Source organism: Chroicocephalus ridibundus, chromosome 5 (genome assembly GCF_963924245.1).
Source record: "Chroicocephalus ridibundus chromosome 5, bChrRid1.1, whole genome shotgun sequence".
Taxonomy (NCBI): Eukaryota; Metazoa; Chordata; class Aves; order Charadriiformes; family Laridae; genus Chroicocephalus; species Chroicocephalus ridibundus.
The window spans coordinates 18,727,182-18,799,270 of NC_086288.1; the positions used below are offsets into that span (position 1 = coordinate 18,727,182).

Sequence of the window (72,089 nt, forward strand, 5' to 3'; positions counted from 1 at the left end):
AGGGAAGTAATTATTGGTTTTCTATTATGGCAGTGATGCTAATTAGTGTCTTAATATGTGGAGTTAATACAGTGGCTTACTGTAGGGCCATAATTTATCATTCTTAATTAGAAAGTCATTGAATTTATTTTCTATTTTTCTGACAAAAACCTGACAGAACTTCTGATAAACCTGGCTTTAATCTGTTCATTTTGATTTACTGTAAGGGTGACAGTGATTACCCTCTTGATTAGCTGTCAAAGAGAAAGAAAATAAATACATGCTAAAAGCTGTAGCAAAACAGGGTAGATAGGATAATGGAGTCACAGCCACCAAACAGCTTCTTACCACTTGAGAAATACAGATCAGTCTGAAAATAGTTGCAAAAAGTATTTTAAAATGAGACTCTCGGCAATGATATTGAAAACCTGTTGGTGTCATGAATATCTAATTGATTTCTTCCAACATTTGCAGCATTTCTCTGCTGTACCGGCAGCTTCCTCAGTTTTTGCTGGACTGCTTTCAGTCCTCTCCATTATATTAAGATTGCCTTTGCCTTGGTGACTACTGAGTTTTTCCTATGCGTGTCAAGGTTGAAGTTTCTGCTGCCCTTCTGCTTCACTCCACTGAGCCTCTAGTGAGACACTACAGGTTCCTCCTCTTCTCACACTGAGAATTATTCCCCAGTCTTTAGATAATATGCATATGGGTAGACACAGCTCCAAGCACTTACACCGCTGTGACCGTGTCACCGGAACGGGAACTTATCTTACACCAGCAAATACAAAAATCCCTTTAGTCCCTGCACTTCCTCAGTAATTCACACCTGCCTCCCACCCAGATAATTTAATCTGTGGAGGCTTCAGGCCTCCATTTATCATCTCTCCCTCTTCTCACTTACCAGATAGCTAAAGTTATCTCCACCTCCTTCTGCTTGAGTCCCATCATCCACTTAATCCATTTAAATCCTTTATTTTTTTTTTTCCTCCTGCTAAATCCTCAGCTTCAAGGCCCTATGTGCCACCCCTTGATGTGGCTAAGTATATGCAGCTTTAAGGTACTGGAGTGTTCTTGCTAAGACTTAGTAGAGCCAGCAAAAACAATTTATCTTTTGCCCTTTGCTGCTTATGACTATGCAAAAAAAAAAAATGGATTTTGTGCTTTTTTCCCACTCTTCCTGCAGCTTCAGGATGGCAGGAATTTGCCTGTAAGGAGGTAAATAGGTCAGACTGGCAATCTGTTTAGTTTAATATGCTGTTTTCAATAGAGATTAGTACTAATATTTTTTTGTATCACCAAATTAATGCTTTTTTCTCTTTTAACCTCAACTCTGTATGTATTACCTTTAGACTTTTTTATGACACTTGCTTTCAAGAGAAAGCTTAAAATAAAACAATGAGTCTTGCTCCATATCGAAATATCCTTTAATGCTTTTGGGCAATGTAATCCATAGTCATAAACCATCATCATAAACCATCTGCTGCATAAGCCAGATCTTCATCTCTCCTCACAGGTTTCAATTTCGGCGTCCCCTTCATAAAAGCGTTAACAGGATTTTATGAAGATGAGGCACTCATGGAAACAACTTGCACCTAAACCCTTTGAGCTCCAAAGATGCAGCCTGGATTTTGACTTTGGAGTTTGGAATGTGTGTGTGCTAACACAATGTAGCAAAGACAGGGTATTTGGTAATGCAAGCTGAACAGCAGGACATAGTTAATAGTGAACAGTAGGAGATAGTATATTGAACAGTAAGATATTCAGTAATGTATCATCACACTCAGTGCTGCTGAAAAGCTCTTTCAAAGCCATCATTCTATTTGTTTTCCAGGTTCCCGGGATACTGGTCCAAAACAAACACCACTGAAATCAAAACTAGTTTGGAAAATCATAGAATCCTAGAATGGTTTGGGTTGGAAGGGACCTTAAAGATCACCTAGTTCCAACCCCCTGCCATGGGGAGGGACACCTCCCACTAGACCAGGCTGCTCAAAGCCCCATCCAGCCTGGCCTTGAACACCTCCAGGGATGGGGCAGCCACAGCTTCCCTGGGCAACCTGGGCCAGTGTCTCACCACCCGCAGAGTGAAAAATTTCGTCTTTCAGTTTGAAGCTATTATCCTTCATCCTACCACTACATGTCCTTGTAAAATGTCCCTCTCCAGCTTTCTTGTAGGCCTCCCTCAGATACTGGAAGGCTGCTCTAAGGTCTCCCTTGAGCCTTTTCTTCTCCAGGCTGAACAACCCCAACTCTCTCAGCCTGTCCTCATAGCAGAGGTGCTCCAGCCCTCTGATCATCTTCATGGCCCTCCTCTGGACCCGCAAAAATGTCTGTCAGTTTAGGAGAACTTTTTCCAATTACTGTAAAAGGGTATTTGTAGAAGCTGTTGCTCTTGTTATTACTACTATTTAGGTTGCAGTGGCTTTCTGCACACTTCACAGGCACAGAAAAGAATATTCTCCTCTGATTGCTGCTTCTGTGGAGGAAAGCTACCTGTATTTTCTATTTCATTTCTTTTTTTGCAGTGTTTAATGCAGCTCTATATGCATCTTCACTGATGCTACCTACATATCTGCAGGCATTGCACTTTGGAGAGCAGTGTTTTTTGTGAATTTCTACAAATACCATTTAATATCCAAAGTTAGTATCTGCCCTGAATCAACTTTATGTACTTTCTGAATCTCTCTTGAGTTACCTTCACCTTGTAAAGTGTAAGTTAACCATGTGACTTCTGTAGTGCAGAAAAATCTCATTTTACTATTATGTACCAAACTAAATTTTAGCTCATAAAACACCAATTTTGTTGTGTTGGAAAAAAAGCAAGTGGAAAAGTTAGTTGCTTTGATAGGAGTCTTCTCTTCCAGTATGCATCTAAAGTTTTGAGTTATTGTACTGTGTTGTATAAGGAAACATAATTTGATTTTTTCTTTTTTATTCCCTTTATAAAAGGAATTATTTTGGATTTTTAAAACCCGTTAGAATAGACAGTCTGGAAGATGGAAAATAGAGCGATTTCTTTTTTAGGGAAGTGAATAAAATTCTGCTTATCAAAGGACATTAACGATCAAACTAAATTAACTTCTACACAAAATGCAAATTTTTTTCAATCAGCATTAATTTGTCTCATTTTATTTTCAAAGCCTAACAGCACATTTCTAGGAATATATTTTAGCCTCCTCTTCTAGATTCAGAAGACCTGCAATTAATTCGCGCAAACTTACCCCAAATATGCTCTAAAATATTCATCATTTCACTGTGCATTTTCTCTGTGCGAAGAAATGTGTTAGAAAAGGACTAACCAAGTGATGTCATAGATGCAGTCAGATAAAAAAAATCTCTTGTATCTTTATCCCTGTTGATTGCAATTTGTTGTGAATAATTTCATTTTCTGAGTGTCTGTAACATTGTAGTGGCCCCAGCCTGTAAAAAAAATATATTTTATATTACAATTTTTTAGAATTATGTTATTTGTATTTATAAGCATAAACATAATTCTAGAAGCAATGGATATGACTTTTCAAATAGAGCTGAGTGCAGTGATGGAAGATGCTGAAGTAGTTTTACCCTCCTCTTCCCTGCCTTAGCCTGGGCAAAGCGAAGGCCAGAGCTGTCCCGTGACCCTACGAGCCACGTTGCCACCAAGGGCCACCAAGACAGCTCTGAGCCTGCTCCAGTGCTGTTGTATGTGCTTTGTGTTCCTTGAGTCTCCTTGTAAGAAAGGAATACCTGCATTTCCTATTTCAAGCATGCCTCACATCAAGGAATAAAGCCAGCATGATTGCATTGCATATTATTTTCCAAAACGCTGATAATTCTGGAAGCTTAGCTTACAGATAAAACCAAACTTGCATTTGATAGCTGCAGCAGTCTTGCAGCTAATGCAGCAAATGGCAGAATGCCTGCCCAGCCTCAGGTGGAGCAGGCTGCTCCCTGTCTGGGTGAAGGCTGTTCAAAAGGACAGGCAACATTAAATCCTGCGATTTTTCTCACTTCTAACATGACTTGCAGAGCACCCACAAATTCAGAAGAACAGCAGAGGTGCAACAGCAAGTGCTTACTGACCTGGGGGCATTCTGCCAAATGGGCGACTTGCCAGCATAAGGATTGCAGAATAGCATTTAAAATGCATGAATTCACAAACAACAAGAAATGGTCTTGAGACAGGGTAAACCACGCAGAGAGAAAATGAGATAAATTGACTCTTTATTGTAAATCAGCACGGCTTCTCGCACAGAAGCTTGTGAGCTACCGTAGGCTTAGGGTAGAGGTTTGTAAGAGCACATACAGCAAAAAGTATTTTGTTTATTATTTATGGTTTAGACTGGATAGTTTACGCTGAGTCAATGACACATCAGTCAAACTTCGCAGGTTAGAGCAAGTCTATGGCTACCTTGCGTTACTGAAGGGGTACAAAATACTTTGGCAGATCTTGCTTTAGCTTGCCGTGTGACCCAGCATAAGAAAGGAGATAGGAAAGATTTACCATTTGTATTGTACTGATGGGGAAATAGAAGCAGTTTAAGGTGACATGAGTTGCTCAAGCTCACAGAGCAGGTCAGGGCAAGCATTCAGACACCGCCTGTAACACAAACTCATGAAAACAGTGAGATTACACGAGGAATATATAGTATGTACTTAAGGTATCTATATACAAAATTGCCCAAAGTCTACAGCTTATTAATTTCTCACATAAATCAAAAATATTTTGTTAGAGTTCAACAAGTTTTTACAAAATCTTGTGCCAGCATAAAGTCTTCTGTTACTGTAGTAACTCTGATTATTAATATAAGGATTATATTCTTAGGCAACTGGTTAGCTTTTTCATACCCAGTCTGAGAACGATACTGAATACATTCTTGATCCAACTCGCATAAAAGATCAAAAAGAGTTAGTTTTCTCTTATGGCTTACTGCTGTGGATTTTCTTCATCCCACTCCATAGACATTTTCTTGCCGTCATTTTAATGACATTTAAATTCATCCCAGTTCCTCAGACATCTTCATCCAATAGAACTAGTTATCAACTGCAGCACCTGTTGTCCAGAATATTATACCTTATAATTAATTTTGACTGGCTTCATGCATTGTCAACTGTTATTAAACAGAGTGGTAAGTTATACTGTAATTCATATTGCACAAATACTGGATAACATGTTACTCTCTGGTAGGAGGGACCCGAAGTATATTCGTGTTCTTATATGCAGAGCAATATTCCAGGTTAGAATGACACAAGCTTGGAGAGACTTATAGCACTCACTCCAGAGCACTACATCAACACTTATTTCTTCGCTGCTAAAAGCAGGTGTTTTGGAATTTATTTTTGTTTAGCTGCCTAAAAATTGCAATGCATTTTCCAGGCACCCAGCTAAACCTGTGCCCTACAAGTATCAGAGGTTGAGTATCAATTATTAAATGGATTCATCTCTTCCTAGTTCTGTGCAGATGCATGTTTTTGTATATATATATTAAAAAAAAAAAAAACAAACAACAAAGATGCTGCAGCAAATCTTGAAAGCCAATGCCTGGGGTTTTGCCCAAGAAGCCTAAGTGTCTCCTAGGCCATTGGCTAAATTTAGTGTGCAATCCCAGTGCCCACATTGGGAGGATGGTGCTCTCATCTCAAAAGAGAGGAAGAAAAAGGCTACTCCAGAAGCAAATTGGAGCTTTTAAACTAGGCTCCCATTTTGACTAGCCATCTACAGAAGCTTCTTCTTGACGGCGTAGCGGTGATAAGCAATTGTACCTCTAGGATGATAGCATCACATAATAGTAGATACCATCACCACTGTAACTCCATGTGATGTTCTTCCAGGCATGCACAGCAGGTCTTTTTGAGTTTGTCTCAATTCTGTTTTTAAGCTACAGAATGACCATCCACCATTGCCGGGGTATTCGCTGCACCTATGTATTTGCACTAAGGATGAGGACATGTGGATGCAAACCTCCTCCCTTCCCTTTTCTGCAGCTACAGGACAGATGAGATGCTGTATCTGAAAGAGGGCACAGATCCTGGCCCTTGTTTATCAAGGAGCAGGTAATTGCCTTTTCTAATCCAAAGCACAGTAGCCATTTTTCTACCAAAGTACAACTAGAATATGTTGTGATGGCAGCTCCTGTAATGACCTAGAAATGAATGCTGTCAGCCTGGAAATGGGAACAATTTCCTCTTCAGGGGGAACGAGAGAATACAGCTCCCTCCTCTCCTGGCCGAGTGTTCCAGCCACCGCATTATCCTATCCAGAATCTTTTGTTTAATTTTGTTTCAGCTCAATCATTCTTGTGTCCTTTGTTCACAGAGATCCAGTTTCAATAGATGGGATAGATAGTACTCCTACCAAATTACTGGGTAATGAGGAAGGCTTGAGGAAGGAGCTGAAAGGAACTATTATACTTCCTAGCTATATTCTTATGTAAAAGAACACTATTGCCTTCATCTATTGAAAATCAGGGCGATGAGGTGAAGTCCCTGATAACTACAAAAAAAAAAAAGGGGGGGGGCCGCAAAAATCCCACAGTGTTATGTTCCTGTTTAAAAAAGGCAAGACGGATGATGCAGGGAACTAGATGGTCAGCCTCACCCTAGTTTCTGAGGAGCTCATGAAGCACATCCTCTTGGGAGTCCATTCCCAAGTAATGTGCCACAGTCATCAAGCAAGCTGTGCTTCACCAGCACAACTGGCCATGAGTAACCCTGTGGCTGGTGAATGTGAGCTCACCAGACCCTAGCAAAGCTTCTGACATCCCCTGTAGCATTTTCATTTTGGAGCTGAGGAATTATGGCCTGCAGGAATGCATGATCAGGTGGGCTGGAAACTGGCTGTGCCACTTGGTTCGGAGAATCATGACTGGTAGTGCAAGGTCCATGTGGCAAACGGTGACTAGCAGGGGCTCCAAGATCAATACTTGGGGCTGATATTTTCCAGCCTATTCATTGCTAGCCTGGATGATGACAGAGAGTGCAACTTGTGAAGAACTTTGCGCTACGTGGGAGAAGTCACTGGCGTGGCAAACAGCAAGCTTCAGTACAGATGGAGCTTGCTGAATTTCAAAACTGGACCAGCAGCAACCTTGTGAAACCCAAGGAGAGGTGCAGAGCTCTGTGCGTGGGACAGAGCAACCCCAGGCATCTCTTCAGGCTGAGAAGCAACCAGTGGAGCAGCAACCAGGCCGAAAGGGATGCCAGGCTGAACACGAGCCCCCCATGTACAGGGCTTCCAAGATTATTTTGCAGAGGCATCTTATACTGAGAGGCCCGAGATGAAAGCTCATCTCACCCTAGGTAGACTTTGGAACAGAGACCTGAAACATCAGTATTGGAGAAATGCCTTGCCATAAGACTTCACAGAATGGTTTAGCTTGGAAGGGACCTTAAAGATCACCTAGTTCCAACCCCCCTGCCCTGGGCAGGGACACCTCCCACTAGACCAGGCTGCTCAAAACCCCATCCAGCCTGGCCCTGAACACCTCCAGGGAAGGAGGCAGCCACAGCTTCTCTGGGCAACCTGTTCCAGCGTCTCACCACCCTCATAGTGAAAAACTTCTTCCAAATATCTAATCTAAATCTATCCCCTTCCAGTTTGAAGCCATCACCCCTCATCCTATTGCTACATGCCCTTGTATAAAAAGCCCCTTTTCAGCTTTCTTGCAGGCCCCCTTCAGATACTGGAAAGCTGCTATAAGGTCTCCCTCGAGCCTTCTCTTCTCTAGGCTGAACAACCCCAACTTCTGCTATTTGCTTGGGAAATTATAAATTTTTTATGATAATGTTCTTATACTAAGTCTACACTATCTTTATTTAACATCAACTTCACTAATTTTACCTGTCAGAGAATGAAAGTATCTGAATTAATATGTAATTATGCATGAAAATCAGTAACTAACAGTTAGAAAAGCAGTCAAAATGACTACTGCATGTTTAAGTAGATAATCATGCCTCAGGCCCACCCTTGCAAAACACTTATTTTGGGATGTGAATCACTCCCTACCAAAAGCTTTATTGCATGGATCTGCAGCTCCGTTCCCTTGGCATGCGGAGCCGGCTCCGAACTGGCTGGATGGTGGGTGCAGCCCGGACCACAGGACCCACAGCGGCTCTGAGTCACGCATGCAAGACAAAAGAGACAAACTCATAGTAACGCTTCCAACTACCAAGTAAACAAAAGTTTACAAATGATAGCTTGGATATTGATGGACTTTCAGTATCAGCTTTGTGCCGCCTTTCTCATTATAATAAATTATGTTCTCTTGCCCTTCAGGACTGACTGCTTTCATATCCAAATAACATCATAATGAAACTGTTAAAATAATTGAAAAAACACATAATAGTCTTTCCTAATATTCTGAAAAAGATGCTGCAAGTCATTTAGAAAGCATAACAGCGCTCTGTTTTTCAGTGTCACCACAGACTTCAAAATGTTACAACTTTTTGTGCAGTCTTTTTACGAAAATTTTCTTCTCATTTTCTTAGCCTAAACTAGTATTTCATTAGTGTACGTACAGAAAGTGTACCTAAAACCAGGCATGACAGAAACCTCCCATCGTATTTTAAAACCAGGTGCTGCAACGTGGCTCAGGTTAAGCAGGGAGGTTGCTACAGCTTCAGACCACTGAAGCTAGAAAAAAAGACGGTGTTTTTTTGGGGTTTTTTTTGGATAGGATATTTTGATCTGTTTCATCTACCCTGTGTCTCTTTTAGCTCTTATCTGTCAGTCTTGTAGCCTGCAAGGTTGCATCCAATTAGATCACGGATGGTTTGCTATCTATGTCAAACTAAGTTATACAAAACCACAAAATAAGGTTTGGTTCTTATCCTGATACCGTCTCATTAACTACAACATTGCACAATTGTATCAGTAATATCTGACTCTTAGCTATAATAATTCACTAGGATGATGTCATCTAAGCTGTCACGTTATATATAGGAGGTACTATGCAAATAGACTTGATAACAAAATGCCTTCCTTGCTTTTGAAGGTTGACTTCAGGGTCTTAGCTTTTTGTGTACAGATGAAAGATCCCAGCCTAAGCGGCTGTGCCTCTTGCTCCATGACAATCTCATTTTTTTTAACCCTTTGAACTTTTTTAGGTTTTTTTTGTGGTTTGGTTTTTTTTTTTTTTAAAAAAAGGATTTATCATTGAAAGTGCCTATATGCTTTTGCTTCCTAATAGTAACTCAGGGGGGCCAATGCAAGGCCACCCCCAACCTTCACCTTTAGGTCACACATAGGTCCTTGCGGAAAGAAGTGTGCAGGTCATACTTTGGATCTTGCAATATTTTGCCTTCTTTTGAAAGAAAGACAAAAAATCTTACCAGCGATAAGGGCATAATTATATTGTAAGCCTGTTGCATTTTTTTCCAACTTCTATTCCCCACTCCCTTCCGCTCTCCTCCTTCCCCTTGTCATTCCCACAACTCATTTTAGCTGTAGAAGTGATATCCCGAAGGGAAGCTTTGCTCAGGTGATGTACCCACAAGTTATTTTTTGGGGGGTAGTTATTTCGTGTCCCCTGTCCCATGCTAAACTCAAATTATTGTCATCTGTTCGGTTGTAGGATTTATACATTAGCATGGGAACGTTTGTGTTTTTACACTTATTGTCTAGAACTCTGTTGTGATTACATTTAAATATCTCTGATTTTAGCAAGCCATGCTATTATTCCTCCTGCTGCGGTATATTCCTATCGGATGTTGTGAAATGCGACAGCACCTTTTCATGTAAACTGGGTTTTCATTTGTGTCTTGGCTATCAGAAAGGCAGAAGCCACACTTTCCCCTAGGTCTCACTATTGTCCAATTTATCCTTTTTTTTATTTTTTTTTTCCCCCTGCATCATCTACCAGTCTAATGTTTATGCCTAAGATCTGTCTCTTAAGGTGTTGAATCTGCAATTGTTTCTTGCAGGTTTTTTATAATTTCTTTCCCTCTGTCAACCTCTGTTTTGTCTCTAGTCAACTCAGCTGACCAGACCTGCAATCCCATCACTCCAAATGTTATCTGTCTCTATTCCGTTACTGATAAAAGAAAAAAAAAAAAGAAGAAAACCTAAAAGATTTTACAGTTCAAAGTCTGGTGGAACTTGTATTAGCATCAGTTTTGGAAGTCTTTTGAGTTTCCACAACATTTCAAAATGGAAGGGTGGTGCAGCTGGGAGGAAAACCAAAAAGCCTAGAGAAGACTATTTGCCTAAAGTGTATGGTTAAAAAAAAACCAACCTAGGAAGAAAGCTTAAAAAAAAAAACCCTCAAAATAAAACAACCACACAACTTTTTCTTACTACTAATCTTATTTCTGCTTCTCCCCCACTCCCAATTGCTTTGCAAATTTGTAATTCACTGCTTCCAAAGGTTCTTCAAACTTGTTCTACTGGTTTTCAGAAGCAGGCAGACTTGTTTTTCTAAGCCCTTCAGTGTACCAACTGAATTTATTTAATTTTTCATTTCGCTCCCACAAAGAATCTCGGGACGCTCCTTGAAGGGCCCTAAATCACTCTGTTGTGTCATATGGATATATTCAGTGTATACTCCACAATACTTTAATTACCTGGTATATGAAACCATACAGAGCCGTGCTAAAACGAAGGCACTATTTAGTAATCATAAAGACCTTGATCCAACGGCTAATGGGAAAAGTGCCTTATCATAAATAATGCAGGGGGCTCCGAGGGGAGCACATTTTCATGAAAATCCTTCCCTTCCTTGCTTCTTGCGCTGCCAAAATGAAGCAGAGCTTTCTCCTTCTTCTCATGGGTGGAACCAAAGGTGTGCGGGAGCAAATTCTACCCTATTTTCTTCCATGTTAAGGGCAATGTTTTCAATAGTTTGTGGTGATCCGCAAACTGTAAAGCTCCAGGGTCGCTATATTTAGGTGTTTTAAGACGCAGGTGCTGCTCCTCGTCCCTCTGGTTGGGCCCTGGCTGTGGCAAAGCCACTCAGAAAAATGATTTTTGGCTTTGTATCACCAGAAACAAAGTGGAGGGGGAAAAAACACTTTAAAAATTGCTGCACGTATCCTGTGAGGCTGCGCGTCCACCGTCAGAGCGATGAAATTCTGTCTGAAACGGGCCAGTTGAGGGCAAAATGAGAAAAGGCAATGGTGCGGTAAAAAGGGGGGGGGGGGGGGGAAGCTATTAGGCCCGCGCTTGGTTAAAAAAAGAGTAACATCACGTCTCGCATTAGAGGGCCAGCGGATGCCGTTTTACACCAGGGTTGGACTCAGCAGTGAGGCATCGAGAGGCTGAAAGAACGTCTGGTCTGTCTCCAGCCAAAAACCCTTTTATTTCTCTAACTTTTGCTGCTCTCCAGCGGGGCTGTGGCTGGTTGGGTAACGCCGGGCCTGGGGGGACGGGTCTCAGGCACGGCGATTGGGCCGCCGCCCGCCCCGCCGGGCTCCCCACAGCCCCGTCCCGCCGCCTCGGGGTGGAGGGAGCCGCGCTGCCGCCCCCTGCGGGGCCGGGCCGGGAGAGCGGGGCCGAGACGGCCCCGCCGCCGCCGCCGGCGCTGAGAGGGAAGAGGCGAGCGGGGGTGCGGCGGAGGAGTGCGTGTGAAGGGTATTCATCGCCCGTCTCCCTCCGCCTCAGGACTACTTCGGCCCCCCCGCGATGCCGGGCGGGAAGGAGGCGTGGCCGCGGAGGGGGGCGTGCCGGGGCGTGGCCGAGGGGCGTGGTCGGGCGGAGGGAGGTGGGAGGGGGGGTGAAGGAGGCGGTGAGGAGAGCGCTCCAGAGGCGCTGAGGCGGCGGAGTAGGGCAGCCGCGGCCCTGGAACGGCGGCGCTGGGCGACGGGAGCCTCAGGGGCCCGGAGGAGGAAAAAGAAGAAGGAGGAGGAAGAGGGACGCGCCGCTACGGGGAGAGTCTGGAGGAGCAGCCGCGGAGGTGAGCGAGCGGCGGCGGGGAGGCCCCTCGCCCGGCGGCGGTTGGCGGCCGTTGGGGCGGTTGGTGGTGGGGCGGGCCGTTACCGGCCGTACCTGAGGCGGGCGGGCGTTGCGAGGGGACTGACAGGGGTTGTTGTCCGGCGCCGGGCCGGCAGCGGGAACCGGGGTGTGTGTGCGGTGCCCGGGATCTTTGTGTGTGTGCTGGGGGAGGGGAGCGGGGGACATGGCGGGGGTGCTCCGCGCCGGGGGGGTGTGAGGCAGATGAAGGGCGGGCGGGGAGGTGGCGGCGCGCCGGGGGGGGTAGCTGCCCAGCTGCTCGCTACGCTCAGGGTGGGCTTTTATTTTTCTCCAGAGGGATCGGAGTGACTTTTTGAGCCGTGTGTGTCTCGGCTGAAAGAAACCGGAGCGTGGGGTTAAAGCCCAGCCCGGGATAAAAGGGTTTTGTTCGCGGTGGGGAAGGAGCGGTGACAAGGGCGGCGGCGGGGCGGGGGGGGGTGTGTGTTGTGTGGAACCGTGACCCGGGGGGCGGCCGGGCGCCCCGCCGCCGGCCAGCCGGGAACAAAGAAGTGTGCAGAGAGCCATCGGCAGCTCTCCCCTCTACAATAAACTTCAAAAACAAAACCACCAAAAAAAACCCACCCCAAAAAACCCTGTAGCCAGCAGTAGAAAAATGGGGTGTAGAGAGAATTGGGTGATGGAGCCTTGTTAGGAAGAATGTTTCTCAGATAAAGGGGTGTATTCACTTCTCAGGAGAAAATGCAAGGCTTATTTCTCCTATGGTTTTGAGGCCACTGTCATATCTGTTTATTGGCTTTTGTTATTTTTTTTTTTTTACATGTGGCTAATCCTACCTTGTAACAACAACTTACTATTTTTTAAAACAGCTTTTTAGATTAATTTGGTTGAATAGTATAAGCAAAAATAAAGAATAAAAGCCATTGACTTTACTCTTTTGTTGTCTGCATTTGCAATTGACTGAATTATGACTTGCATGTAGGGTTAAAAGTGCTGTCTTCTTTATTTCAGAGCTCTAGGGGAAGATGTTGTCTCTTCTGACATCTTGCGATTAAGATACCTGAGAACAGGTTCAGTAAGAATCCAAGTTCCTGAAGAAGACACTTACAAATGTATTGAAATAAGAAGCTGTAAACATATTTTTTTTTTCCTGTCATCTGTACTGCATAAGAAACCATAATCTGAAGCACTTCTCAGACGCTCGCCCAGATGTATGAAGTCTGCAAAGCTCGCTGTCCAAACTGCCCGTTTCTTAGTAAGTGGTACTTATCCACATCTGTGGTATGTATATAGGACTCTGAAGAAAAATCACTTTCTCTATAAAATTCCCAGAAGGAACATTTTATTATGGACAGCTTTTTCTGGATGTATATCCAGAGAGATTAATGCCTAGAGTTGAAAAGCATTTAGTATACACTGAAAAGTTGGCTTTCCCTCAGTTTTTCCAGATGTATTGTCTCCCCTGTATACTGGGAACACACACAACTGTGTAAACTACAGATGCAGCCATGGAGCTGTATGAACTTTTGAGCCAGATGAGAAGTATTGTTGAGCATTGGTATCAGACACCGCTTCATGATGTCAGCTGAACTGTGATTGTGTTATGCAAATCATAATAAAGCCCACAAATGGAGTGACGCCCTTCCTGAGAAAAGGCTGTGAAGTTCTGCAAGAAAGGTTAACCGATTACCATAACCTCTGTCAAGTTCTGTGCAGAAGACTTTTCTGTGCAAGATGAATGTGTGTCTCCCTACCCTGAGATGTTGAAGGTGTACTGCTGCTTATGACAAATCCAAGAGAAGAAGCTTTATAAAATGGCTCAAACCAGCTTGCTGCAGGGAAAGCAGTTTTACTGTAGGGAGTGGGTTTTCCACAAGCTTCAGCACTGCCTCCAGGAGAAAGCTAACTGCAGCAGTAATGCTGCCAACAAACCATCTCTTGTAGCGAATTCTGGGAATAATACCGGTGTTGTCTCTGGGAAAGGAGCTGCCTGGGGTGTATTGTTGGTAGGAGGGCCCGGTAGTGGGAAGACGGCCCTCTGTACTGAGTTACTGTGGCCAAGCTCACCTGCAAACCTACAAAGAGGCTTACATCATCAGGCTCTAGCCTTCCATTTTTGCAGGGCCCAAGACTCTGACACTCTGTGTGTTGGAGGGTTTATTAGAGGTTTAGTTACACAAATCTGCCGCAGTGGACTGATCCAGGGATATGAGGACAAACTAAGAGATCCTGCTATTCAAAGTCTCTTGCAACCCGGGGAATGTGAGAGGAACCCTGCTGAAGCATTTAAAAGGTAAAAACAAATTTAAAAAAAAATATTGAAAATAAACCCAAATAAAAAAAATGCTGGCTTCTATTTAGGTCTTCTTCCAAAGAGTCTGACTGTTGAAAACATGTTTGTTTCATGGCTGTTATCTCTGTCAGAGCTTGCAGACCTACCATGGAAAAATCTAAGTTTGTCCTTATAGCTGACATAAATAAATATTTACTTTGTAAACAAAATTTATTATTAATAGTGAATTTATTTACATTTGTATATTAATACACCTCAGTTGTAACCAGTGTTTTGAAAAGACTTTAAAGTAATTTACTTCAGAGTGGAGATGCCTAGTCAGTGGCTTTCATGTGCCATAAAGGTAGGGCAGTTGTCCTCCATAGACCTGAAACAGACCTTACAGGACCCTTGCAAAATCTTCCAATATTGTGCTCTGTCTGAGAGGAAACTGGACTAACTGATCTCTGGGTCTGATCCAGCACATCGGTTTTATGTTTGTCTAAAAGTATGTGGTAGGAAAATGTCAATTAACTCCTTATGTTACTTCTCACAATGTGTACAGGTTATGTCAAATCTGTATTGCTACTTAAAAAATAAGTACTCCAAAGTGTTGAGTGGTTCAGAAATTTATCGAGAGGGCTCACTCTGCCCCTTAGAAGGTTTGTCAGCTGTCTAAGCTGAATGAAAATATTTATATTTTTTTAACTTAGTGTTCCTTAACAAACCAAAGTCTCTTCAGTATGTCACTGAGAATTTTGTTTCTGTAAGGATGCTAATGTTTATGTGAGAGTGTATATCCATAGATCATTTAGAACAACGTGCTGTCTTGAGCACAGCCTTCACAAGCATGTGTATATTGGTCTTTATGCCTTTGGGTCACAGTGAAGGAAAATCCAGAAAGGATAAGGCGTGTCTCTAGCAACAGATCTTCAGTGGATTGTGTTGCTAGTGTAAAAGTTTCCTGAAATATTAGTTAAACTGAAGTTCTTTAGTATAGTCTAGTGACATAACTTTGTGTGGTACTTAAGGGTTTATTGGATGATGTTTGCAGTATAAAAAAAAAAAAATCCTGTCTCTTTTTTTCTTTGTTTTCCCTGCCAACAAAGAGTGGGTAAACAAGTACTGAGGTTGAACTGTAGTGCATGCTTATATTGTCATGGTGGTGTAAAAGAGCCTTCCAGTTCTGATGGCTGTTACGTCCTTGCCTGCTGAATAAACAGGATGCACATCTACATTGTTCTCAGTGTAGTGTCTTAAAACAAATAGTCTAAACCAATACTAATTCTGGATTTTTTTTGTTTGTTGCTAAGTGAAGATGCAACTTCTAGCAGCTGTTAAGGTCCTAATTTCAGACGTATTAAGTCCTCTCAAGTTCTAATGACTAGGAACTGGGTGAAATTAAGTGTCTATAAATGGAATAGCAGACTGGCCATCTCGCTTTGGGCAGTCTTTTAAAATCCTGGAAGTGGATTAATCTGGTAAGAGCCCATTTATGTTTAAAAGTCTATTACAAGGAAATCATACTAATTTAGTACAGGCAAGCTATCTCCAAGAACTGGAATCCTTCCTCTGTTCTAACCATGATTGCCTTACTCAAAAGAACAGGAGTTAGGTAAACTTCTTTAGACAAAAATGCAATATAGGAATAGAAAAGATACTCGTGAGTCAGACTTAGCTTTTTAAGTAAGACTTTTATGAATGCAGGGTTTAATGATGGGCTGTCTGAATATTTAGGTCAATATACAGGGTTCTTGGTTTTGTTCTGGAAAAATAAAATATGACACAACATCTGGTACTAGTCTTTCCCTTCTCAATTTTTGCAGTGGTGATGTGAACTCCTATTATTACGCTAAAAATACTTTTGTTGTAGTACAAGAGTTTCAGTCAAGGAGATTTTTTCTTTTTTTTTTTTTTTTTTGGAGCCTTCATGTATTCCCTTGCTGCCCACCTACCTTGATCTGCTCTCAAAAGCAGCTGTGGTAGATAGTCTTCCTTCCCATATTTCAGATTTAAGGGAGATGAGGTGTTAGAGACAAGGTGCTGTACTGGGAATATAAGTTTTCAGCACTGTGGCAGGGGACCAGGAGATGGCTGTTGACAGCAGTGCTGTGAGCTTGTGCTGCTGCCTGTATGGTACAATCACTGTCCACAAACAAGAGGAACTTGACAATCAGTCCCCTTCCCACCATCAAATACTTTGATCATTTGTTAATTGAACTTTAGTTAATACATAAAGCATGCAAAAAATGCGTAACAAAAATATAAGTTAGTATCTTTCATGGTTTCTAAGACATCACTGAGCACCTCAGTATTCTGGTCTGGTGTGTTTATATATGCTTTCTGTTAAATGAATGTTGTAATGTGAAATGAGTTCTCGGAAGATTTAACAGTCAGCTGATCGCCTCTTGCATTGTGTAAAGGCACGGAAACAGCATAAAGCTCTCATCTTAATGCTCCACTGATTTTTTTTTTTTACCTTATTTTAATTTTCTTTATTCAGTTGAAGAGGGGAAAGATCTTTCTTTAAAGACACTGTCAAATTTTTGCTCTGCTTTGAACGGCTGCTCCAGCTGTGTACTCATGGCCTAAAATGGAAAGACTTCTCTTCATAAGTGCTAAAACAAGATTACACCATTCTATTTTTGTGCTAATTCTCCTAGAACTAGTAAGAAAAACTTTCTAATGCCTTGTAGTGTGCCAGTTTATAAACAATATAAAGTTCACTAGTTAAAATAGTTAATCTTTTTCTGAAGAAGGCTTTTTAAATAGGTTTTCAGCAACCCTGGTGGCCATAATGATACATGTGCAAGTGATGACCCAGAGACTTAAGACTTTTCTCCTCCTGTCTGAATGTCTTCTCTTAAAAATTGTTCCTGTATTTATAATTTTAACATGCCCTAAAAATTCTTTCAGGGGCAGATCTTGCAGATTTGAAGAGCTGAAAGGGCTAATCTATACAAATATGCATTTGTTGCTGCACTGACAGCTGCTTACAGCATCACTTCTGAGGCACTTTTCTCCTCGTGCATGTAGTACTGGAGCAGAGGCAGTCTTAAACGTAAGGGAGAGTGCTGAAGCCTCATATTCAAATTTTAGGTGAAAGTGAAGGAGAAAGTGTAAAGGAAATGTCAGGAGTGTTACAGACTCTAAAAGTAAGAAGAAATGTTGTGTTAAACTGAAAGAATTTAATTGAAAAGGTCTATTAGGCTATTCTTCCCTATTTGAACAGAAAAGTCAAAATGAGAACAAACCAAATTCTGCAATGCTTTCTCTAGGATTATGAATGGGGGTTGGTTTTGTTTTTGCTGTAGCAAGTTTATACCTCCAGCAATTGGTGGGAATACAGGTGGCTATCAGTTACCCAAGGCCATGAGGACATAGCGGACTATGATATAAACCGTGGATAATACTGAAATTTGTGCAAACTAGTCTGCGAAAAGACATTTACCCTTATGATTCTGATTTATGTTTTTCAGACAACGGAGATGACATGAAACACCTTCAGACAGTAGGGGAAGGCACATAATTCACATATGTTGTGCTACAGTTAGGATTGGTGGTGGTGGAAAGCAGAGCTTGATTAATTCACAGCCCAGATCAAACCGATTTTTACTGGGGGGGAAATGAAGCTATGAATTCAGATTTCCACATATTTGCATTGCTGAAATTGCATTCGCATGCAAGTAGCTGTACCTCATCACTAGGGACCCAAGAAAAGAACAGTTTAAAAGGGGGAAGAAAAAAAAAAAGCTGCTGAACAAATTTGTGATTGTTTAAGAACTTCATAGAAGTTTTCTCAAGCTGGTGTTACATCTTCTTTACCAAAAATGAACATAGTGGAAACTGTGCCCCAGAACTTAGGTATCCTTTTTTTTTTTTTTTTTAAAGAAAGGACACCAGATTTATTTCTTATTCTATGCACGCTGGTGCTAAATTCAGTGTCATGGCTCCTTCTGCAGGTTCCCAGACAATCACAGCTTTTCTTCTGTTTCTAACTCCTGATCTCTGCTACTCACATTTGAAAAGGGAAACCTCATAGTTAACTAAGCTCAACAGGTAACAAGAGGCATCCACACCTGAAACTTTACAATAATGGCAACAAAAAATTGTTGGATGTTTATAGTTCTCTAGAATATGCAAATTCTGTAGAAAAATCTGTTGGCTTGATTGTAAGAAGTGTGAGAGGTCATGTAAGGTTTTTTGCTGACTGTAAGTTTGAAGCAGGGGTTTATGTTGATTAAAATTGAAAGCCGCCTCGCATGAGTCATTCATTTGGACAGCATTAAAGTACAACAAATCTTGTGCCAATAGCTGTTATCTATGTAAAGTTACTCTTACCTGTTTGGAGGAGAACTCCAAAGGATTGAGCCTCTGGTATTTGGCAATATGATGGAAATCTCATAAACAGCAGAACTCAGAGTAAAAAGACTATGATTTTCAAGTAATGCTAACAAGCATTTCCTCCCCCCCCCGCCCCGGCCCTTCACCTGTATTGGCTTTCCGTGGTTTTTTCTTTTTTTCTTCGCTGGTTCCCTTAAGAGTAGTGTATCATCAGAAAGCTCCAAATTGTAGGTGATTGAGAGCGCTTTTACCTTTATCTAAATGATAAGGGGAAATGAGTTTTATTTCACGTTCTGGATTGTTTATCTGACAATGTAGGAAAGTACAGGTTTGTTCAGCAAATGTTCTGTGATGGTTGTCTGGGGACTCGAAATCTGCAGCACCAAAATGCCATTTTTTTAGTATAGATGAAGGAACAGGTTTAGAATTCAAGTTGTATGCAATAACAGATGATGTGTGAAGAAGCTGTTCTTTTTAGAACTTCTTGTATGATCTTTGAAGCCAGTAATATAATTAAAATTATCATGGGTTGTGTAGGCTTTATTGAACAATTAATTAGTGAGCTTTCCACTATGTTGGAGTAGCTTATTCTTAACTGCAAAAACTTAAGTGGTTTTTGGAGTAAATCTGAGAAGTTGAAGGCCAGCTCCTCTTCAGTTCTTTCCTTTTCTTTCTCTCTCTTTTTTTTTTGTTGTTCCTGTTTTAACTGTTTACCTTCACATTGTCTTTAGCTAACAGAAAATTTCAAATCCACTTTAATGGCTGAGACCAGAGATTAATTAGAGTATCCTGACTTTCATGGGGTTAGTTTTTGGTACCTCACCGTACAAACTTTGAGTTTTCCTTGCTAGTGAATTAACCACATGCTTCTGCTGCTGTTTGCATCACCCAAAGTTCTGTGAAAACTGATGTGAAAATAAGCAGTATTAATTTTTGCTCTGGAGGGGATGAGGTGGTAGCATGTGATACTACTTTTGCTTCTATATATATATATTTTTTTTTAATGAAATGCATTTGGTAAAAGTTTGGTTTTACCATGAGCTTAGGAGTGATTGAAATAAAAGATACACTGAGAGGCAGCACGTTGGGGACAGTTATAGATGCCTGAGTTTGGGCTACTGGAAACTTGAAAGCTGCTGGGATTTCTATCCATTTATTCTATATAAAACATTAGTAATTCCGTACTAATCTTTCTATAGAAAAGAAATGCCTTGACTCTCCTCACTGAAGTCTCGAAAAGACTGTCTGGAAGTGATCTATATCTTTTTCTCTAATCTTCTCCTTTCTTCTGGAAAGGGCTGCTACACAGCCTTTCCCTCTGCTTCTGCAGCTCCAGTACAATCTCGGTAGCTGTAGCTTTGCAATGGTTACAAGGAGGGTGTGAACATAGATCTTTCAAGACTCTCTAATTTCGTAGAGCTATAAATGGTAGAAACAAAGCCAAGGACTAACTGTATCCTGCTTCATGTGAAGAAAGGTCTGAATGCACAATGAAATAATTTACGAGACCCTTTAAAGAAGATGGTTGTTAAGTTTCCAGTGTATTTATTCATTTGCTACATGTAAAGTTCAAATGTGTGAGTGACTGATTTCAACCTCGAGAGAGAAGGTTGGAAGGGCACCTCAGAAAATCCAAGTCCACTATCTCCTTCCGCAGGCAGAAGAAACCAAGCCTGTTTCCCAGAGATGAGAACAGCTTCATCTGCTGTGACGCTTCACAATTTTTATCAGAAAAAAATTTCCCTGTGTCTAACCTGAGGTTTTTTTGTAGCTATAATTTAAGTTTGTTACTACTTACGTTGTTCTCCAGACACACGGAGAATAGATTCTTTCTTTCCTTTCTGGGACAGCCTTTTATGTATTTGAATACCACTTTCTTCTCTTTCATCTTGTCTTTAAATTAAATAAGTCCAACTTGTTAGTCTTTCCTCAGAGGTCACACCTAAGAATGTGACATTAAAAAAATCCCTTAGCTAAAGAAAGTTTTTAGTATCTAAAGAGAATTTTTCTTCGGAACATTTTAGATGTGTAAATATGTAACATTCTACTTCTGTACTTTCCCAGAATTTTGTCCATTCCTACATCTTTCACTTAGGCTTGACTAGAATCCTGAAGCTAGCTGGATTCTAGCCCAGACGATCTTGCTCTGTTACAAGATTGAATTCTGCTTTTAGTAGGAGCCACAGCCATTTTCAGTTAAAAGCAAGCTCATTTCAGTTAAAAGCAAGTTGTTTTGAGTTAGGTACCTTTTTGTAGACTTCCTGTGGTGCATTGATGGGTTCTCCAATATCTACAGCATGCCAAAGGAGAAGTGTAAGTAGTGCTCTAGCAAGGGGTGTTCTCAGTGGTCTCTCCCATGTAGTCTTATGCCTGTTTCTAGTCTCAGTTTGAGATTCCACTGAAGTTGGAGTGACAGGCTCTCAATTCTGTGTGATTTAAAGGTAGATTCATGAAAGGATTGAAGTCTCTGCTTTTTGAAAAACTTAAGGCTGTCAAACATAGTCATGCCAAAACATAAGGAGCACATACATGTCTCTCTCTCTCTCACTGACAGTACTATGTACTCAATAATAATGGAATAATTACAGTTTGCTTTTACTGTCTTCTTTGTGGTGAAGAAAGTTTGTGTCAAAAATATGTACCTTCAACATGAGGTGGCTGAGGTGCTTTTTAATTTGAAAAAGTTTACTCCTATAGATTTCATCAGAAAGACTGGACAGTTTTACAGTCTTCAGCTCCCTAGGAGATTGATCTTCATACTGTGGAGGCTTACACTTAGTGATTGTGTAGGGAGAGACATAAAATATTAAAAATAGCAGACAGACTTCACAGCACAAAGCCTTTTATGACTCTTTATAGGAAGCAGCTACATGTAAGCTGGTATCTTCAAGATCAAAAGATCTTTTGAGATCTAATGAAGAAAAATGGTGAACAAGACACTCTGTATGAAAGAAGTAAGGAACAGTACAAAAAATGTATCTCACTGAACCTTAATACCATCTCCTGTGTGGTGGTGCACCATGAAGATGTGAGCAACTACAGTGTATTAATGCTAAATGTGTGGTAAAATGCTACTTGTCTTCAATGTAGCTTACTAGTTACAACAGTTCAAGTAATTACGAATACAGTTTCTGTGCTGACTTTCATTTTTGTGTGGTATGAGTCTGTTAATTTATAAGTATTTACATATTTGTCATGTGTATTATAGTGACTTCTAGTAAATACATTTTAATTATTCAGTAATGTCATTTATTTTATACTCAAAAATGATAGAGGCAGGACACTGACTGAAAATCATACCAATTCATGGGTGAGATGAGAAACTATTTTTGTAAGAGCTTAAAAAGAATCTACCAACTTAGTTTGTATTTCCAGCTCGGTGAAAGTGAAGTTGCAGAAGGTAAATTGGTATTTCATAAACTCACTGGTGTGAGAGCATCTTGACTCTGATGGAGCTTCTGATTCCTAGTATGTACCCGTAACATGGAACTGATGCTTTAGACTTTTAACTGACGCTAGGTTTCATAGAAGATGGTGTGTTCTGGGGCTGTGTAGACTATTAGAAAGTTGAGCATTGCCTGAAGCTTAAGTACTTTGTGGTATGTTTCTCTTTAGGCTTTTCCCTGAAATCTGTGGAGTTAACAGGTCACATAGCAACAGTTAGTGTTTCTGCAAGAGCAAGTTGTGTGTTCTTTTTTCATTGTATGGAAGCACTGCATACAGGCTGAACATAATACCATTTAAGGTTTTAACCTTTTCAGTTTAAATTACCATAAGAAAGTTTCCCTAAGGCATTTTAATAATGACAACTTACATAGACCTTTTTGTCTTCTACTTCTATAGGCATTAACATTTTGCCTTTAATCTATGTGGCTCAGTCTTAAACCTTACAGGTTTTCCTATAAGCTGTTTAGTTAGATGGACCTTCATAGCAATTCTCGCTTGTTAATTATTCCCTTTCCCTCCAGTTTTCTATGCACACGTTCATAGCTTGTGCAAGGTTTTAAGTTTCTTTTCTTTTCTTCCTTTTTAATGAAAAAATGAAAAGGATTTGGCGGATTGTGAAGTAGAAAGGACTTAGTGTGTCTAATATACTGGGAAAAGATAGTATTGAAATATCGCCTCCTGAAAGTGTTAGTGAAGCAATGCATTCAAGAGGTTTCAGTTTCTTCTGCGTGGTGATGTGTACAATACACTAGGAATGGTGAGAAATCTTCTGTCTTTGTCTAGGAGTAGGAATGTTTTGAATAGTTAATGCAGAAATACTTTGTGATTGAAGAATTACTGCTCAAAAAGAAATAACTAAGAAAAAAGGCAAGAGTGATGGAAAAAGTTTAAGAAAATAATTATGTTGAAAGAAGAGTTGAGTTGTATATAGGTGTTCCAAGGTATTGCAGAGGAGGTGCTGCAAAGAATGTAGGCGGGTAGGTTTCTGGTACACTTGATGATACCGAAATGTCATGGGATAGCATGAAAGAAGAACTGAAAATGAGATCAAGAAAAAAAAGCAAACAGAGAAATTTACATAGCTGATGAAGTGAAAGGGGCAAAACAATTGCAATCAAAGTCCTCTCTATGTTGCATGTTTGGAGATACCTTCATGCAAAGCAAGGACCAAAAAGTCTTTGCTGTTAATAGAAGGTGATCAGACTTCTTGGCTGGGTGTTGGATGCTGTTGTTTAAATCGATGGGAGTAGGAGGAAGAATGGGAATAAAGGATCATACATGAGCGGACTTTCAGTCCACAGCCCATCAACAGTGTCTTTTCCTTGTTTTTTTTCTCTGTCGCGTACTAATAAGGGTTGGTAATAGTGCTGCATGTGCGAAGACAGGGGGATGAGCATCTGACTGCACCCATGCAAGCTTGTGTGCTAAAGATTCGTGATATTTTAGTAGGTGAGAGAGATTAAGAGGAAGGGGGCGTGGCAGCATCTTATTTAAGGTTGTTTGAAAATTCATGGAGTTGTCCTGGAAGAAACAGGAAACTGTTCAGAAGCTCTGAGTTGGTTAAGGAAAATACCAGCAGTATAGAGAAGCCAGTAACAGGCAGATATGAATGAACCTCATGAGGAAAAACTGTTGAGAATGGGATTACAGCATGACTTCCATCCTAAAGCAGTTAATTAACAAATCTTGGTTTAACTACATTAGCTCTCCTGCAGTGATGGTGAGCATGATACAATCACTATGCTGTCTATTCTCCTTCTACACTTTCATGAAATAGAGTTCAGCAGGACATTGGAAAAAAAGCTCTGTTTGTAGGGAAACTGCAGTTGATTTGCAATAAGAGAAATTGTGTCCTATATGATTTTAAGTTACCCTAAATTAGCAAAGGAATATCAACTCTGCCTTCTCTAACGGATGGAAACTTAGTCAGCAATGCAAAGAGTTTAAGTAAGACAAATGTTATGAAGTCTTATGCTAGGTTGCCTTGCTGTTGCAGTGTTGAACATGATGGCAGTGGTACCAACACACGTTAGTTTTGACTAGTCTAGAAACACTTTGGTAAACTTTCCAAACTTTCACTGCATTCCATTGACAACTGTATGCATCAGTTTGGTTTCAATTGCTTTATTTTGTATTGGAGAGTGTTGCCACTTCCTTTGCTTCAGTTTCACTCCACTGACTTTCTCTTAAAAAAATACAAAAAAATACTATTTTTTCCCCCAGAAGATTTGTAGCAGGTACTGCACATTCACATTAAGTTTGCTTTTTATGATTTGAGGTATACTTTTTTCCGTAGCGCCTCCTTCTACTTCAAATCATGATAAAGTTGCCATCCACAGTAAACATTTTGTGTATAAACTGTTGGGGGAGGGGGGAAGAGGAGAATGTAGTTTCTGTCACTTGCTCTATTGTTGTTAAGGATAAAAATAGATCTTACTAAATATAAAGCTATGGAATCAGTTCCAAAGCTAAATGCATTACTGCTGTAAGATAATAGAATCAGGTTCACATGGTGCTAACCTAACAGTGGTTTTTTAAAGTAAATTACAGAGAAGTTACAGAAAGGATCAATAGGAAATGTATAGTCAAATTAAGAGAAACTCTGTCTGCTTGGCGCTGGGGGAGGAAAAAAAAAACCCAAACCACAAAGTAACTAATGTGGATCCAGAGTGATGCACGAGGAACATATGCTGTGGATTCTACTTTGGGGAGTATGGGAGAATAATATTGAATGGGACACGTGAAAGCTGCTCCATCTGTTGCCTCTTCAACTAAGACAGTGCAATTAAAGGTTAGGATAGTCCCTTTTACTTGAGAAAATAAGGTGGAAAAAGATACGTTGTAGTGCAAACATAGGAGAAAAGCTGTCTTAAGTGCTTGACTACTAAGGTAAAATCTTAACAGCTTTTCATCTGGTATTTGTGCAGAGGATTTTCTGAAAATGAGGTTGGGCAGTATAATCCTGCAATCAGTTCAACAGTTGAAGTGTGGGGTGCTTTGTGATGATGTGCAAGAAATGAGAAAGGCAGGTATACAGCAACTTGACGAGGGAATGATCAAGATTTCAAAATGTATATTGTTGTTTATCCTGGCAATTCAGGAACTCCCTGTTCTGAAGAAACAGCTTACTGCAGCACCTCTTCTGTGGGCTTCCCAATCAGTAATGTTTGTTTGTTTGTTTGTTTTCTGTTGGAATCAAATGCATAGGAAAAATCTAATCGATTTGGGGATTGTCAGACTGAACTGTGCTAATGACAGTGCCTGTTTTTGTACCATGTGCATTATGCTGTTGTCTTTTGTTAGGCTGTCATGGAATAATAGAATGTAGGGCTGGCTGAACAGTAAACTAGAATATAGCCTGACAAAAGCCACACAACTGAATGTATTCAGTGCAGTTTTCTACCTGTCTCATCTGGGTTGAGTTTTTTTGTTTCTTTTTTTTGTGGCTAGCATTTCTCTCATGTCAACAAATACAATTATATACATGGAAAGCAATATCTGTGTCTTCAGTTGTGTTTATGCTCTGCATAAATTGAGACAGAAGAAAGAAAGGGATTTTGTCTCTCTCCAAAACGTAGAATAATACCAACAAATTCAAATGCCTGTAAAGCTACAAGAATTTTGATTCAGTGGTATGCTAATGTGTTCAGATAACACTGCTCATAGAAGATATATTTTTGTTTAACAAATAAATATTAATTTTTATATGACTAAGGAGTGAGGTAGTTAATAAGGAAAGCTGAAAAGACTATATATTTCACTTTTCTGTACCTTTGGTTTCATAAATGATTCAAAACAAAACTTTGTGATTTTAATGCATTCTGTTGCATATATATAAAAACTTGTTAGTTTTCTTGTGGTTCTCCACTCCTACATGTTGCATTTCAGCCACAGACTTCTGAATATTTACAAAGTAAGCTATTATACTAACTGTAAAGATATAGAAAATAAGGTGCAGTATAGGTAATTCTGTCATTTCAACTAGTAATAGTTTTCAGTTAGTCTGATTTGGTGCTTTCATCTCATGCATTTGATGTAAAGTGTACTTTCTTTGACGCCTCCTACCTTTTTTTTTTTTTTTTTAAAGAAAGATTGAATTGTGGAAACAAACAATGAGAATTTCATTGATGTTTAATACAAGGAAAAGTAGTGATTTTTTTTTAACCCTAGTAAGTAAGAGCTTTTAAACAACACCTGGTGGATGACAAATACCAGGGGTAAATATAAATAACAGCAACCTAGACAAGAGCTCGAAAACTGGGGGTGGAGGAAGAGAGGAAATAGGGTTATTCATATAGGGTCATGGGATGGACAAAGAGGAAGATAAGTGAGGTTGTAATCAAATGCCTTAGATGTCTTTCTACTAATGGAAAAAAGGTATGGGGTAAACAAGCAGAACTGGAAATATTAGTACTCAGTCAAGATTGATTTAAATGCTCTAAAAGATCTCTCAGGATAACTTGTATAACTGGTATGTTTAAAAAAAAAAAAAAGTAGCTTGTTTTGGAGTTGCTTTGTATAACCTGTGCTTGCTTGTAGTTCTAGAATAAACTAAAGAAGTCAAAGCCACTGAAAAATCTGTAAGTTAAAGATACGCACTACACATGGTGATAGTTATACATGTGTGATATCTACTCAAAGATTTGTTCGTAAAAGTGTTATCTTTTATGGACTGTAAACAAAACTACCTACTAACTACCTTGTTAGACCATCATGTTTACCTGCTTTGGCAAAGTATAGTAATTTTCAGTAACTAAGAGAGACTCCCACACCTCTAAACCGTGTCTTTCCTAAAATACATATGTTTTGCTCTACCAGACCAGCAAGATCAAGTAAGCTAAGCTTCTTTAAGATACCAGATGGAATTATCCAAGGAATAGAATTTGGACAATAATGTCTACATAGTTGAAAAATTTGAATGACAAAACATGTAGGAGATGAACATCAGCTGTGAAAGCATGATGTTAGCAGGAGTCTGTCAGTGACCGTATTTCTACTGTCGAAGAGGAGAAAATAGCTAGTGGGATGACATAGATTTGCTTCAGTCAGATTGGAAAGAACCAGCTGAGAAAATGAAAGGCAACTTTTGGAGATAGTGACTATGAAATTATCTTAAATACATGATGTTTAGAAGAGGAGGAGAAAGAAGGACAAACTAAAAGCAGTGGACTTGGAGATATTGGTGACCTAAGATAATTTGTGGGTAAGATCTCATGAGGGCAAGTATAATGAAAAAAAGGTATTAGCTGGAAAGAACACTGAAGTCTCAAAGCAGTATATTAAATGTCCAGTTTTGCTAAACCGAGCTTCTCATCTTTCATGTGTTAAACGCAAGGAGGAGGACTGCAGAAAAAAACCCAAGTCAACTAGTAAATATGAAAGTAAGAGTAATGTGAAAATGAGGGCAAAACGGAAAGTTCAAGGTGTGTTGTTTGTTTCCTGCGATGTGTGTTTTGTTTGGTAATAAAAAATAATTCTGTGGTAATAAGAAATAATTCTATTTGTACATTAGCAGAAGGAAGACAATATCCACCAAGTGGTGGGGGAGGAAAAACTCATAGCACTGGGAAAACTAAAATGTTCAATGCTTGCGTATATTGCCCTTTCTTAAAAACAGTCATTTTGCCGTCAGCTAACATAATTAAAACTAGCCACAAAGAAGTAAGATCACAGGAAAATATAGCCCAGGCAAAACCCCTCAACATAGAATAGGTGAGAGATTTTTCGAACTGTTACTGATTATCTTCAAAGGACGTGTTATCTTTATCAGGATGAATGAAAATTCAGACTTTAAAGAGAAAGGTGTATATTTAGTCCCTCTAAAAAGGGACAAAAGGTGTTGGGGAATTAGAAATGTGTCAATTGAAATAAAAAAAAAAAAAAGCTGGAACTATTTGCAAGCAGCTGGAACAAAGAGTTGAAAAACAGCTAACATGGTATGACATGGTTTGGTTTTGACAAATCTAATGTAAAGTCTTTTTGTAAGAGACAGAGTAATAGAACTTGTGGATAAGAGATAACTGTAAATGTCACTTTGATTCCAGGAAGGCTTTGATGCTTACATGAGACTCATGCAAACAGGCCCATGTGCAAGGTAGAACCGTATTTGGCTAGGTGCAAAAAGAGCTGAGTAAGTGTACTTAGAGAGTGATTATCAGTAGTTCATTTTGAAACTGACACAGCACATCAGGTTGGGTTTCACGGAGGTCTGTCCTGCATCTGTCTTTTTTCAGTGTGTCCCTTAATGATCTGGCTGAGTAGAGGGAAATGGATATAAATTTTGGATACTACTGGCTTCCTTGTAATGGCCCTTGTGTTATCCATGGGACACAAGTAATAGGGCAAGAAGTGCAAGGTTTAAATTGCAGGAAAACAGGTTAAGGTTAGACATGTGGGGAGAAGGGGAAAACTTCCCAGTTATAAGAATATTGTATAGATTTGGAATAGATTGCTGGGGAGACAAAGTCAGTGGAAGTCTTCAGGAATGCCTTGACTAGTATCTCTCAGGGATGACAGATGTAGAGCTGATCAGGCTGTAGGCAGGGAACTGGACAAGATGACCTCTCTGTCACTAAAAAACAGAACTGGGAGAGTTGCTGTAAAATTACTATTTTATAGTATGTGCTCAGGAAAATGTTTGCATTGTTTCCTGTACTCTCCTCCTCTTTGCCTTTGGTAGGGACACAGATTTTTGTATGTCAGACTCGGAGTAGTTTAGAACATATTGTATATGTTAGCACATATGGCAAATATATTCCATTTAAAAATATACAGAGAGAGTCAACCTGCTCATGGTAGCAGGTGTAAGTGGTTTTCAGCTACAGTTGTCTGTCCTTTATAATAGCTGAGTTGTTTGCAAACTGTTCTAGGCAGTCCAACTATTACACCAAAATATTTGCTCTTAAGGTTTCTATTTTCTGAGATTTCAAGTAAATCCACCAGTAGATCTGCTGGGAATGCTTTATAGACAAAAATCGCCTATATATTTGTATACAGTAGGAGGTCTCTAATCAATACACAGGGGTCCAAATTGCTCTGCTTATGCGTGACCTATGGCGCTGGTTCTACGATAAACTACGCTTTTGTCTGGCCTGATGCCCTGGAGCTAGCTTTTGTGCCCTCCTTGTGGGACTGCAAGTCTGCTTTACAATTACAGATAAAATTCAGGTTGCTACAAGACATTGCAAAACCAGGTAGTGAATTGCACAAGATTTGCCTGCTGTTTCTGATTCACCGCTTCAGAAAAGACCAGACCCTAGATTTACATCCATGTACTGAACCTAGAGCTTTCCCACCAGGTGATTCTTGGGGCATTTTTTTCTTTTCTGGTTTCTGCCTCTTCCTTCATAAGGCTAACTGTAGTTGGGTAGAACTGCTAGAGCCAGTTTGTCTTTCTGTGCAGCCTGTAAATAATTTACTAGACACAATAATCTATATTATACTGTAGTCCATGCATATGCATAATTCCAGTATTGCACTTCGTCAGAAAGTCATAATCACTTACAGTACACTTTATCATGTTGAAAAATGACAGAACGGGTACCTCAATAACCCCATCAAATCTGTTGGTGTGTACACAGGTGTGCACACATCAAACTTCACTTCGCCATACTTAGCCATAAGTTTTATTTTGCAGCTTTTTAAGTGTAGAAGTGCACTGTGCTTCGCAGCCCTTGTATTTCTCAAATATTTCCACTGTTAGTTAAGAGTCCTGTGTGTGTGTTTTTCAGGATGCTATAACCAGTATGAGCAGCTGGGCGATTACTAAGAAGCAAAGGCCTGTATTAGGCATGTACATAGTGCCAAGAATTGGGGTGATGTTATACAGAAAGCAGCTGTATAATACTTTAGCTTTTAATCATTAGCCAGAATGCATTACGAGGCAGGTAAATAAACTGTTTACTGTCAGTCATCCCTAAGACGTAAATGCCTTGTCACAGGACAAAGTAAAACTCACTAATCTACAAACAGTACTGCAAGTAATTTGTAAAGATGCTTTTTTTTTCTTTCAGTGTGAATACAGCTGCTGCAAGTCGTCTTGGAAAGAGCTTAATATTTCACCAGCTGAGCAGCGGGAACAGTCAATTTTATTAGAAGTGATATTTACCTTTTCTTCTTTTATTTTGACCTATGCCCCATATGCAGTATGGAAAACAAAAGAGGAAAATTCAGCTAGTGGCATACATCTGTCTTTGCTGAAGCTTCTAACAGTCTTCAACAGCATTATCTTCACTGGCTTCATTCTTTTAAATGCAAATTGGAAACTGGGAGGGGGTACAGCCTTAATAGATTATACTCTGCTAAACAACCCCTGTCTTATTGTAATATACAAATGAAGGTGTGTCTGCAAGCTCATGAGGCAGTGGGGAGTGAGGTGGGGTATTTGCTGTCACTTGTGAAAATCTTTTAAGTACAGATGATTAAAAAAATGTGGAGTTTTGCATTTTGTTTTCTATTCTTACACATTTTAAAGCTTTTATGTTTATTCCGTGAGCAGTGAAAGTAGCGAAAACCCTATTGTGCATTAGATTTGTGTCTTTAGGTATCTTGCAGTGGCTGGGGCTCCCTTCTGTAATGCCTGTATCACAGAATTCCTTCCCCTTTTGCTGTCCTGCAGCATCTCCAGCTCCTAACTGCCCTAGAGGGCCTTCTCCTTCCCTGCATGTCCCTCGGCGGCGGGCTGGGGAAGATGGAGCTTCTGCCGTACCTGGTTCAGAGCTGGCAGAGACAGCATCAGGTTTCCACTCACTGGTTAGGATTTTTGCTAGGTCTCTGTGTGTGAGAGACAATTGCTCTCTGCAATTGTTTGCAATTTCTCTATATACTTCATTTTCTGATACAATATAAATGGAAATGAGTGTCTTAAAAACTACATGTTAAACTGTTGTGATGTGTCATGTTGTAAAACACGCATAAGAAGGAAGATGCTTGTTTGCTTTTCCAAAGATTGAGTATAGCATTTGAAGAGTTGTCTATTTTGTTATACGCTAGGTACTGTTAGACTCTTTATATAGAAATATATAAAGATATCCATCCAACGTATATATATAGAGAGGCATATTCCTTCATTACCTTAATCTTCAATAATTCTTTAGATCAAATGTGCAAATGAGCAATTCCCTTGTAAACTCTAAGAGGCATTCAGATCTCACACAGAGGACAGCACTGCCTTGTCACTCATGGAAAGTGAATGTTTTTTGAGGTTCTCTTGGCAGATTTTTGCTAATAGAATAATAAATTCAGGTAAAACTTGATGTAACCTCAGTTGCTGATATTGTTTGATCAGCTACACTGTGTTGCTAGTAATTGCCAAACCTATTCATCCATGGTATTACAAATACATTTTTCAGCATATTATTCTGTGTGATTGCCTACTGGCACCACCATTTCTTGTGACTCAGAATAGTGGCATTAATATTAACTTACTTTTCAATATCACATATGAACTGTCTTACTGACAATGAATATTGCTCTCCTTTTTGAAATGCGAATAGTCTTTAGGAAGGAAGGTGTTCAGGCAGGGAGGTGCTGGGGAACTCGAGCAGGAGACAGTCAGTGTCCTAACATTTCAGAACTCCCACAAACAGTCGGGGAGACAGATGAGCTGAAGTAGAGTGTAAGGGCAACCCTACCTGACAGCAACAAACATCACTCGGAGCAATTAGCACTGTTTTTAAAAATCAGTTTGGCATGTTAGCCTTGTTTTCTTGTGCTCATGTCCTATAGTGGCGTTTTTTAACTTGCAGCACAGCCAGAGAGGTTGCTCTTTCCAACCTGACAAAATACAACAGTAAAAAACACAACCCAAACTGTGGATCCAGCTGTGTTCAGAGCGATAACGTTGCAGATGGTCCAGACCAGAACGAGCGCGCAGCACAGTGCCATTCTCTTGATACACAAGGAAAACTTAGGCAGGCAGAGCAGGAGAGGAGGACAACGTGTACAAAGTCTGGGCATAAATCAGCTGCAGTTGAAATGTACGGCCTGCGTGCTGGGGGTAATCCAGCTCCTGAAGCAGTTTGGGGGCAGAAGTATATCCCTGACCTGTTCTTTAGTGTTGCCTGGTGTACAAAAGAGCGTTCACCATGGCCTGGGGTCTGCTTCAAGGCGTGGGGTCTGCTTCAAGGCCTGGGGCCTGTTGGGCTGTTGGGGGGGACTGCTCCGGGGCCTGAGGGGCTGCAGGGGGGCCTGCTCTGTAGGCTGAGGCCTGTCAGGCTGTGGCGGAGCTCTGATGGCATTTACACCATTTCGGAGGCTCACCACAGGCTTGGTGAAGGTAGCAGCAAAGCTTGAAAGAAAACAGTACGCTTCACTCCGTAACAGTGGTGAAAACGCTATGGTTTTGGTCTGCGGGTGCAAAAACAGTTTTGCATTCCACCTTGTGAGAGGGCAGGGTGAGTGCACAGCTGGTTCTCTAGCTGTATCTTAACAGAGATTGTTTCCTCTGAGTAAAAATGTTTGGAGGCATCTGGTAGTTTAAAATGAGGAGGAAAAGTTAACTACTCAGTAATTAAGGAAGGAATAGAGAGGGAAGAGACTAATTTATTATGCAGGGATTAGCAATATGACAAATAGCTGGTGAATTTCCTCAAGGAATCTGGTGTGGAAGCTTTTGCAAAAAAGCAGGAGGAGAAAGCAAAGAAAGCTACGTGTGGGGTAATGATATTGTCTGCTTTTTTACAAACTTCCTTTGAAAAAAGCAGAGTTTGTAAATTCCCAATGCAGACCTCTGGGATGATTCTTTTTGGCATCGTTGGCTGTAACTGAAATGCAAGTGTTAAACTATAACCATTTGGCGTGTAGGTGATTCAAAAGGCAGTTTGTTAAAGAATTTTCATACGGGTGTAGAAAAAGAAACGTAAGTGCTGTAGTAGTAGTAAAGCAGATTTTCAAAACAGCCATTTCTGTCATGAAATTTGAAGTATTTTGTGTTTTGCTAAAAGTAGCAGCACTTGAACTCTAACAAAGTGTGTGTGGGGGGGCATCTTTTTTCCTTGCTTCTTCTGGCTTGCTTAGGAGTTTTAGGTGTTTGTCAGTGGTGAATGCTAGCAGCTGGACAGAAAAGAGGGAGCCCTTTTAGGGATAAACTACTTTTATGCTGTAACAGGCATCGAACATTTTAAGTGGGGACATAACTGAATTTCTTATACGCTAGAGACAATCAAATATGAGGAACACATTCATAAGAAACTAGGATTTATAACTGCGTTTACTTCTAGAACCACTCATTAATTGTTATTTGGCACATGCACATGTGTTTTGCCTTTTTTTTTTTTTTTTAAGCAAGTATGTGTATTACACTGTGACTCTTTTCAGTCACTCTGGACAACACCACTATCTTTCTACTTTGTTCTGTTGTGTCTTGGTATTTTTGTGGATCCAATCTAAAAATCTCAAGGATAATCATAAGCAGAACTTCAGCATAGTCTGTATATATTCCTTCCATATGTGGAAAATCATGTTTGTGTGGGTTCAGTCAACTCAGTAGCAATCCTGAAGAATTCTGTGGGATGGTTCATTGTTCTGAGAACTTCTTATTTGCTAGAGAGCATGTAAAACATCTTTACTCTGCATAAATAAGTAATTACATTACATTGCCATTAAAATTAATTCCGTAATTTAAAATACCTAATTGTGCTGTTTTCTCTAGAGATTTTGTATTTTTACTGAGTAATTAATTTAGTTGTTTTAAATCACGATTTCTGTTTCAGAAATTTTCTGTAATGATAACTGGTTTTATATCTGTATTGAATATAAAAGTTACAAAGATAAAGCTGTTATCCCTTCAGAAGGTAAAGAAAATCAACTTCTAATCTTTTGAGAGGCACTCTGCAAATTAAGCAATCTGTTACAACAATCTGTAGATGAATCAGCATTTACGGAAGTACTTTAAGACATTGTTAATTTCATGTTGATTTATGTAAGTTTCCTATGCAGGCAAGGAATTTTAGGGGAGTGGAATTACTAAGTCACATTATGGAGGTAAACATGACGTGACTTCTGGCAAGTTAGCAAAGCACTTACTGTCTCTGAAAAGTTTCACTATTATGTTACTTGGCATGTACTCTGAACTTAAGCAACATAAAATGGCTAGGAGGAACAGAATTTTATCAAGTGGCTTCTAAGCACGCTTTAAGAGAAAGATTTATCAATGTCTTGTCAATGACACACCTTTAATACTATTAATTAATAATAGTATTAAAAGTAAGCGGGGAGAAGTCATTGTGCCTTATTTCTTATATGCATGTATATGTGTGTATACATGCGTATATTCACAAGTATTCTACTTGTGAATATTTTCTACTTCACAAGTATTGTGAAGTAGAAAAAGGCAGAGCACAGGGAGACAAAGATCTGTGGAATAGCTTTTTATGAAGCACCATCAATATGCTAGGGCTCTTCTGTCTGGAAAGAAATGTCTCAGAGAGGCTGTGGTAGAGGTCAGAAGATTATCCATGGCATGGAGAAGGTGCATATGGCATAATTGCTCATTTTCCGTTCCAGCACAGAAGCAAAAGGGCATCAAATCAAACCAAACCAGGATGTTTTGGATTTTAAACTACAAAAGGAAGTTATTTTTTTTCACGTAGTGTGTAACTAAGCTGCAGAAGACCTTCCATGGGATGTTGTGGATGCCGGAGGCTTAAATGGGTTCATAGACTTGGATAGACCTGTGGAAGCGGAGTCAGTTAAGGGGTGTTAAATGTAAAGGCTGAATCTCTGGTTCAAAAAGTCCCTGGAAGCGCTGCTTGCTGTGGTCCCTGAGAGTTCTGGGAAAATATGGTTTAGTGCTTGCCCGGTATTTACATTATTCCTTAGACATCTGCTTTTACCCCTGTTTGGAGGCAGGGTGAACCTCTTGATTTGACCTACTGCAGCCAACTGCTACTTACTGCAGGAATTAAGCAGAATGATTTGGGACTCTTTCCCAGACATGATGATTAGCTTTTCTTGGGGGTATTCCCAATAGGTAAACACTGACACAAGAACGTTGTTGGATGCTCCTCAGATATTTTGTAGGCATTTTGTTAGGGTCACAGAGATTTTAAGTTGAGATTTTAATTTGATACCATTAGCATTTCTTCATCTCTCATAGTAGTATTCATACTGGAGAAGTAATTTCATATAGAGAACTATGTGGAAAGAAAATTAGTTTTGATAGAAAAAGAAATGTTGCAGGGGAAATGCCTTGACATAAATAGCTGAGGGGGCAAGGCAGCATTCTTGTGGGGGAAGGAGTGGAAAATGTGGTCATTTCCAACTGCCTCCTTTCATTGTGGGATTGGCATCACTCAGGAAAGTAATTTTAACCTTATGGCTACTTTAATTTCCTGTTCTGTAAATCGGTAGCTGCTTAACTTCCCAGCTTAGTGAACAGAGATTTTAGTTGTACTTCAGGCATCTTCTGAAAGAGTAACTAGCTGTGGAAGTACCAAAGAGTTTTCAGTAGTCTTGTGCATCTCAAAAAAAAAAAAAAAAAAAAAAAAGGCGGGGGGGGAGGGGGGCAATATTAGAGATTTAAAATCCATCTAATACTGAATACTTTCAAAACACAAGTATTTTGTACTTCCTTTTTATACTTTTGGAGAATTTCTCCAGGTGTAATAGCTCACCTGGTCTGCCGTGCTAGATTCTATTACTACCGTCAGACATGAAAGGTACACCACTCTCTTTCCATTTTGCATTTTTCTCAGTCAGAAAACCAGAATATAACAAACCTTCCACTAACAGGGCTTAAAAATAATTTCTGAAGTGGGTTGCATTCTTCCATTAACAGGCAGGATTTGCCTATATTCCAGTTTGAATGCTTGATAGGTAATAACGTGTTGACCAAAGTCTTCTGAAAGCAAATTTGTCCTGTAAAAAAATGAAAAAAGATTATTATGGTCTTGAGTAAAACAAAAAATACTTAATGATATGCATGCCTTCTGGACATGTGCAAATAACATGTTAGATACATATTTTTCTCGCCTCGTTTCATTTTCTGAATCTTTCTTCTATAAAGTCAAAGTTTACTTGCCAAATATATTTAAAGATCATTTACTCAGTGAAACTCATTATGTAGTTTCCCAAAAAACAGTAGTGTAGCATAACGTAGCATGGAAATACTGGATATATATATGGCAGTTACGTAGTAGCTATTTGAAGACACTGTAAGTGCAGAGTTAAATATATTTTTAAGGAGTTTTAAGGAGTACCATTAAGGTTGGCAACAATACGTGCAAATTTGAGATTTTTAACTGCACAATCAGATGCATTGGTATAGATGCTAGCATCCTGAGGACGCAGATAATCCTTTTCCCATAATAGGAAGTTGGCAACTTCAGTATAAATAAAAACTAATACATCAAAGTCACTACCAAATGAATCAGTCAGCTACTAAATTAATTTGCATTTCATTTGTGAAGGTATGTCAGAAATTCTGTTCTTTGTAAAACTGTTATTCATTCAGACTTAAACTCTTTGAGTGTTGATATTTCATGTGTCTTTTATTTAAACTTTTGTTTCACTACCAACTATTGCTCACTACTAGTTTCTGATAAGCAGTAATAACAGCTTTGGCGGAAACAACAGTAATGAAGTTCTTAAACTTTAGGCCAAATAGCTTCTTTCTTGGTGAAGCAACGTTATCCCAAGTCTTCTAATCAGCTTTGAACAACATTACATTGTTTTGAAGTATTGTTATAAATAAGTTCATTAAAAAGTAATACTGCCTAAGCAAGAATTACCTCACTGACTGTTTGAACTATCTCTATTTCTATTAGTTCAGTCTATCTCAGTATTTTCTGTGGTAACTATTTAAAAAAAATTCCTTAGACTGTTTTAAAAATAACTTTGCATTTTAAGTTGATTATAGCTTCAACTTGAACGACTATATGATAGTCAATGTATTGTTAAATGTATTTAAAATACTGATTTTGTTTCATGTTCCTTACAGGTGCATTCTGCTCCCTCTCTTGGGAATGAAGCCCCCTCAGCAGAGCCTCTTCCTGCTCGTAGATTCGGTTGACGAGGGCTGTAACGTTGCCGAGGGTGAACAGACTTCTACAAGTTTATCTGGAACAATAGCAGAGCTTTTAGCTGGCCACTTTGAGTTCTTCCCTCCCTGGCTGCTCCTTCTGTGTTCTGCCCGCAAGCAGAGTAAAGCTGTTACAAAAATGTTTACAGGTGAGTACAGAGCATAGAAGTGTCTGTTACCTGCGCCTGGAACTAGGTCGTAGTATTTATAAGACCCTTGGTGATGGTTGAAAGTGATGATACATGCTTAGTTCTAAAAAATCACAAAAATGGTAATTCTAAAAAACACACATTCCAGTTTTACTGAGGACTATAGAAAGCTTAAATCAGCCAAGTATTTCAGAGGTAAATTGTGTCTTTGCAATACATCTGCAAAGAATATGGCTGTTCTGAGTTTGCCTCTCGCTTTACTAGTTTTAAAAAGTTTTGAAACAGTGTATGTGACATGTTAAGTACGTAAGTATGTCAACTGCATACACCCATTCCTTACAACCTCAGAAGATTATTTTTTTCATCTCCCGTTAAAATCTCTCCCCTTATTTTCAGAAAGCTGGCAATAATCCTTGAAGGTGCAATTTGAGAGGGGAACAATGTAGATGTGAATTCCTGGAGTATGCTTTTGGCAAAGGTTGCACAGTAAAAAAATTCTTTACAGCTTCTTCATCCAGGCTTTCTTGTGTCATGAGAACATTTCTTCACTATAATGACATTGTTACTGGAGGTTCTCTGAAATTTAATAAAGGGCAATATCTAGACTGGATTCCAGGCCTATGTATAAAGCCTGTGTGTATTAAGGACACAATTAGGACAAAAATGTGGTTACAGAACATAGACCCATAGGCTTGCTCGTTTCCACAGTGGCAAAAGGTCAATGGGATAATTGCATTTTGGAATGAAGTACTGTATTAATCAGCAGCAGACATGAAGATTGGTATTTGGGAGTATGTGAGAACTAAAGGAAACTTTGGGGTAGCTTCACAGGGCTCCTTTGGACATTCATATGGGAATACTTTTGTCAAAGCTTGGCTGATTAGGTACGTTGTCATTGCCAAAAAAACAGACAAAACTTTCTTCAGAGCGGTTTTATTTCGTTTCCATTGAATCATATAATGTTTCAGACTAGTCCTAAAAAATTGCTGTTGTCTTCTAAAGTATGTTTCCAGATGGAATTCCTGACAGGAAAAATCAGCAGAACTAATGGATATGCCTTTAAAATAAATTTAATTTGCATGAGTTAATTTCTCATTTCCACAGAGAATGACTTGATGAATAGCATAAAGGAAGTTGGCTTGTGATATTATAATCCCATCTTCACTGTGGAAAAGGTACAGCAAAGAAAGAATGAATCCCCAAAGTAATTGGACACAAATTGAGAAGAAATTTTAGGGTCTCTTTGGAGGAAGTTGTGTTTTGTTCCACTATGAAAGAAAATGTGACATTAGAGCCACTGTGGTGGTTACCTGCTTAATACACTGCCGGATGAGTTTCCTGTTTACAGCTAATATTCAAGTTTCTGAAAGGTATAGTGAGAATGTGAGAAGCACAGCTGAAGCTTCCGTTAACTTCAGATACATTGCAACTTTGTGTAATTAAACTTGAGATAACGGTCATTTCTTTTCTGGTTCTAGCCTGAAAAGGATAGAATGTCATTAACACTTCTGGGGCAAACCCTTCTCCTCCTTTGTGGTATTTGAACATTTACTTTTAGCCGAGCCAATTTATAGAGCTATTTAATTGGTGGGCAGGCAGAATTCAAGATCAACGACAAGTATTTTTTGCACTCATGACTGAAGAAATAAATGGTGTATAATGTGCACTGCACGCTGGGGGACTGTTGTTCTGTATTTCTAATACTTCCCATTTCCTGGCAAATAAGTGTTTGCAGCCATAATGATAATATAATCACTGTACATTTTCTTCAAATGTGTTTCTTCAATGTGGAAAAAAAAAATCAGTTTCACTGTAACTTAGTAAGATAGATTGGAATCCTTTTAGGAATATTTTAGGAAAATGTGTCCCATGTCTGTGTCCCATGTCTATTTTTTTTTCTGCTAAAGATTTTAGAGTATGATATGAAATATATATTAACCAATATTAATTTGTTTACAATCAGTATGTATCTGTTTTCACTTAAAATTTTCATGAAGTGAAAATTTCCTCCAGATACCTGCTGAAATGAGAGCTAAACCTGTTTGTTATCAATGACTGGGAAAAGGATTCCTGCAGTGGCCTGGTCCTGACAGTGCTCTTTTCTGGGTATCCAGTACAGATGACAGTTCTGCAAACATCTCCCTAGCCAAAAATAGTGATGACGTGGAAGAGGGAGTCCAGTCTTTCTCATCCAATGTCATCTTGCCGCTGCCAGTGGTGAATACATCATCCCTGCCACTCTTTAAGAATGAAAAAAGGAGGAGGGGTATTTATTCTGGTCCTCTTTGTTTCTTCACTTTTTTTGGTGACTTATGAAAGTTGAATAGTTGTGCCTGTATCTTCTGCAGCTGGTGTTCGGGGCCCTCCTGTATTCCCAGATTCTGTAGTAGCACAATGTGCTACAGATTTTTTGCCTTATTCAGAGTCTCAGCTTTCATTAATTAAAAAAAAAAAAAAAAAAAATTTTGCCTCTTGTGGCTGCAGAGACAACCTCAAAAATATGAACCAAATGTAAAATGATGCCTGCATGAGTCTGCGGTCACCCTCCACAGTGAGCAAAAGCCAGCCAGTTGAGTGAAAAAGGAGAGGAACAGAAAATACATGTCCTCCTGCCTTCTCTTGCATGTGTGCTGTCACCAACTGCCACATCATGCCTGTTTTTTTTTTCTTACAGGCTTTTTCCTAAATGTAACAATTCTCCGTCTTGCACCCATAATTATCCACATTTTTTTCCACATCGTTTGTTATCATTTGACTACAAGTATGGACAGTTAAGCAGTTACATTATACACAGTCTTTCCAATCTTTGTATTAGAATGTTAGAAAAAGTTTCCTTGTATTTCTAAATAACTGAAAAAGCCCTCTAACCTGAAAGTGGCACAGAACATAATTTATTTATTCTTTTAACGCTTCAGCTGATTAGCTAATAAAAATGCTTCTTCTAAAATGAGGCTAAATCTTGAAAGCATAGCAGTTGTTCTTACAAAACTAAATTCATTTTTTAAAGATCCATCATATTAATTGAAAAACTTTAGGTATTTTAAAAACAGGCAATTTTATTTTGGTCAGTTTGAGTGAAAAGCAGATAATTTCTCATTAACAGCATAAAGGTAAGTAGACAAAACTACGTATGCACAAATACTTTATTTATCGGTTTAAAGAGGCTTTTTTTAATAGGCATTTACTTAATTTCTTCTTTTTTGCTGCACACAGAAATCAAGTATCTGTGACACGGTGCTTGATTATACCCCTCAATTAAACACTGACATTCTTCATCCAAAGAATTCCTTCTCATGCGTGAGGCATGAGTTGCACCAGTGTGGTGCAACCCATGCAGATGTCACATCTCAGGGAGCTGCATTTTCCATAAAGTTAATGTTAGATACTGGAAAGATACTGGAAACTATAATAAAAAGAATCAAGTGGATGTGAAAGGGTTCACTTTATCCTCAGAGGCAGTTAAGCTCCATTCACCCACTTATCCATAGGCAAAAGCAAACCATCATAGAATCATATCTGTTGTACATTTTTCACTCTTCCTTTTATCTATCATTCAGTTCCAGACAGCCAGATATTTTTTAAAGTTGATATTTATCCAAACTTATTCTGGATGAGAAATCTTGGAAGCATATGTCTTTCTCATATTTCTGCTATTTGTTGGTTCTGGTCTGAATAGATGTGGAGGGTTGGTTTTCTTGTAGCCTTGCCTAAAATTAAAAAATAAGCAAAAATGTGAAAACTTTAGAGAAAGATAGTAAAAATCACAACCCAGCTTCTCTCCATCCAGAAAACTCATACTGTTTGGTAATTGAAGCTACTCAGGTAGTCATATTGCTGAATCCCCAAATCAAATCAGTTGCCTCTTTTGGGACTGAACCTTTACTCATTATCTGTCATTCCAGAAGATAAATGTCCTGAGAGCAGTGCAGGAGAAATCACTTAAAAATAGAAAATCTAAGTTGTCCTCTTAAGTTTTCATTATAGGTTGGAATTTATTTGGGTGGTTTCATGTTACTTTAAAGTCTTTATGGGAGTTGTATTTTTACTATAAAAGATAATTCTTATATATTTATGTAGTTGTAAACTTTACTTCTATAATATTCAAGCTTTGAAAAAGTTTATTTGTGTTTTGGTTTGGTTTGGTTTTTGAAAAAAAAATATATTTAGCAGGCTCGGGAAATAAACTGGGAGCTCTTAATGACTCTTTCCTTTCTTCTCATTACCACTTTCTTCTGATTACCGCTTTGAAAACATGATACTGGGGAATTTCATATTTCCTAATAAAAAGTTGTGGGTGAATTTTGAACATATTTGCTTTGTAATTAAAGAGGGAAGACTAAATTGTTTTAAATGGACTGTTACCTGTAAATATAACTAAAACTTCTGTGCAGTGACACGGCCCAGTGAGAGCAGCAGATTTCAACCTCAGTGTCTCTTAGCACCTGGTAGATGCAATGAAATTTGTAATGCACAGTATACTGCAAATGCACCAAAAGCCAAGTGTGCTGCTTGAATTTTCAGGTGCATTTCACTCTGCTGGGTACGTTAATTCTTTTTGAGCAGGTGTGCATAAATGGCTGTAGAAATACTTCATTAATATATGCTTAGATCGGCACTGTAAATTAATGCCTAAACACTGCCATGTTTTTAATCATTTAGATTACTTTAAAGTTAACAATTAGTTAAATGAGATATATTAAAATGTATTTTAAACTTTTGTAATTTACTTATGCAAATGTAGTTAAAGATATGAAAGTAAAAGGGTGTTTTTGAGTATTTACTGGAACCTGCTAGTTAATAGCTTATTTTTTATTATTAAAGTTTGAAAAGGTTGACATACTGTAAAAGGATTTATATAGCCAAGATACTTTTTTCCTTTTTTTTTTTTTTTCCTTTGAATGACCCTAGATCTTGCCAAGAAATACATTTGGAACTGATTTGTTTACAGAACTGCCAGAAATTTAATAAGTCAGGAAAATCCATATTGGAGCTCCCATTGGGTTGAAAGTGATGTGTTGTAGGAAAAATTTTAACAATGCAAAAAGCAGGGTCGTGGGACTGCAAGTTCTGTCTACTGCACTAAGTAGTTCATGGGAATGCATCTGAAACAAAATGAGCTTTCTCTTAATGTTTTGGTGCTTCTTGTCCATGAAAGTGACTTATTGTAGCTGGTAGGGTTGAAAAGCAAGTTTGCAGGATCTTTCTTTGGAAATGTAAAATGACTTCATTTAGACAGATGTTTGGGCAAAAAAACCATGGCTTTGTTTTCCTCCTTCAAGCTAGCAACAAGAATTTGATTTAAAAAAAAAAATTCTATCTGCAAGGCATTCTTTTAATTGTTTGCTTGTTATAGTATGGCATGGTGCAGTGGTTAAAATGGACAGCCTATTTCTGTTCAAAAGTCTGTTACAATGGCAGTTTGTTAATCTCAGCCCTTAAAGAGTGTATCATCCCTGGGATGTGTGAAGATCTGTACGAGTGCAGTGTGCTTCTTGAAATACAGCCTTGTCTTCAGATATTGTATGTAGGATCTCATTAACAAGGAACATTTAGAAATATTGCAAAATAAACTATTTTTCGCTTCCATGAACATACAGCCAATCAAATTGTTTAAATTACTGATTTCTGGACTAGTCAGTGCACTGAAGTCTTCTGAAATTTATTTGGCAGGCTGAAGTGCTTAGGCATTTGTTGTGTCTCAGACAAGTACAGAGTAGGGCAATATTTTTAACCCAAATATGGAACAAAGTAATGATACAGCCTCATTTAATATGGGGGCAGGGACCCAAATACACAAACCCTTCCTTTTTTACTTTTTTTGGAGGGCTTGGGGTTTTTTTTATGACATCCAAAATGTTTTTTTTTTACTTTGCCACTCATTTTGGGAAGCAAAATCAAAATTAGTATTCAAATGATGTTGCAAGATAAGCAAGTCTTTTGCTGTTGAAGCACACATAGAGGAACTGAGGTGCTTAAACGGTTCTCACTCTGCAAATTTTCACGTGAAGGCTGGGAGTTGAGGGAGGTGAAGTGTCGTCATTAGTCAGTCAACACTGAACATTAGCTGAAATCTCAGGATTGCTGTCATCTGAGTCAATCGGGAATTCTCATTGGGGGGAAATGAAATCAACTACTGTAAAAACTGAAAAAACACTTGAGTAATTTAAAAATGAAAATAACTTATGTATACAGAAGGAAGGATGGAAGGAAGGATGTGGGCATGGGATTAATGTGAGATGCGAGCAGTCACTTATGTCTGAACACATTGATGAGGAGTTTGCAGAGCTCTGTACGTATTCTTGTTCATCCAAGCGACAGGTACAAATCTGACTAGGAGAAGCAGAGAGGTTCAAAGAACTGGAAGGTGAGTGAATGCTCTGATTTGAGCAAAACGTAGCTGTTCCCTGCACATGTGAGATAACCAAAGGGATGCTTGTGTCTGATTACAGCTCTGTATATGCGTACAACTCTGAACGCCCTGGTTTTAATGCCTTTGTTTTCACTTATGCATCTTCTGAAGGATCGTAACCTAGGAACAGCTTTCTGCTCGAAGTGTAAGTTTGGGATCTGCAGAATCACAGGGCACTGGCAGTCTTTACTCAGTGACATTTCTTACTCGGCTTATGTACATGAATTATGAGCTTTACAAAGTTACATACAATATTTTAATCAAATACATAGTAAATCAATGAATTATGCCATTCTGCAGGTCATGTTAGTACATTACTTGAAGTTGTGCCAGATTATGGTGGATAAAGATGGTTCTGTGTTTCTTTCAAGAAAGAAAAAAAAAAAAAGCCTCTGTGGAGTGGAGAAGGATCCCCCCAAAATAATTGTTTTCTGCCTCCTGGCCTTACCATTCAAAAATCTTGAATTAGACAATCTTATTAGTGTAGTCTTAGCCTGAGAAGTGACGGTGCAAAAGCATCCTATCCAGGGATCTTACTTCTGGGAGAAGCATGGTTATGGTTTAGGTATTGTGTTGGTTTAGTGCTGTTACATTTGTAATGCTACCATAATTAGTAAGGGAAGCAGAAACATTTTAGTTAACATTGCCTTAGTTTGCCTCTTAGTTCTAATCTGTTGTGTTTGTACAATACTTGTGTAGACTAAACAATTAACAGAGTGAGCTTAATGTGACTTTCAGAACCTCTGCTGAAGACACTTGGGAACAAAAAAACCATCTCTGTTATCAGCCTGAATTTTTTTCAGTCAGAACAATGTCACAGACTGAGCAGTTTGATCCACAGAATGTTTAAATACAATAAAAATACAGATCTGAAAGTAACATTCTTCAGAGTCTCACTTAAAATTATTTGCGCCATGGAGATGGGGCCAAAATTGCATTGAATGCATTGCTCTGTAGTTGCTTTTCCTTAAAATATAATTTGGAGGTTAGTAACTGCTTTGTTTTGAATACCAAAGTTGGGGGTTTTTATGACTAGCTGATCGGACTGTAAAGAAATGTGTGCAATCTGCTGTACTGGAGGAAGAAATTACAGCCTGTCCCTGGAGAAGTGAGGTACAATTCTGGCCCAAAACACAGTAGTTTTAAGTTGCTGTGTCTGTGACCTCTGCGGTTTTCCCATAGCTTCCGGAAAAGTAGTGTTCAAACAATGTAATGTGTCATTAATCAAAGACCGGTAGATCTTCCTCAAATGCTTAACTTGGCACTACCAAAGCAAACGTTTTAAATGACAGAGGTAGCCCTGTAGTCTGTACAGCTACATCTTCATTCCGCCTCATTCTTGAGAGCCTTTGGCCACTGAGCTTGCCCTAGGGACTTCTTTGCTCGTGCTGCTAAGAATAACCTTCGTTGCTTTGGGCGGTGGGGAATGTACATGCGTAGGGAGGAGATGTACACAGTATGCATGTATGAAATAATTTCCCTTTTTCCTCTAAAGAGTAAGCAGGTTGGAAAAACAATGAGATCATACAACTGTGAGAAAACCTGTTTCCTTATACAGCGAGTCAACTACCAAAGAACCGGGGCGTTTATCTAAAACTCAGTCCTTACTTGAAAAAGTTGGTAATTTTTCAGTGCACAGAGGTGTGAAGATATTTAAACTATTTTTGAGTGTCTCTCTCTTCTATATGATAAAAGCTTTTCAAAGAAACTAAGGTGCTCAAATTAAAGTGATTTATGCACATTTTGTCATGCATATGCACCAGGTGTGAATAACCTCTTCTATAATTACATAATAGTTGTCTTAATCTAAATAGCTGAAAATTATTTGGAATTCCATTGTCGACCACATTGGAGAAGGGATTATTCCTTTAATAATATAATAATACTTAATAATCTTATTTGATTGCAGTTCTGGTGGTTTTGCTTAGGTGTTCACTGTTGTCCAAGGTAGACACACAATGCCTGATTCAGAGTGATTTTTAAAATTTTCTTCGTTAGTAGCATGTATTTCTTCTTATAGCAGATTATCATAAAAATGTGTCTATTACCAAGGTTCTCTGCTTTTATTATTAATTTACATTCACCATGTGTACACACAAAATATATTATTGTGGGTGTTCCCTACCCAAAAATATGTGTCTCTTTTTTAACATTCAGTACAGTGAAACCAGATCAGAAATAATAATAACTTTCTTCCCTTTTAATAGGTTTTCGAAAAATAAGTCTGGATGATCTACGAAAGGCTTATATTGTGAAAGATGTGCAACAATATATTCTGCATCGTTTAGATCAGGAAGAAGCACTGAGACAACATCTCACAAAAGAAACTGCAGAAATGCTGAATCAGCTTCACATCAAAAGCAGTGGTTGCTTTTTGTACCTGGAACGTGTCCTAGATGGAGTTGTGGAGAATTTTATTATGTTACGAGAGATCCGTGATATTCCAGGAACATTAAATGGCCTATACCTTTGGCTCTGTCAGAGGCTTTTTGTGAGAAAACAATTTGCAAAAGTCCAGCCTATTCTTAATGTCATTCTCGCAGCCTGTAGGCCATTAACCACAACGGAATTGTATCATGCAGTGTGGACCAAAAATATGATGTTGACGATGGAAGACTTTCAACGCAAATTGGATGTCCTGTCAAAAGTCCTTATTGATGGACTTGGAAATACAAAAATCTTGTTTCATTACAGTTTTGCAGAATGGTTGTTAGATGTAAAGCACTGTACACAGAAATACTTGTGTAATGCGGCAGAGGGACACAGAATGCTGGCAATGAGTTACACTTGCCGAGCAAAGGATTTAACACCATTAGAAGCTCAAGAGTTTGCATTGCATCTAATTAATTCAAACTTACAGTTAGAGACTTCCGAGCTGGCTTTATGGATGATATGGAATGGCACACCTGTGAAAGATTCCCTGTCAACCTTAATTCCTAAAGAACAAGAAGTATTACAGCTGCTGGTAAAAGCTGGTGCTCATGTCAACAGTGAAGATGACCGCACATCTTGCATTGTTCGTCAGGCTCTGGAGAGAGAAGATTCCATTCGCACCTTGTTAGACAATGGAGCATCGGTAAACCAGTGTGATTCCAATGGGAGAACGCTTTTGGCCAATGCAGCGTACAGCGGCAATCTCGATGTCGTTAACTTACTGGTTTCAAGGGGAGCAGATTTGGAGATAGAAGATACTCATGGGCAAACAGCACTTACTTTAGCTGCTCGACAGGGACATACCAAGGTTGTCAACTGCTTGATCGGATGTGGGGCTAATGTTAATCACACCGATCATGATGGCTGGACAGCATTGCGATCTGCAGCATGGGGTGGGCACACGGAGGTGGTTTCTGCGCTCCTTTATGCTGGAGTCAAAGTGGACTGTGCAGATGCTGATAGTCGAACGGCACTGAGAGCAGCAGCTTGGGGAGGACATGAAGATATTGTGCTGAATCTGCTTCAACATGGTGCTGAAGTTAATAAAGCTGATAATGAGGGCAGAACAGCTTTAATTGCAGCTGCCTACATGGGGCATAAAGAGATCGTGGAGCACCTGCTGGATCATGGTGCGGAGGTAAACCACGAGGATGTGGATGGAAGGACTGCGCTGTCTGTCGCAGCGCTTTGTGTACCAGCCAGTAAGGGACATGCCTCCGTGGTTAGTCTTCTAATTGACCGTGGTGCTGAAGTTGACCATTGCGATAAAGACGGCATGACTCCGCTGCTGGTAGCTGCTTATGAAGGACATGTAGATGTTGTTGATCTGCTTCTAGAAGGAGGAGCTGATGTTGATCACACAGACAACAATGGTCGTACACCACTTCTGGCAGCAGCCTCCATGGGCCATGCTTCAGTTGTAAATACTCTCTTGTTTTGGGGTGCAGCTGTTGATAGCATTGATAGCGAAGGGAGAACAGTTCTGAGCATAGCCTCTGCACAAGGCAATGTTGAAGTAGTACGGACTCTGCTGGACAGGGGGCTAGATGAAAATCATAGAGATGATGCAGGCTGGACACCTTTGCACATGGCAGCTTTTGAAGGTCACAGGTTGATATGTGAAGCTCTTATAGAACAAGGTGCTAGAACAAATGAAATTGATAATGATGGACGTATACCTTTTATATTAGCTGCACAAGAAGGTCACTATGATTGTGTGCAGATATTACTGGAAAATAAATCCAACATTGATCAGAGAGGCTATGATGGGAGAAATGCTCTCCGGGTTGCTGCTTTAGAAGGTCACAGAGATATAGTTGAACTACTGCTCAGCCATGGAGCAGATGTAAACTACAAAGATGCTGATGGCCGGCCAACACTTTATATCTTAGCATTAGAAAACCAGCTTACGATGGCGGAGTATTTTTTAGAAAATGGTGCAAACGTAGAAGCAAGTGATGCTGAAGGAAGAACAGCACTCCATGTTTCCTGCTGGCAGGGCCATTTGGAGATGGTACAGGTGCTGATAACGTACCATGCTGATGTGAATGCTGCAGATAATGAGAAGAGATCTGCTTTGCAGTCTGCTGCATGGCAAGGTCATGTGAAGGTAGTGCAGCTTCTCATTGAGCATGGAGCTCTGGTTGACCATACGTGTAATCAAGGTGCTACTGGACTCTGCATTGCAGCCCAAGAAGGGCACATTGACGTTGTCCAGATATTATTGGAGCATGGTGCTGATCCAAATCATGCCGACCAGTTTGGGCGCACTGCTATGCGTGTTGCAGCTAAAAATGGACACTCTCAGATTATTAAATTACTGGAAAAATATGGTGCATCTACTCTGAATGGTTGCACTCCGTCTCCAGTCCACACAATGGAGCAAAAACCCTTACAGTCGGTCTCCTCTAAAATGCAGTCTTTAACAATGAAGTCAAATAGTTCAGGGAGTACTGGTGGAGATATGCAGCCTAGTATGCGTGGCTTATCTAATGGGCCTGCTCATGCCTTCAGTTCCCCTTCAGAGTCGCCTGATTCTACGGTTGACCGTCAGAAGTCATCTTTATCAAATAATTCCCTGAAAAGTTCCAAAAATTCTTCTCTCCGCACCACATCATCGACTGCGACTGCTCAGACAGTGCCCATTGATAGTTTCCACAGCCTGTCATTCACAGAGCAAATTCAGCAGCATTCCCTGCCACGCAGCAGAAGTAGGCAGTCTATTGTTTCTCCTTCTTCCACAACTCATTCCCTAAGTCAAAATCATAATTCACCAAGTAGTGAATTTGAATGGAGCCAAGTAAAACCTAGTTTGAAATCAACTAAAGCTAACAAGGGGGGGAAAACGGACAACTCCAGCAAATCTGGATCGGCTGGAAAAAAAATAAAACAAAGTAGTTCCTCCCAACCCAAAGTGTTAGAGTATGAAATGACTCAGTTTGATAAACGAGTACCTATTGCCAAATCTGGCACAAGTGTGCCACTTAAATCAATGCCGCCAGAGCCACAGTGCAAAATTTTGGTCCCGCCAGCCCAGCAAGAAGTTGGTCGATCTCAGCAACAGTTCCTGATTCACCAACAGAGTGGAGAGCAGAAGAAGAGAAATGGAATTATGACGAATCCAAATTACCATCTTCAGAGCAATCAGGTTTTTCTTGGTAGGGTTTCTGTGCCACGAACAGTGCAGGATAGAGGGCATCAGGAAGTACTGGAAGGCTATCCTCCTGCAGAGACAGAACTCAGCCTTAAGCAAGCCTTAAAACTTCAGATTGAAGGTAGCGACCCAAGTTTCAACTACAAGAAGGAAACACCATTATAAAAGGTAACTTATCCAGTCACAAAGGAAGCAAATGTGTGTATTTCATCATGTGCATTTTAAATATGCTAAAATTAGGGTTCGTTGTCATTTATCATCATAATCGCTTTCTTAATGAAAACCATTAATGTTAAAATCTTAACCTGGCAAGTACTTGTTTTGCTGTTGTTTAACAGCATCAGCCATAGAGGAATTGGTTCATCTACATATTTTCTGTTGATTTCTGGTTGCTCAAATATTACCCCACTGTCTTTGATATGTGACTGAATAATACAGCAAGTTTCATGTAGCATTGATTTGGAATTTTCTTTTCAAACATAAGGATAGCTGGGAATTTTAATACGTGATATTTTTAGATGCAGTAATTATTTCATTATTTAGAAAAGTGCTTTTCAGGAAGCTTCTGAAGATTCTTGTAAATTACAGGCAACCACTTTTGTGAATTTGGATTTTAAATGTAAAACCTCAGTAGAATATTATCTACAAATACTATACTAAAGCTTTGATTTTATATTTCTGTTACTGTGAAGGTAACCCTCCTGTAAGAGAGATGGCATTCCTCAGAGCAAGATTAGAAGCCATGTTATGGTACCAATTTTCTGACCATCCTGTAGTTCTTAATCAGTGGAGTTCATTTAGGTTTCTCGCTTTCCCTCTCATACTGAATTTTAAGCTGAAAAAGGAATTTTATCTAGCTTTTTCAGACCTGAATTGACAGTGAGTCAGCTAAAATAGGACTGGTTTTCTCCCTATTTCTGATGAGGTTTATCTTTTTTAGGGTATTGAGAATGTGTTAATAATTAATATATTTTTTAATTTGAATTTCAAATAAGCAGCATCTTTCTGAAATGTATGCCCATCTCTTACTGCTTATTTGCTTATTTTTTAAAACATATTTTTTGTTTGTGTAAATGCTGCATTTTTGACAGACCAGGCTGCTGCTCCTTAGAACAACAATGTTCTTGCTAGCTGACTCGGTTCTGCTGCAAGTCATCAAAGCCTGCAGGTTTCTAGGACAATTGCAGGTGGTGCAGAATCCACAAATGGGTTGCTTTCAGCTGTCAAAAACACAGACAGGGTTTTTCCTGAAATGTCCTGGAAATGGATTTCACTTTAATGGAGTGCATCTGTCTGGATGTAGCCAGGTCTCTTGTGAATTGCAGAGCGTTAAAATACTGTGCAGGTCTCCAAGATGGTTTCTTGGGGTTGGCATTCTGGTTAAATTAAAATATTTGAAACGATACAGTGTTTCAAAAAGCTATATACTAGCGCCTGCGCGTTTGTTAAAATTATTGTAAAATTATATTAGCAAAGGGTAAGATGAGCTGTGGGGCAGACAAAAGTGAAGAGGCAGGACAACAGGGATCAGGCATGGAGAGGAATAAGCAGGTAAGAGAGAATGGGCCCTAAATTTTCATAAAAGTCAAAAGGACTTTAGATTCCCACACTTCTACATCAAGTCCAAACAGGATTTAAATTTGTTTGTCTTTTTTTTCCTGCCTCCGTAAAACATATTAAAGTATATAATTAAGAACTGTATTTCCTAACTCTCTTGTACTGCCTCTGATGTTCAGTGCTTGCTTTCATGTTACGCTTTACGGTAAATAAATTGTATGGCTCTGACGTAGGATGTATTGATTTGACCTGACCTGTCATCAAAAGACTAGCGTTGATGAATTTTCCATCTTTCTTGATTTTAAAATGTAACCAAGGTATATAAAAAAATCGGAACATTCCACATATAATTTTGAAGCTCAAATTGGGCTTTTCTTTATCTGGAACAAATAGTGCTTTACTGAAAATTCAGGAGGTTTCTCTTTGAAGTACTTATTTATGCAAGTGGCTAAGCGTATGAGGTGATGGATAACTAAATAGTTCCTTTTGCTTTTTCTCTAACCATTTTTCATAGCTTCATTTTAAATATGGACATTTAAAACAATTTTATGTGGATTATGAATTGCTTGGCGCAGGCTATAATTTACCTCCTCTTTTGCCAAGTCTCGAGCACAAAAACAGTAATTTCCCTGACCAGTGAATAAATTAGTCACCTGTGGAGAATCACATCAGAAATACTCTACTGGAGCACCTGAGGAATTGCTTTTCTTCCCTGACTGCTGCTTCCAGGCTCCATTCAGGAAGCTCTCCTGCTGTGGCGACCTTGTAGCTGCTTTGGATGGTAGAGAGCACAGGGAATCAATCACAGGATCTGAGTTAGACAGGAAATACTTTTCATCATTGGTATGTTGTTGCGTGCTTTTAACTTTAATTAGAAATGATATAGCTCTCGCTCTGACAAACTGTGTGTATTACAGAGTGTTGCAAAACTTAATGTTTCTATTTTCTACTTTTAGGCCAATTCCATGATGCTATGAACAGAAGCGCTTCTGCTCCGAATGATTTATCAGCTGGCTGGGATGAAAGCATACGATGCTTGTTTAGTCCACCTAGAAATTCAAGAATGTGATTACTGCAGTACAGTTACCTTAATTACTGTAACATGCCTACATTTTCAGGCTGCCTTCTCAGTATAACCCTCTGTGCTTCAAAATTTTATTTTGTGTACTTTGTATTTAATACACAGAATGAGCACTTTTTTTAATTGCAGAAAGATATATGCTTTATTTCCCTGACAACAGCTGAAAATGGTAAGAACAAGGAATTCTGGTTTTCTATTCCAGAATGCTTGGTAGAGGTGCATGTGCCACAGCGAACTGTGTATGGAAAGGCAGTGCTTTTTGTATTTGTTTTCCTGTGGCTAAAGAAAATAAGCAAACAGTATGTCACATTTGCATTGTTGTAATGTATGGTCAGTTCCCTGTGTACTTCAAAAAGTTCTCTCCAGAAATACAAGTCTTGTAACGGTATTTTATAAATACTGTACTTGTGTGTTCTGTCTGCGTAATAGCCATTCAGTGGTAGTAAAGGAGTCAGACTGCAACCATCTGCAGTCTCTTTGGGCTTTTTAAAAGGCAAAATCCACTATCTGGTACTACAGCACCAAATCTGGATGCCAGACTGTGACCACTGAAAGCAATAGGCAAATTTGGTCTTGGACATCTGATCTTAAATAGCCTCCATTATTTTTATGGTAATGAGGTAACTGAATATGGGTATGTTTTAGGTGCTAAAGTAAAAGGTCTGATCCTGCTTTCATGTATATCTTTATATGTTAGAAACAGCTCTTTGTTTTTTCCAAGGTAAAGGACTGTATTGAGAATGTCAGTAAAACAAACCATGGAAAATACAGGTGCTTTGTTGATGAGGCTGAGAGAATAGACAGTGAGAGTACAGTGGAAAAGCAAACGGTTACTAATACCGTTGTCTGGGGAGTACAGAGATTACTGAGTTAGTCCTGAGACAATAACTCTTTAAAGCACAAACTTCTATGAATGTGGTTACTGCTTCGGGTGGATTAGGTAGGGCCAGCGTGAGTACCTCTGTACCTGGAGCATGGTTAATCAGCAGCCTGGATAGTCCGTCTATGGATAATGGAAAGCTGGTTCCCCACTCTTACGGCAGGAGAATTTTATTTATATGAAAGAGAGCAAAATCAAGGCCATTGTTGTGAAAGTGAACAGTGTGAATTTTTCCTTTGAATGTGCACATCTTGCACAGCTCTGTGGGTGATAAAATGAAACAAGTGGGTTATTTTCTCCTAAAAATGCAAGCTATATTCTACTATTCACCATTACACAGCCTTGCTCTTTAGAAAATAAGCCTATTTTTGTATGTGAGTATTACTTCTAAAGGCTTAGGATTCATCTTTTTCATACTCTAATTCTGATGATTCCACAAATAATGTGATAGAAAGCTGAGGTTATTTTTCATAGAGGATTGATTAGATGTGCGGCTATCCTTAAACTTTGATAAATGGCCCCTGGATGTATACGTAGTGCATATTCTGAGGCACTAAAGGGCTCTGTGTCTTGTTATTATGATTAACAATCATCAGAACTTTTTTTTTTTTTAAATATCTTGCACCTCCGTTCTTATTTGCTTGTTACTAAATGTAAAAAGAATCTTTTATAGTCAGGCATTCAGCATATAGTAAAATTAGATGTTAAAAGTTGACACACGGCAATAGTGATTATTCTGAATGTTTCATGTGTTGAATTTCTTGTCCCCGTGGGACAATTATAAAATAAACATAACAGGAGTCTGGCAGAATGGCCTTAAAGAGGGTTAGTGGCTCAGCAAAGAGAAAGTACCAAAATGTTCTCAGCAAACTTGTTCCAAACCTCAAGTACAGTACATTTGCAATACTGTGCAAGAATACAACTTTTCTTAGTTATTAGATGTGTTTTGTTCTGTAGAAAGGGGTCCCTGAATGCCGTCATTTTTCTACTGACCTTGACTGTCATTGGGATTATATTTATTTAATTTTATTGTGTTGTTATTAATTGCACCTTGTGGACAGAGGACATAAAAATATGGCCAGTTTCACAAGGGGCCACAACTTCTAGATAGCCTGATGGTTTTTGTGTGAATAATATTTACATTTGAAACAGTTGGTGGGGAAAGCTCATACCCAAATCACCAGAAAGTAGACCTGTTGAAAATGCTTTCAGAATGACAATTCTTACAGATTTTGAATATCACTTGGGAACAGAGCATGAATTGCTTTAAAACATCTCCTTTCTTAGAAGGTCTGTGTAATTCCACGTTGCTATTGCGTGTGATTTTTAATATCATCATTTGTGAGGGTTTTGCGTACAAAGAAAAGTTGCTGTTCCCCCTGTTGTTTGCTCTGTTCTGCTCTGCTCTTTCACATCTGCACAATCAAGTGGAGGTGAATGGAGTTGCATTGCTGTGACTCAGCACAGTTTTTTCTGGCTATGTAACAGTTCTCACGACCTAAAAAACCCAAATAAAACATGAATCCTGTGTCTCTTCATCCCATTTCACTGGTCCTTCCAAGGTCATCTCCACAAGACGTCTAAAATTCTTGACGGGAGCGCTAGGGGAAAGACTGTTTTGTGGACACTGATATCAATACTGTATGCATGTGGAAAAACTCTTCAAAAGAGAAATGCGTTAAGAGATACAGAGGCACAATTGATGCATTTTTGTCTTCTCTGTGATCAGTATTGAAAACATTACCATTTATTTAAAAATAAAAAGGTATTTTCCCTCATCAGTTACTCTGCTATGCAAATGTCTGTTATGCTTAATATTCCCCATCTGAACTCCTCAGTTAGCTTGGTTTGCAGATGGACTGTTTTTCCTGGAGTGGGTTGTAAATAGCCTTTAATGTACATTGAATGAATTTCACATTGTAAAATTTTTATTTTATTCCTTGTATTATATTAAGCGAAAATCCCTGTGTATATGAAAGTGCATAATAAATATATTTGCTTTTCAGCAGACATCTAACTCTTTTAATTTTACTACCTCATTTCCTGGGACATCTCGGGAAAAGGTTTTTAAACTTAACACTTGTGTGGTATTTAATGAAACATGATGTATGTGTCCAGTAGGCAGTGAGGGCTAGCAGAAGTCAGACCCTGATGTTACTTCCTGTGAACTCCCTTATTACTCAGCTGACCTTTTTCATATTAATCTGAGTCAACCGTGAGCATTTGCAGGAGAAAATTCACTGTGTGTTCTTTTGTTTAAAATGACTATTATAAACCATATATACCAGGAGGGCCAAAACATGCAATATTTCAGTTGCTGTAAGTTCTTTGCTACTTCAAATGATATTTGTTAATTATCTCTTTGATCAGTGCTTCTTTGTAGTATTTTCAGTTTAAGCAAAAGCTCACTTGCTGATGGTGGCTACTCATTTGTCTTGAACTCGTTATTAAAAAAAGTAGGAGAGAGACATTTTCCAGTCATTGCAATAATCCCATTTGTCCCTTGTCTCACGTCTGCTTTAGATTATATCCCCATCATGATTTCACTGCGGAGAGTTGTTGAGTGTGAAGGAAGAGTTTGGCTGTGCCTTCTGCAAATGGTGGGTCAGGTTTATCTCCATGTATTCAGGTACACACTGCTGCCAGCGGTCGGTGCTCAAGGGTCGACTGATTTCTAAGATTTAGGAGAATGACAAACAAAATTGTCAGTAACTGTTGACTTGTCATCTGTATATTTCTTTGGTTTCTCACAATAATTATTGGCCCTCTGGTTAAATTCTTTATGTCTGAAGTAACGAAGTATGAGATGCATTAGTTCAGTGGCTATTTTTCATTGAGGCAAAGAATCATTTTCACTGAATTAATCTTTGAGTAAGTTATATTACGTTCCAAAGATACGCATTTTCTTCAGATAATCACTGTAATAATATTTAAATAAAATTATTCAACACCTGGTTTTAATCTCTTATTCTATGGAATATAAACAATCATACTGTATAATGCATCCCATCTTCTGTGGGATCTTTGCAACAATTTGGCTTGTGTATTACCTGTATTTTCCAAAAGAAAGCTGGGACTAGTTGGCACAGCGAACTAAAGCTTGTTCAGTTGGAGGCCCTTTGAGAGACAGCAATGAGAATTTGGTATTGATCTAAATCCTAATCATTTTATGCTACAAAGAGTCACAGAAATAGGGTATGGGACTGAAAAATCTCCTTGGTAAATCATTTTGTTAAAGAAGTCTCCAAATTTATATGTAGGTAATATAAACAAATTGACCTTTAGAACGAAAATCTAATTTGCTGGTGTCCCAGAAAGACCTACTGTTCTCACTTTTACTTTTGTAAGTTTGTATTAGACCAGCCAAGTTATAGAACTGCTATTACAGGTAGATTTTAAGCTAGAGAAAAATAACTTCTAATGGACTCCTGTGATAAAATCTTGCATCTTCAGGAATTTAGTTTGCGTCCTGTAACCGTTCTGATGGATTAAGAAGACAGTACAGGTTTTTGTGGTTTGTTTTGTGACCTTTTTTTTCAGCTCCATGCCTTGTTATTTCATTTTGGACTCCCCAGTCTGTTCTGTAGTTGCCTTTTGGGGCTTGCTCCCGCGTTTGCGTAGGGGACTGCCTGAGCTACTGTAGCTTCCACCGTTGTTCTTGCACATCCGTGAAAAACCGGGAGATGGGGAGGGATGATGCAGGGAACAGCTATGCCAGATACAGCTAATGAGAAAAATAATTGCTAGTTCTTCAAATCTGGAAGGTGTCAAGCAGCTATCTCTGGTTTAACGGTTTCTTTTATTTAATTGAAGGACTAATTCAGGCTTTACGTCTGAATCCCTGACGGCCCGCTGGCAGCAGCGTGTTGGATCTCTAGCCAGAGGGCAGGCAACCCAGGGCCACTGGGAATATCAGGTAGATGCGCATTGCCAGTAAGAGTCGATCTCTGCTGAAGGACTATATTTATTCAGAACACGGTCTGCTGTTTTGGGGTGCGGAAGGAGAATAAATTCTTCCCGAGAATCTTCTTGAAGAAAGTGGTTTTACAAAGGAGCAGTATTCAACTCGGTTGACTAGCTGGTTTGGGAGGGCTACAGTCTTTAGCTTCCAAGTCTGTAACTGTGTTCAGCATTGTTCTTATTGCCTGTTAGTCTGCTGCAGAGGTTCTTCTGGTTTACTTGTGGTTGGTCTGTGTTAAATAGCCCAGGTTCCAGAAACCCTCATCTCAGTCTGTTCTGTTTACTATTCCTAAATTTTATTATTATTTTGTTTTTTAAATGATGATAGGTCACAGAGTTAAGATGAGTGTTCTGGCTCGCATGATACGGGCAAGCTGCTGCCCCCCAAACAGTGGTTTTCCAGCTGTGGTCTGCAAAACCCTCATGATTCATGAATGAATTTTAAGGGCTTCATAAAAAAGTAACAAAAAAAAAAAAGCAAACCTATTATCAGTCGACTTGAATTCATAAAGGGGCCTTAGGCATTTGCAAATCAAAAAGCCTCAAAACCACAACTCTAAAGTTTCAGCTAAATAAGTTAGTGGGTTTAAGGCCAGAAATTTTTGATTCACAAGTTGGTTTGGGAGCGAATAAAAATGCAAAAAGTTTGAAAGCTGTCCCAGGCACCTATAGCAGTTTCCCCTGTCAAAGCCTGGCAGTAGGGTTATGATTTGATTTAAAGATATGGTTGTATTTCTAATTAAATTTTATTCATTACAGACCTAGGACAAATCATAAACGCTTCCTGCTGGGGAACAGCACCTGTACGTAGGCTGTTACATTTATTTTTTTTCTGCGTGAAAGCTAGTATTCCCAAAAGAGAAGCACAGAGAAAAGTGTTGATCAAATTAGCAGGCGAGGGGTGTAATGGAAAGGACAAACCAGAGAAAGTTAAAGTGAGTATTTATAATAGTCATAGTATTTCATTTGACCATGTTAAAGACTTTCCTTTTTTTTTTACTGCTAGAATGGTGATGATAATGTACGTTGCCAGATCTGTATTGAGAAAGGCGGTCTATTTTATTTGGAGCTGCTGGAGAGGGCAGGAAGTTTTTAAAGAATCCTTTGCAAGATGCGTGGTGCCTTTATTAAAGGAGGTTGTCAGCAAAGGAACCTCCCGGTTCCCGATTACACTACAGATTTTTTGGTGAAGTTGATAGTCTGAAAATATCAAGATTCCAGAGAGGAGAGTTCAGGGGACAAAACAGAATAAGCTTGTTAGGGTTTCATTTTGTGGTTTTTTTTCCCTTTGACTTCTTTGATGTAACTTGTCTTCAGTCTGTATCTCCAGGGGGAAAGAAATTTAAAAAAATAAATCATGTGAGTAATAAAATTCTCTTCTTTCCATTATGAGTTAAGGCTGTGAGCACAGCTGTTGTGTACTTGCTATGTCTTGGTGAATATTAAGCAACCTCATAGGGAGACTGTTTAAAATTCAAAGCTTTATTCATAGATGACAAAGACAGAGTGGACCTTTATTATGATTTATTCTGTCTTCTTCCTTTATTTTGGCTATTCAGTTTACTGTTGTATTTTCCCAAAGTACAAAACAGTCCAGTCTTATCCAGCAGTATATCTGGACTAAATGCAATGCTGCAATGCTCGAGATTGCTTTAATAATAATAATGTAATAATTAGATTGCTGTTTTTCCGTATCGCTCTTTATAAGGTGTTACTTTTTACTAGTAAATCCCAAAACACTTTCCAGAAAAGACAAGAGGAATATTGAGATAAAGAAATGCTAGTCATGTCAGTGACTTAAGAGGCCAAAAACCAAATCAGGAAAAGCCCCTAGGTTTCTCCCAGCACTAGGCAATTCTGCCGCCTTGAATAACCTGTTGTCTGGCGCTAACTCATCTCCTGCTTTTTTTTTTTAGTTGCTTTTTCTGCACTTGCAGTCTGGCTGGCTGGAGGCTGTCCACACAGCTGGGTGCCGCCGGCTCCAGCTCTTTGGCCAGCTGCTGGAGCTGTGTCGGAGCTGAGTCAGCTCCGAGTTGGAGGCCTCTCAGCTCCCAGATCTGTGTAAGGTTGGGCAGAGGACAACCTCACTGCGTCTGGGCTTGAGGAGCATGGCATGGGGGAAGAGCTCACTAAGCTCTGTGCATCATCATGTTCATTTTTGCTACTGCGATCAGATCTTTCAAAAACCCCTGTTGGAAAAAAAAATTAGACTTATCAAGGAACGTGATTGACAGATATGGAAAGACCGCAGAGTTTTTCAGACTTTGTGAGAAGCAGTGTTGAGCACGCGTGCCAGCTTTCGCGTTCTCCTAATGTAATACTCTGAATTGATTGAAAGATAAAGCAAGGGGAATGTTACTATCTCTGGTAACATTTCCTGTCTCCCTTGTGCCTTGCTTAGCTGTCGGTCTTTTGACAAACTAATGGGGCTGTCTGTTTCTGAAGGCTGTCATTTGGTGGTATTCATGGTACTGAGAGACAAGATCTTTTTACAGGCACAATGTTCAAAGCATAGACATTTTTCAGAAGCTGGATAGGACCAAGCTGCCTACTTATCTTTCCAGTTACGCTTTTCTGAAAGGCAGGAGCAAAGAGCATAAGGAGCGTTGATGTACAGGATTTGATTGCATGAGAGAAAACGTGGCGGGGGGACAGGTTCTTGTCATCTCAGAAGTCTTCAAAGCACAGTTCACTAATTGCCACATCTAAAAAACTTAGAACAAACTTAGAATTACTAGAACAAACCTGGAGATTATTAATGGGTGCATAATTGAGAGCAGGATTCCTCATTTGTCTGCAGGAGGTGTTTGTTGCAGACCAGGGACAAGGCAGAAGTGCCTTTGCTCTTGGCTCTGTTGCCATGTTTGCCCTGGTAACACCATAGTTAATTCAGTCTACCCGTCTTCTGGTGAGATTTCCCACAATAGGACTGGATGAAGTTGTTTTTGTAATGATTTTGCTAATTACTTTTTTAATGTGTGAAATAAATGAGCAAAATTATTCAGGGACATTTCTTATTTACATGAGGCAGAGACTCCCTCCTTGAGCAGTTGCACCAATTTCCATTGCAGGACGTCAGGAGTGCAGTTCCCTTCACTTGAAGGAAAAGTAGCAGAATCTGCCTCTAAATTGATATTAAAGTGCTTTTTGGCTCACACTGCTGGCTCATTTACATGAAGCCTGCTTTTATAAAAGGTAAATCTTTCCCTTTTGCCAAGGTGGGATGATGAACTTAAGAACAGCCATTTCAGGACACATCAGAAACTCATCCAGCCCAGCAACCTGTCGTTAGCAATGACCAATATCAGATGTGAACAGAAGAGTATAAGAACAGGATAAACTTTTAATGCGTTTTCCTCTGAATACTCTCCAGCAGTTTGTGGTTCAAGGATTTCCAGAGACAGTGTCTTTGTCTTTAATATTTTATGTGTTGGTCAATATTAACCAAATCAGCCAGGAACAAGTGGCTGAGATGGAAAAAGCACATTGTAATTTTTAAAAAGTGTTTAATATTTGTTCTTTAAGGGTAAGATCACTGAGCAATCATCTACCAAACATAGATTTTAACCCCTAAGCAGATTTATACCAGACCTCTGTATGTCAAAAATTTTTGTTTGGTATGGAATAAATGTGGAGCACTTGATATTAACTTTATACAACGCAGAAAGATATTACTTGAGACAAAAGAACTTCCTCACATCTGCTAAAAACCTGTTTTGCAACAAGCAAGAAAAAACATTGCGCTACCGCAGATCCTCGCAGGGAAACCAGTAGGTCTTTTTGCATAGAGACAAGACAATCCCAAGAGGGAAAATATCAAGAGTTATTGTTTCCTTATTACCAGTCAACAACATGAACAAACTTGAATATTGATTCACTGTCTTTTCAACTATTAGTCAAAGCCATCAGATGTCAGTAATAAGGAATGCATACTCTCAAAAACGAGTGTTTTCAAAATTAAAAGTGTGCACAAAGGGGAACACAGGTGCAAGGGAGTGTTACCATCACACTTCTCAGCAGTACCGCCATGCAGCGCGACAGTAACTGAGTGAAAAGGAGAATTAATCTAGCAGATTTACTCCCTCCTGCGTTTCCTAAGCTCCCAGTTTGCCAAGCCATATTCCCAGGATCAAGCTCTTAACCTGCAGAAATAATGACTGTTTGTCTTTTCAATCTGTTTTCATTTTACTCTGTGATTTTCATAGATCACATGGACAATGACTAGAAGTTGCCAAGTAGTGTCAAGCTGGTTTAAACTTGGTGTTCCCCACACTCCTAATCTACTCCTTTAGAAATAAAACAAGTTTCCAAAACTTAGTTGACACCATGGTCAAAGTATTCCTTGGCTCCTCCAGCTTCCCACTCCGGCAGGACCTCTGGGTTGCGGGCACTGTTCTTCACATGGCAAAACCACAGTCTCAATTAAAGCTGCTCTGTTCTTCACTCAGCCATCCTAATTAGGGGGCAAAGTGCTGCTGAGCGTGGAGCCGGACAAACAGAACGACGTGTACCTACCAACCCCAGGCAACACGTAGGCAGCTAGGAGACAAGGAAACAGCAGAATTGATAACAGGGTGTGGGTTTTTTTCTTGACAGCTGAAATTTTATGAAATTTTGAATGCTTCAAGGTACAAAATGTTTTTCAGAAGAGAGAGGCTTGGTCTTTGCCTGTGGACAGGCTGAAGAGAGTGGGGGTTGTTCAGCCTGGAGAAGAGAATGCTCCAGGGAGACCTCATAGTTCCTTCCAGTACCTAAATGGGGGGCCTACAGGAAAGCTGGGGAGGAGCTCTTTATAAGGGAGTGGAGTGATAGGACGAGAGGTAATGGTTTCAAACTGAAAGGGGGGAGATTTAGATTAGATATTAGGAAGAAATTCTTTCCTGTGAGGGTGGTGAGACACTGGCCCAGGTTGCCCAGAGAAGCTGTGGCTGCCCCATCCCTGGAGGTGTTCAAGGCCAGGCTGGATGGGGCTCTGAGCAGCCTGGTCTAGTGGGAGGTGTCCCTGCCCAGGGCAGGGGGATGGTCTTTAACACCCCTTGCAACTCTAACCGTTCTATGATTCTATGAAAGTATGCTAGCACAGTGTGACCGCTCCCTTAGAATGTGGACTTTAATCCATGCATTCTTTAGTTTGAAATTACATAAGGCAATTTAAGTGGGTTTCTTCTATTTTGGGGATGTTTCCCTAAGCCTATTGTGCAATTAAGACCAGCAATAGCTTGTTGCGTGCAGCATGGCTGGGACTGCAGTGAGGTCGCTGCATCCAGCGCCGGCAGACACCGGACCAAAGCACATTCCAGAGTGGCAGTCTGTCTGCAAGCAACTCCCGACCCACCTCCCATCCCGCCGGCTGCAGGGAGGCCTGGCTCTCCAGGAATAAGTTCCGTCGTTCAGGGCTATTCAACGAGCATGAGTGTCTAAATGTGAAGCGCAGACCGCTTATGACAGTTCATTCTCTGTTAGTTGTGATTAGTGAAAGACTGGGACTCTCCAGGTTCACTCGCTTGAATGTTAATACTGCAGGATGTGCATGGGAATCCAGTAGTTCCTTGTCTTTCTTGAACTGGGGAGCCTGGCACTGGACACAGTACTGCAGATGTGGCCTGACCAGGGCAGAGTAGAGGGGCAGGATGACCTCCCTCGACCTGCTGGCCACATTCTTTTTAATGTACCCCAAGAGACCATTGGCCTTCTTGTCCAGAAGGGCAGATCGTGAGGCAGCATTGTGGTGCCAGCCCTAGGGCAGGGCTAGCAATCCCATGGGACCTCAGGTATTTCTCTATATGCTACTGCCTTGCATTCTGTCTCCTGAAAACGGAGAAACAGCCCGCGTGCCATTGGATGGAGGCAATGCTTCCAAGCTAGCCTTTGAAGCAGTGGAGGCCTGCTGGTGCTGCGCCTTGCGTGGACCAGCACACCCTGTCACACCTGCACCAGCTCCGTGCCTGCCAGCCGGGTTTATGTGACCACATTTAAGCAGTGAGACCTGGCTGCATTGGTCTTGGGGTGGTGGAACAGCACGGGGTGCCCGGAGCGGCCCCATCGCTGGTGAGCCTCTTTCAGACCCTGGTGGCCTGATGTAGAGTGAAGACCCGCTGTCTCCACCTCACGTGGGCTTTGAACTGGGTCTTTTTATCTCAGTTTCACGCATGGTTTTGTGGTTCATCAGTAAAATTAGTTTCCAGTGGGAGGTGTATGCTGTGATTAGGATGGTGCCCGTCTCCGCTTTCTTTTCGAGGCTGGTAGTTACTAGCTTGTTGGCAGAACTTCCCCTCTATCATGAGGCTCTTTAGGAGAAACCAGAACAACGTATCTGCTCATTTTACACACCACTTTAAGACCCAAATATTTCTTCAGACCCAAGTTTACTGTAAAGTGAGGATCAGTTTACTTTAAAGCAATCCAAACGGAGCATGATGGAATACTGCTTAGCTAACTGTTACTGCATCAGCCAGTCATCGGCTGGCGGGGGGTGAAGGATCCTTACAAACATGGAACAGGCTGACTAAAAGGGAAAGCTACCTCACACAGCAAGAATCTCCATACTGGTTTTAAAAAAGAAAAGAAGCAAACCCCAAGCCCCTTTCCTCCCACCAGACTGCACGCATATCAGAAAGAACAATTTGATATAATTTGTAAAAACTCCTGAATGTTTTCCCTAACTTTGTTTTTATTGCTGCAAGAGCCACTTATGAAACATCAGTGTAAAAAGACTCAAAACATGAGTCTGAAAAGGCACAAAACCCAACAAACTCAAGCCCACGTGAACGCTCTGTCACTCTGCTTCAGTATTCTATTGTTCAACGTGTAGGTGCAGGACTAATCACAATCAGTTATCACTTATCGAGGAAATTGTTTTATTACTAGGCATTAGCATAGGGGTTCTGTAACTGAAATTCCACTCCAAGAACTGTATTTTATTGCTGAGTTCAAAACCCATGAAAAATACTCTGAGAAACATTTATGATCGCATTGTAGTCTGTGACAAATTACAATGGAATACTGTTTGGACAGTCCTTGGTATTAACCAGAAGCAGTGGGATTGAGCCTTCGCCATTGTACAAGAAAATGACTCACATATTCCTCTTTCATCCTGAGGGACCGATGAAAAACTGATTGCAGGCTCTCTCTCAGCTATCCTTTCATGCTGTTTGGCCCATCCTGTACTCGAGCTGCGTTTAAGGAGAAGAAAAGATGCTTGTGTCTAAGAGATGAAATACGTTCAGACTGTAATCATTAGGTCGTCCCAGCTGTGGCGCTGTGCTAAATTTGCGGTGTATGCCAATCCCGAGGCGTGATTACAGAGAGAAACCCCGAGACTTCGCTCCATCCGGTTTTTACGCTGGTTTTGCTCCACTGGCTTTGCTGGCTTTCTTAAACACATGGCATCGGAGACTGCTCTGGCAAGTCGCTACCGCTTTAATCTAGATTCTGTTTCAAAGATAAACGCACTCTCTTTTCATGGACCTTAAATCTAATGGAAGTTGGCCTCAGTGAAATAATGTTTATATTACAGTATTTTGAGAACTATAAATGCTGATGAGACTCAAAGCCAAATATAACTGCAGTCAATACAGACCCAGAGAAATTGTTTTCAGACTCATGCCAACAAATTGTGATTAACTTCTTTGTTGTGGTGCAAGCTTGTCTCTGAACATGTTCCCCATTAGCTCTGTGAGCATCCAGTGCAGTCGCTGGCACGCTCGGCAGTACAAATCCATCCTCGCTTCTGCAGCGCTGCCTGCAAAATGCAGTCCCAGTCCCACTGCAAAGCTGTGCGAGGCTTTCTTCACTCTATCTTTACCTCCAAACTAGAAAAGACTTCTTTTTTAACTGCTCTGAGGCATTTGGGACCAGCAAAGAAGCGCGTCATTTGTCCTTCTGGTCCATTTTATAGTAATATGACTATCAACAGACTACATTACGGTAACAGAGTGTTACAATTAAGAAGGTGCCTCTGGGTAAAACTGATTAGTTCCTCAAATTCTATCTTGATTCAAGTACAGTCAGAAAGTCTTGGAAAGCTGCATATCTCAGACAGGTTCTGTTGCTGAGAACACTGGGGTTCCTGGAAGACCCAGGGAAGATCTGGTTTGTTCACACAATTCTCTTGGAAGTGGCAATTCATCTAAATTGAAAATGTTCAGCAGAAAGCAGAGATTCAGAGCAATCTCCTATTTTAATTTTCTGCAAAGCTCGAAATCATCAAAGCATTTCCTTCTGTAATTTCGTTACTGCAATTTTTTAGAGTAAAACTTAAAGTCAAAACAGAGGTAAGACAGGCACAAAAATCTAGAGCTCGAGGTGAGCAGTCAGAATTTTTTAGCTGATCTGATGCAGTTTCCTCCTCTTTAGATTTCTGGGTCAGGGTAGCTTTCAGCTGTTTGATCCCAGAGTCTTCAAAGACCAAAAGTTTGATCTGCACCCAACTTTAATCTTTGGGTCTTTTCACCACATGGACTTCCTAAATCTATGATGTGCCAGGTTTGCACCTCCAAGGAGGTTTTTGCCTCCTTTTAGCTTGCTTTTTTGTCCAAATCGCTCGGAAGTATGGACATTGCAGTCTCTCCTTGCTCCGCTCTCTGACTTTGGCTGGAGTCCATTACAGAGGAGTAAAGAGGCACAGATACCGTTTGGCTTTATGGGAATTGGTGGTGCAGTTTCAGAAGCAAGTGGGACAGGACCAAAGGGAAAAAGAGAGTGGGGAAGGAGAATCGTCTCCTCCTCTTGCATATTTTTCTCTTGATTTTATCATTCCAAGGACCCTATAGATATAAAATCTGAGCATGGGTGTCTTATTTGCCCATGTATAAAGTTTCAGAGCTTCTGCTCAGCATAAACAAACTGAAGCATGGGTACTTCCCCAGAATGTATTAGTTCATATTTTCTCGAGCATTTCCTATCCTCCTTGGTCAGACTGAGGGGAGTCAGATTCACGGCCATAAAAATATGAAAGCCTGGAACCTGGCACATCCAATAGGCAGAGAGTATAACGACTGATGCGGGGACAAAAGTACATGGGGACATCATCTGGGACTGCCAAGAACACTCGTCAGTGTTATAATCCTCAAGTATAACCAAATTCCCTTTATACTACTGTACTTCTAGACTAGGTTCATTGAAGTTAACTTTAGATCGATGCACGATTAGAACCACTGTTTACAATCAGTGTTGAGGAAAAGACAGGTAATCTCTATTTCTAAGAAAATGGTACGGTGAACTCTGCTGACTTGATTTATAATAATGGAAAATAATGTCTTTGTTCCTCTAAGATAAACATAATTATGCATTTTTATAATCCCAGTAATCTGTTTAGAGCTAACTGCAGAAGGAGATCAAGTAATTGGTGTATGATCTCAGCATGCATGATTCAGGAGTTAGTTACACTCTTTTGCCCTAAAGACTCCATCAATGCCAGCTTCCAAACAGTTAATGTAACTGGTAGAAGATGATATGAATTTGCAGTCTAAGGTAGCTTTAATCTGTCTGAAAGTTATGCTGTACAGAGCTTCTAGTGCTGTTATTTACTGTACTACAATAATTCTTCTCTCTGACTTAGAGCCCCAGCTCTGCCTTAAGTCATATCACCTTATGCTGTGATCAGATTTCACAAGTCAAACCGAGTCGCAGCAGATCTCTGCATGGATGGGAGTCCTGAAAAATGCATCTAGTGCTGCAGGGAGAGGCATCTGAGTCTCAGCTAGACGGTTATGCTGCTTCCTGGGGGTCTCTCTAGAGGGACGGAAAATTATTTTGTGCACAAAGCACAGCTGTAATAAGAAGGGTCCTGGAAATGCTCCCTCTATTTTCTGGTTTTTTTAATCCCCTTTTACCTTTGTAGTGGGGCGCTCTTCCTCATAGACAGGAAGTGTTGGTTTGAATCTCTTCAGACTAATGGCCAAAAACAAAAAACCAGCCAGAGGAATGGGCTGAAAACAGGGATGGGTATGAGTGCAGCTGGTGCCTGCCAGCACTGCAACGCCACGGGAAGCAGCAGCTCCACGTGGAGAAGCAGCTCTCCTGCAGAGGAGGTTGTCCTTCTGTCCTCCCTGTGCTCCAGAGATGGAAACCTGCCCGCAATGCTCCGTAACCCTGGCAGCAGGACTGGGATTCGCTCGGCTGCCTCCCCAGAAACCATATGGTACGCATCTTCCTCCCTGCCGCTGCTTCTGGATTGCTCACCACCAGCTTTTTGACAGAGGGAGACACTGATTTCACTATCAATGCAAACCTAGTTGCTAATATTATTATTCTTTATTATGGTCTTTTTAATTAATAACAAGTGTATCCTTCTTTCTAGTGTAAGGTATTTAGAAGCTCCTTGTGTGCCTAAGACCTACAGAACATGGTAGTTGCCATCCTTCTGATTCATAGAATCACAGAATGGTTTGGGTTGGAAGGGACCTTGAAGACCATCTAGTTCCAACCCCCCTGCCCTGGGCAGGGACACCTCCCACTAGACCAGGCTGCTCAGAGCCCCATCCAGCCTGGCCTTGAACACCTCCAGGGATGGGGCAGCCACAGCTTCCCTGGGCAACCTGGGCCAGTGTCTCACCACCCTCACAGTAAAGAATTTCTTCCAAATATCTAATCTAAATCTCCCCTCTTTCAGTGCTAAAGCTAATTATATAGACTGCTGGGCAATTACTGGCTCCATTCAGAAAGTGGCAGACGCAATGATTGTTAATGAGAATGGTGCTTTTTATTCTTCACCATAAAACTAGGCCTGTTGCCTCCAGGTCTCAACTGCATAAACTCCAGGATGGATTTTTATATCTTTCAGTTTGCTTTAGCATTGTCTTGCAGAGAATGCTTGACAATAACCTTTAATTTGGGGAGAAGCTACTGCAGACTGTAATTAAGGCAGCCATTTGGGTTTGAAAAAAAAAAAAAAAGGCAATCAAGCAACAGCAGTATCTTTTTAAGGAACAGGAGACCTCCTCCTTGTTAAGTTGTTTTGAGAGGATATTTTTAATTAGGACATCTCCCAGAGAAGTAATACGTTCCAGTTGGTGCCTTAAGCTAACAAAAGATAAGCATGGAGCTTTTTTCCTCAAGAAAATAACCTTCCTTTTAAATGTATAGAAGGCATTCTGCAGATATTCTTATTGAAGGTGACTTCTTAACAAGTCTTTACTAATGTAACGAAAACAAAGTTGGGAAGTGTTTTGACTATAGCAAGGCTCGAATTTCATTTTGAAAGGAAAAAGTCTTTTGATTATTTCTTAAATAATTGCTTGTGATAATACAAGCTCCTTTGTAATGTTTAGTTAGAAACAGTTTATATATAAATATAATTTATACAGTCTTATATTTAATGTAAGAGTAACCTGATCTTGTATTTTGAACAGTGAGATACTTCATGCCCTACTGTAGGATCAAAAGGTTCTCATGTCAGTAGATAGCAGTTTAAAAAACAATTTTAATGGTAATTGAAGGCCTAATTAGTTACTTTGTAATATTTAACCAATATCTTTACCACTTCAAGAATTGCTAAGAACGAGAGGCAATAGCTCTGACAGTTTAAGCTACAAGAACTCATAAAATATGAATTTAAATGAACTACTTAAAATTAAAGAAAAGAGATTCTCTTATTTAAGAAAAATCTTTTAAAAGTGAACCGATTTAGGAAATAGTTTCAGCTTTAAAGAGGTTCTGAGAGTAGCAGTAACTGCATCAATGGATTTCAAGACAAACCACAGAGGAGGTCAGTATTGTGATTCTTGTTTTACAGAGAGGAAAACAGAAGTGTGGAGAAGGGTGTGAGATACCTACGATTGCCGCAGCGACCACCGAGAGACCCAGGAGCAGGCCTCCCAGCCCAGACTCCCTTCCCTCACCTGTGCTGGTACCAAGATGTAAAGCCCAGAAATGATGAAGCTGCAGGTGCGGTGCTGGCTGAGAGCAGTGACGGTGTTACCAAAGTCATCCCTTCCAGATGCTGAGGTAAGAACAAATGACCAAGTTCTCACCGAGTCAATATGAAGGAAAAGATATTAGTGTGATCTCCATCTATTTTGCATCCATGGACTTGTTATGTCAGTGAGGTTTATCAGGGATTCTGACACATAGCAGGAGATTTCACAGCGATCTAATGAAATGGATTTCATTTAGTGTTGTCAGGAAGATTTCTGGGTGTAGGACAAGGAAAAATGTGAGATTTATGGTGTGGAAACCAATATCCAGGCAAAATTTTCAGATTTATTTTATCTATGCTGCTCAGCAACATTACGATCTCTATTTTTGCTACTGTGCATACAGTATTCTTTGGATGGAAAAAGATAAGAGTTAATATCACGTGCTTTCTCCAAAACATGCTCATCCTTGTAATGAAGGCATGTGCTAGTGTAAAAACACACACTTTTTTGGAAACATTTTTATCTGTAGCCTTCTAAAATGTGATCTACGTTGTTATGAGTGTCAGATGAAACAAACCCCACCATTCATCAATATGCTTCAAGCGGGATTTCTGGTCTGCTAGGAAACAGGTTTAAAGCCTTCAGGCTTCAGCTATCTTCAGGATTATACAAGTTGAATATCTCTACAGAGACCTCCGGTCAGTAGCTTAATGCTTACAGTGTGCTGTGTTAGGGATTACGAACTCCCAGTTGTATTGCGCTAAATTGCTTGTGACGTGGTTTAGCAAAGGAAAAAAAGCTTTGACATTGCACCGGCTACTTTTGACATAGACATAATAGTTCATGCCAGCCAGCTGAGAGCCATTGTGTAGGAAAAATAGAAAATGAGATGGTTTAGATGTGAAAGCAAAGTGTTGAGGAAAATTAGGCACAGCAATTATGATATATGTGTTTTTAATTAAATTTCATCAATTTTAAATGTCATTCAAAGAGAGGAGAATTCCCAAGGCTCTCAATTATTTTACGCAACTCATCATATCTGTAAAGTACTGCTACCTTTCATCAAGCCACTGCAAAAAAAAAATAAAAATCTTTGAGCATAATGTGGGAAGATTTATAGCACTGGAAAAGTTTGCAAGAATGACAATGTTGATATCCAAACTTCAATTTCAGCAATGTTTGCTATTCATTTAATCTTTTTGCTTTAATCTCTGCAAACGAAATCAAGTTAAAACCTCTGATTTTTGTTACTATCCAAGCTGATTCTAGGTCGAAAAAAAATCGGTGATGAATATGCCTGGAGGATCATAGAAATTGCTCTGTTTGGCATTTGTGTTAGTGCAGGGTGTGCTTTGTACTATATATGTAAAAGTGCTACTGGTTTATCATCATATGCAATCTTTTCCTATAATTTTCTCCTAGTGTTTTTGTTTATATTTAATTTCTCCTTGGCATGTGTGGAACACAACTTTCCAATAGCAATATTCAGTCCGCCTGTTAAAGAAAAGCCCAAGGACATATTTCTACTAAGCAAAAATCTCTGTAGAGAAAGGGACAACAGACAAAGTAACCCCACAGAAACAATTCTAGAAGATTCTTCTATTGAAAATATCTAATTATCTAATCACTTCCATCCAGGTATAAAACATACAATTGTTTTATATCTTCCCTTCCCTATGACATCTTCCCTTCTCTTAAAAGAGAACAAATGCTGCGTGGATTCAATTAGAAAATTATTTAATAAAAATATTGCTAGAGTTCAGTGCAAGGAGAAACCTGAAGGACTTAGATATTTCTTTTTGGGGCATATAAAACAATATCATATCAATTGTATCTTTTAACTTGCTCAAAAGAAAAACTCTAGTAATACAGGTAGGCAAAACATGAATCAGGAAAACTGTTGTGTAAATAACCTGGAAGACAATGCCAACCAGCATACATTTAAAATAATAAAACTAGGAATGACTCTTGTTCACCTCTGAACTTGAGTTTTTCATTAGCATGGCCAAGAAAAACTATCTGAGCAAGTTCCGTGACCTCTTTAGCAGTAGTCATTAGACAGTATCATTTATATCACTATGAACTGAATTAGAACAGCAGCATACTGAAATGTGGAAAGGCTACAATAAATTTAAATAGCTAATAGTATATTTGGTATATAATGATTTGTTAAATTTATATAATGAATCATTATATACTTCAGATATGCAGTAACTGTGACTCTAGCAAGTACCAGTTTATAACATAGCTGTAGTGAGACTGAAATTAATGGAAAAACTATTAAGAGAAGAATGTGAAGTCTTCCAGAAAATAATGCTACCATGTGCAATAAAGAGCACTGAGCCTTACTTTCTAATCTCTTCCTTGGCTTCCTCACATCTGAAGCAGATCTTTTGCTAAATGAATTAATGAAATTAAAGTGAGACGCAAACGTGAACTGCAAGAGAAAATATTCTTTTAAAGTTATTTATATATGTGTGATATATAAAAAGATGAAAAACCTAGAATGATTATCATTCAATACACTATGCAAACCAGATGCAGCTGTAGTAAGGCTCTATTTGCATATGGAGGTACAAGTAGTTAGAATGCCAGCTACGCAGTTCACTTTCATAATTGAGCAATCACAGCACTGGAGTTCTGTGCAGAGCAAACCCATACCTGTGATCTGGAGTCAACGCAAAGAAGTTGAGCTTTTTCCTTGAGGAAACCTGCACAAGCGTGGGCAGGGTGGAAGACGTGGGAGCAGCAGCATCTTCCCTACAAACCCAGGGGTGCACCAGCCTGGCAGTGCCAAGCGATAGGTGTTTACAGGATAACTCTGGGATTTCTGCTGGCATTCTGTTCATTTACTAGGAAAAGGCTGCCCCTATCTTTTAAGATGGGTCTGGATTAACCCTGAACTGCTAAGAACTTGCTTATAAGTTGGTAAACACACTTTACTGGGTTAGATCAGGGGATTTCTGTATATACCATACCACACTGGCACAACGCCATCTCTTGTGCTGTGGGTTTAAAACAGACTTTGTCCTGTTGTAATTTCTGTTTTTTCTTTGCTAGTACCTAGAATTTTTACTTACTGTAATGCACAGAACATCTTAAGAAAGTTAGAGGACTATTACGAAGAATGCAGTTTTATGACAGCTGTAAAAATAGTTGGTTCCATATACCTTTATGCCTTGCAAAGCATTAGTAACTGGACCCTGGCTACAGCATGTAATTAGATTGCTTGATGCATTGTTGGGCATTAGTAGGATTCCTTCCATCTGTCTAATATTTCCCATCCAAGAATACTATCACATTTTATTACAGCCGTTTAAAAATTCCTGGTCCTTTTCCAGGTTCACTCTGGGTGCGATAGTACAGAATTTCACCCAAAATATTTTAAAGGAAAACTAAGCAGTATGAGGCAAATGAGGATAGTATTTTTCTTACCAGTGTCTCAAATTTATGCTTTTGCTGGTGTAAAATACTTCTGGGTTCATTAAATATGACCAATATTTTCATTATTCTTTTTATTTTCTCAGAATCACTCATGAAATACAAATTAATGCTTTTCAGAGACCAAGGGCTTCACAAAATGAAAAATGAACTAATCCATGTTCTCCCACATTAATTATCTATTAAATCAGCTCGCTCTATAGGCAGGTAGCTTAAAATCAGATC

At 39.7% G+C, this 72,089-nt stretch overlaps 1 protein-coding gene across 1 annotated transcript; it reads left to right on the forward strand.

Moving 5' to 3' along the window:
* Positions 1-11,667: 11,667 nt before the first annotated feature.
* On the forward strand, positions 11,668-54,615 carry ANKRD50 (ankyrin repeat domain containing 50). The gene is made up of 5 exons (XM_063335965.1): positions 11,668-11,846; positions 12,872-14,153; positions 36,862-37,091; positions 45,708-49,255; positions 51,601-54,615. The coding sequence occupies exons 2-4, from the start codon at positions 13,675-13,677 to the stop codon at positions 49,250-49,252; spliced, it is 4,254 nt and encodes a 1,417-aa protein (XP_063192035.1). The 5' UTR covers positions 11,668-11,846; positions 12,872-13,674; the 3' UTR covers positions 49,253-49,255; positions 51,601-54,615.
* The last annotated feature ends 17,474 nt before the right edge of the window (positions 54,616-72,089 follow it).

Bases quoted from the DNA above. Each gene is read 5' to 3' on its own strand.
- ANKRD50 (XM_063335965.1), top strand. From the start codon at position 13,675: ATGGCTCAAACCAGCTTGCTGCAGGGAAAGCAGTTTTACTGTAGGGAG. The intron at 14,154-36,861 runs GTAAAAACAAAT...TGTTCCTTACAG, and splicing joins CCTGCTGAAGCATTTAAAAG to GTGCATTCTGCTCCCTCTCT. The intron at 37,092-45,707 runs GTGAGTACAGAG...CCCTTTTAATAG, and splicing joins TGTTACAAAAATGTTTACAG to GTTTTCGAAAAATAAGTCTG.